Raw genomic sequence first — 70,366 nt, forward strand, 5'->3', positions numbered from 1 at the left:
AAAAAAATATTACAGTAGCTTTTCGCCGGGTGATTAGGATGAATTAATAAAAAAATTTATCTGTTAATTTATGTTTGAAATACAAAAAAAATACACTATGTCAATTCCTCCATAAGCTATCATCTTTAATATTAATTAACTGAATAAATATGTGTTTCAATTTATTCATTTAATTTTATTCAAATATATTTATTTAATTGATTGAATGAATATAAAGAAATTTAAATTAAGTAAAATACCAAATTTACTTTTAGAACCTTACCTACACCATCTACTTCAAAAGTAATTTAATTATTTTTTCATCCATAATTTACTAGTTAACAATTTTATAAGCCTGCCTTACTATATGATATTAAATGTATTTATTATTTTAATACTAAATGATAAATTTACTAAATGAGCGATAATGATCTCTTATTGGTGGTTATATCAAAATTTTTCGGGTGTATTCAATAAAGAGATTAAATGATTTTCATTGACTTTTTTTAATGATAGATTTTTATGGAGCTAATAGATTTTTATTGACATTTATAGAATCTCATATAGTTGTGAAAAAAATTTCATAGAGTTTTGTAGACTTTTTTGCAAGACTTTTACAGGCATTTTTAAATTGTATAGAAACTTATGGATTTAAAGAGTGTATTCAATCTTAGAATATCGTAGGCGGTCATAAGATGAGATCCTCTAGACCCCTTTTCTTGATCCGCTCCTACACTAGAAAAAGGGGATTGGTGGGAGGCAATGCCCCCACCCCCACCTGTTAACAGGCGAGGGTCATTGCCCCCCACCAATACAAAGGCTAGACCAGGGACTGGTCCAGCCTTTGCGGATCAGAGGAACCCATTCCGGTGGTTATGGTTTCACATGATATTTATTTTCAAATAAAATCTAAAATACCTAATTAAATTTATTTTTTTAAAAAAATAATAAATAGCATACTTGTCCATAAAAACAAATCAACTTTGTATACTTTTATTTTGTTTTGGCTAAAAATAAACTTTAATAATGCCCCACTTTAAAAAAAACTTTAATAATATATTTTTAAATCCAAAAATATTATAATAATTTTAAATATTTTTATTTATAATTTTGATCCAAATTATCATGAAATCAACCCTTTAATCCGGTGAAACTTTTAATAAAATGTTGAATTGATAAACTTGATTAATAATAATATTATTAATTTGACTAGTAATAATATTATTAAAATAAATATATATAAATATATAAAATTTATTTAGGAATTTTTAAAATTTAATAAATTTTATAGAATATTTTTAGGGTCGAATTTCATTAGACTTTATTAAACTATCTATTAATTAAGTTGAGAATTAATTTGATTTATTAATATATATTTTATATTAAAACCTAATGTCTCAAGTTTCTCTTCCCTCTACGCACAGTGTCGCCGTCCAAATTGATTTCGACTTCGACCTGCTCGCAAGTAGCCGACAGAAGCATCACTGACTGCATCAAACAATTTTTCTATTTATTTTCCTCCTTTCCGATGCCCCGCAGGCTTCTCTGGATGACACTCATTGTTTCCCATCATAAGCAACCAGAGAAAAAATCTCCGCCTACAGCCCACCGTCGTGAGCCATCGTTGGAGAAAAGGCTGCAAGTGGCTGCTATTCCGTTTCAGTCGTTCTGATCCATTCTTTTGCTATTAGAACGACATTTCAGAGGACTCTCAGCTTCGTATGAAATGAATGCTGAGAGGTTGATGCAGGCTGTTGGCGCAGCAGGGCGGCAAGAGGGGAGAGGTGAATTGCCTGAAATAGAAAAAGATACCCTCCTCGTTCTTTCAACTATTCTTAAAGTGCAACAACAATAATAAAATAAAAATGACAAAAATGAGGAAGAGACTCGGGATTTACTTGGTTACAACCTAGATGGTTGTTAATCCAATGCGATTGCAAAGCTCACTAAGAATCTCCTTTCTCTAAAGACGGAGAAGTCTTTTACACACAATGAAAGCTCGAACAATTGTTAGGAAGTTAATACAAGAGTTGATGTCTTACTCCCTAGCTCTAGGGACCTTTTTATAGCACCTGAAAACTCTATCCGCAGCTTGAGGGCACCTCCCAAGAGCATGGAGGGCGCCTCTAGCATGGTAGCAGTGGATAAGGTTAACCTTATTCGCTGCAACGGCTAAAAAACTGGGTCGAGGGCGCCTCCCATACTTTATGGAGGGCGCCCTCTATGCCTCATGGAGGGCGCCCTCCACCTGCAGGGTATAAATTACTTAGCCTTCCTTTGGTTCTTCCGCTGCTCCATTCGCTTGGATAATTGCGACCAACCGAAATAGGGCTCACCCGAACCCAATTTCCGACCATCTCCTCGAGCAGGCTTTCGCTCCGGCTTCTCGTCCCTTGAACATCGCGTACGTTCTTCTCGTCCACTAGTGTACTCTTCCGCAGCTCTTTCGTCTCTCGGACGCACAGAGTTTGTCGGCTCCCTTAACGTACCGTCCTTCTTGCCAACTGCGTCTTTTGCTCGATTTCCTGTGCTCCTAAGCTCCTGCACACTTAGACACAGGGATCAAAACCAAACAGGACCTAACCTAACTTAGTTGATCACATCAAAACTGTTGGACCGCTAGGCCGACTAGAAGGGGGGTTGAATAGCCTACAAAAATAAAAGCACAACGCTTCTCGATCTTTTAACAGAACACTTGCATAAAATGTAAAAGCGATAAACAGAAAAGAAGAGGCAAGAGCATTTACTTGGTTACAACTGGGGAGGTTGTTAATCCAAGGAAAATGTTGCACTAACTATCTCTTTCAGGTGGAGAAGCCTTTTGCAGCAATTAAGCGCACAAATAAAGAAACTAATCTAGAAATTGAGCGTACAAGTGTTGGAAATGAATTGCTTGGAATGAATGAAAAAGCTTCTGGATCAAGGCTATATTTATAGCCTTGGTCGGGGCGCCCGAAGGGTTTCAGGAGCCTTGAGGGGGATAAAACTTTATCCCCCAACTTTCAAATCATGATTGACGTGATCCTGGTCAAAGTTCAGGTCCGGGCGCCCGGGGCTGTTCCGGGCACCCCAAGCTGTTTCGGGCACCCCGAATGGTTCCAGGCTCCCGAAGCCATAAAGTCAACACCAGTTGACTTTTTCGTCCGGGACCTCTGCTCTGGTTCAATTTGCCTCGGTCCGGGTCTTCAACTCCGAATCCGCTCGCTTGGGTGATCTTGGCCATCCGGAAAAGGGCTCACCCGAACCCAACTCCCTGCCTTCTCGAGCAGGCTTCCGCTCTGGCTTCTTGTCCCTCAGAATCGCCGCGTGCTTCCTTCTCGTCCGTTAGCGTACTCATCCGCAATCTTCGTCCCTCAGTCGCACCTCGTGTCGACCTTCTCGCTAGCTGCGTCTCTTACTCCTCGAACAGTCTTCCACTCTGACTTTCATCCCTCGGAACCACCGCACACTTCCTTCTCGTCCACCGATGTCTCTTCCGCAGCGTCTCGTCCCTCGAACGCACCGTGTGTCGTCCTTTTCGCTAACTGCGTCTTTCGCTCGACCCCCTATGCTCCTAAGCTCCTGTACACTTAGACACAAGGTTAACAACACACAGGACCTAACTTAACTTGTTGATCACACCAAAATAACCTTGGGGTTCCAAAAAAAACAACCATGAGGTCCAACAATCTTCCCCTTTTTGATGTGCATCAATTCAAGTTCAAGTTAGGGTAAAAACAAACAAGTAGTAATTGAAAAATAAACATTTTAAGCATAAATTTGTAATAAAAGGAATTGCAATATAAAATGTAATTCAAATTGAAAAAAAATCTTAAATAATAAAAAAAACTTAACTCCCCTAATTCCCCTAGAACTTGTACCTATTTCTCCCCCTTTGATCACATAAAAAAAAACACTTATATTAGGTACAAATTTCCAAGTTAATGATTTTCAAAATAAAAAAAAAATTGAGATAATAAAAAACATTAAAAAAATTTAAAACTATTTCTAAGTTATGAAATTTTCAAATAATTGACAAGGATTTAAAAGCATTATGTTAATCACATGGTTATCATTTTGTCAATTAAATATTCAATTTTATAATCGACTTCCAAGCTGTGGCGAGGCACTAGGCCTTCTTGGTTATTGGATTATCAATCACTTCTAGACAAAGCCTTTAAGGAATTTAAATATTTAATTTTTCTGAAAGTCTTAAATTAAAAAACTTTTAACTAAGTATGATTTCGGAACCCAATATAGGTTCCTTCCTACTGGGTTGTAAATATCTGGGGATCCGGAGTACATATCCTCTAGGTATTCTTCTAAGTTATCTTTGATGTTTTCTAATGTACCAGTTTAACTTTCCATAAATTCTAAGTTTTGATTTTTTAAAGTTATTTTTCAAACATGTATCTTTTTATAAGCCGTCGATTTACAGTTTCAAGTTATCATTTTTAGATTTTAAACTGTTTAACTGTCCTTTTAAATCAACATTCTCTTTTTATAGTTTTACCAAATCTTTTGTAAGAACTTTGATAAACTTAAAAGATTGCTTAGGAGACAGAAACACATACCTTACTTACCTCAATTTCTGATGCTCCTCCTTTATCGCAATTTTTTTCTTCTGATCCTTCCCCTTCATTGATGCTCATCTCTAAGCTGGTTTCTTCTTCCACTTGATGGTTGACCATTAGAGCTAGTCCCAAGAAGGTTGCGACCTCGGAATCGGAGGATGATGAATCATCCCATGTGGCCTTCAGGGTCTTGTATTTAGAGGATGTTGGTCTTTTAGCTTTCTCTTTGTCTTCTTTCTTCAATTTTGGGCAGTCATCCTTGATGTGCCCTTATTCATTGTAGTTGTAGCATCGGACCTTTATTTTGTTTCGGTAATATCTCTTTGTTTGTGATTTAAATTTATTAGATCGAATAAATTTATTGAATTTTCTTACCATAAGGGTTGCTTCGTTTTCACTTGATTCGTCGAAGTCTGAATTGTTTGTCCTTGCCTTCAGGGCAATGTTTTGACTCGGTTCTTTACTTTGTCCTACACACTGAGATTCATGTAATCCGAAAGTAGAGAAAAAACTTTCTAACGTACTTACCTCGAGATCCTTGGATATATAGTAGGAGTCTACTATAAATATCGATTCAGGTGTTCTTGGGAACACATTTAGAGCATACCTTTGTGCACCCCGATTCATTACCGTTTCTCCGAGGTTTGTTAGTCCTGTGATCAATTCCTTGATTCGTCCGTGTAGTTGTACTACTGGCTCTCCTTCTATCCAGAGGTTCGTCAATTGATTCCGGAGCATGTCCCGTCTCGCGAGCTTTGTTTCGGAAGTCCCTTTGTGCAACTCCAAGAACTTTTCCAAAAGCTCCTTCGCGGAGTTGTAATTTCCGATCCGATTTATTTCCTGGGGTGGAAGCACACTAAGCAGGTGGAACTCGGCTCGTCCGTTCACTACGAAATCTGCTTGCTCCTTCTTGGTCCAATGATACTCTTCTTTTTCTTCTCTTTGGGGGTTTTGGGAGCTACAAAATCATATTTAATTATTAATAATATTTCAAAATTGGTTTTGGAAAATGCCTCCATTTGTTTCTTCCACAACGCAAAATCTCCCTCGAATTTAGGTGGGAAGATTGTCGATCCGGCCATCGTCTTGATCTTGTTGCTTCAGACGACGATTAGTCCTTTTGAGGCGGTTGAGCTCTGATACCACTTGTTGATGCAGCGGGCCGACAAGAGGGAAGGGGTGAATTGCCTGAAATAGAAAAAGGTATCCTCCTAGTTCTTTCAACTTTTCTTAAAGTGCAACAACAATAATAAAATAAAAATGACAAAACTGAGGAAGAGATTCGAGATTGACTTGGTTATAACCTAGGTGGTTGTTAATCCAAGGCGGTTGCAAAGCTCACTAAAAATCTCCTTTATCTGAAGGTAGAGAAACCTTTTACACACAATGAAAGCTTGAACAGTTGCTAGGAAGTTAATACAGGAGTTGATGTCTTATTCCCTAGCTCCAAAGCCCTTTTTATAACTCCTGAAAACTCTATCCGTAGCTTAAGAGCGCCTGCCAAGGGCATAGAGGGTGCCTCTAGCGTGGCAGTAACGAATAAGATTTTATCTGCTACAATGACTAAAAAACTGGGTCGAGGGCGCCCTCCATAAGTATGGAGGGTGCCTCCCATACTTTATGGAGGGCACCCTCTATGCCTCATGGAAGGCGCCCTCTATACCACATGGAGGGCGCCCTCTATACCTCATGGAGGGCGCCCTCCACCTGCAAGATATAAATTGCTCTACCCTTCCTTTGGTTCTTCCGCTACTCCGTTCGCTTAGGTGATTGCGGCCAATTGAAATAGGGCTCACCCGAACCTAATTTTCGGTCTTTTTCTCGAGCAGGCTTCCGCTCCGGTTTCTCATCCCTCGGACGCGTACGTTCTTCTCGTCCACCAGTGTACTCTTCCATAGCTCTTTCGTCCCTCAGACACACCGAGCCCGTCGGCTCCCTTCCCGTACCGTCCTTCTCGCCAGCTGCGTCTTCCGTTTGACTTCCTGTGCTCCTAAGTTCCTGCACACTTAGACACAGAGATCAAAACTAAACAGAACCTAACCTAACTTATTTGATCGCATTAAAACAACCACATGGTCCAACACAGGCCACCGAGAGGTTGAATAAGGACAAAACCTTTAAGAACAAAGAAATAATTAAAATCAAGAAGCGAAAAGAGAAAAAACTTATTTGTAAAAAATTAAAACGATCCTAACTTATTTGATCACATTAAAACAACCACATGGTCCAACACAGGCCACCGAGAGGTTGAATAAGGACAAAACCTTTAAGAACAAAGAAATAATTAAAATCAAGAAGCGAAAAGAGAAAAAACTTATTTGTAAAAAATTAAAACGATTTGAAATCTATAGAAATCTTAAAAGTGAGGAGAAGACTTTTTATTTTATTTTTAAAATTGTACCAAATATTTTAGAGAGCTCTTATTGATTAAAATTTATATCTAAATATTTTTAAAAAAATTCGTAAAATTATATTCAAACTTTGGATGCCATAAATTTTAAAACCTAAATTAAATACATCTAAATTTTGAAAATCCATAAAAATTATTCAAAATAATTAAAAGGCGAACATTAATACACCTCTTATTTGCGACATTGCTGATGCCAGCTCCTCTCCCACTCCGCTCACGCACGGAGACAGAGATAGGCGAAAGGAGGATGGAATCGCAGGGGGAAACGCCGAAGGGAAGGCGAATAATGGTGACATTCGATATCGATGGGACGCTGATCCGCAGCACTGGGAGCTCCTCCAACCATCTCCATCGCCAGGCCTTCGCCCACGCCTTCCTCCAAGTGTTCGGCCTCCAAGACGCCACCATCGACGTCGTCCAGGTGCGCTCTCTCTGAGGATTAGGAATTCAAGATTGATAAGCGCTTGTGGATGTCTTGTTCCTAGAAATGACACGTTTCCCACAAGGAAAATGAACTTTTTTGGAAAACCAAGCGGCATCTCATGCGATCTAGTTCCTACTCCTTTGCAGAAACGTTCTATCTGGTTGTTGGTGTCGTATGTACATCGGGAGTACATTTAAAACAAATATGTCTTTTCTACGTAACCTATCATTTATTTAGTTTTTTTTGGACGTCTATGATTCAAAAGCATTCGAAAGTAGTTTTTCATATTTTGTTTGTTGCATTTGAAGGCAGATCCTGAGCCTGGGAGAGAGTCCAGCCACGAACTGTAGAAAATTGATCTACTTTTTTTTTTTTGACGCTCGAATCATTGGAAGCAGAAAAAACTTCGATTCTCTGTTTTTGGAATAAAATTTTAATTTAGTGCAAATTGGATTGATATTGTGAGATGATAAATTTTCCTCAGCATAAGACTGGAAACCTCACCAAGGAAATGGATTCTCTAAGAATCTAATAAAGAGCATTACGACAGTCTGCCATCTAACAAAATATACCAACATTTTCTCAAAACACTCTGTTTTGTTGTTCTTGCAAGAAAAAAAATTGTCTAACATTTTTGAAACTTCTTTATCAAATAAACTTCAAAAAGGATGTTCTAAGTGCATAATGTATTTTGGGCTCAAACCATTGTCTTGCAGGATGTTCTAAGTGCATATAGCATTAATGCTTGTTCTCACCAAACAATTTCTCATAGAACTAATGGGTCTCCATCAGGTGAGATATACAGCTTGAAGGAAAAAAAAGAGAGAAAAATGGGAAAAACTAAGTCTAACACCACATATATTTTTTCTCTATGGTATTAGTAGGTAGTCCTCTCCATTCTTGTTTTGTTTTTTCCCCTTGTTCCATTGATACATTTATACTTTATTTTTTTCTCTGATCTTATTTGTTCTTATTTTATCTACAGCATCATGGACAAACAGATCCCTTAATTCTTGTGAATGCAGCAATTCACTATGGTGTACCTCCTGATGTTAGTAACCTCTGAATTTGTATTTATTTTATTTTACTTTATTTATGTTATTGAGCATTAAACGCTGCTTATCTTAGTAAATTCTTTTGTATATGTTTGTTGTGTAGTTAGAAGGTGGAAAATAAAAAAAAGGAAAGAGAACAGTTCCAATAGAATGTTAACATGAATAATGAATTTGCAGTTTTGCAGAAATTGGGGATATTTCTTTGATGGTAAATTCTGAAAATTTATAGCTTGAACACACATTAGAGAATCAATATATCTTGGTAGCTGATCCCATTTAATTTGTGCATAAGCCATTATTGTGCTCTTGTCATTCATCTTACAAGCGATTACAAGTTCAGTGTCCAATTTTGTTTTAGCATAGTTGAGACCACACAACTTGAATGATATTTTAGATTTTTCAAACTTTGTGGTCACAATTGATGACTCTATCCCTGTAGTTCAATCACAAGTATTCATGCAATTGCCCTTCTGATTTTCATAACAATATTCCACTTGATCACTTATTGACATTTCATAAGTGTTTCATATTTCAGTTCATATATTTGAATAGCATAGTTGATGGGCTTCAGAATCTAGTTTGTATGCAACAGATAGTCACTTCTGTCCTCAAAAAGAAGCAAGAATCAATTTAACATGTCTACTTGGATCAGATGCCAATCAAGTTCTTTTTTTTTTTGTTTTGATGAACATCAGTCATTATAATTTAAATATTCCACTCTTTCTCTCTCCATGTGTGTGTTTGTGTATGTGCCTGAGTTGGTTTTATTTAGGTTGCTAGAGAAAGACTCCCAGAAATGAAGTTGAAGATGATTGAATATGCTAAAGAACATACAGGAGAAGTTGGAGAAGGATTAGAGGTTCTTCCAGGTGTCACTTCTTTGTTGGATAACTTATCTTCCAACAACGTGACTATTGGACTGGTAAAGTGTTTATCTTGATATTTATCATACTCTGATTTTCATAATGTATGCATCAATCTAGTTTTTATTAGCTGAGTTGTTTTTTCTGCTCACATGGAGTTTGTTTGTTGCTTTCTCCAAGACAAATCTCATGTATCCATACATCTCTCAAGTCTATGTTAAAGCATCCATACTCTTTTATTCAATCACGTTTTTGACTTATTGTTCACTTGTTTGTTGAATCCTTAATTAGCTCCTTGAATTTCCTATTTAGTTTATTTTTGTATTTTTAAGCATGGTCATATATTATAGGAATAAAAAAGAATGTGCCACCACTACAATTCAACAAACTAGGCATGGTAATCTTGTTGGTGTTAGACTCTAATATACAATACCACAAATAGGGATAACAATTTTTCCTACCTAATCAAGACCTACCCAGATAAGTTCATTCTACCATCAAAAGTAGGAACATTTGTTCTACCACGCATAAATGCACAGTAATTATTATTTTCATGAAAATAATTTAATTTTTCTCTAGACATGGGACCAATTGTTAGTGCAAGGAGCACTAGATGATCGAACCTAAGTTTTGATAACGACAAAGGGTTCGAAATTAAGGTTTATTGTGATCTAACAAGTTTAACAGAGTGTGCGGGAAAGTCCTAAGTGATCTTAGGCAAAGTGAAAGTCCTAGTTGAGGTTAGCTAAAGAAGTCCTAGTAGACACTAGGTAGGTGGAAAGTCTTAGTTGTGACTAGGCAATGAAGTCCTGATCTGTGGGACTGACAAGTCTTGGCAGGTCGAGGACGTCGGGTGAAATCCAGGGTCGGCGGGAATCCTAGGGTCGAGGACACTAGGTGAAAGTCATAAAATCTTGGATGCTAAGCAAAAGGCCAAACGGTCTAAGGACCGGTTTGACAAAAGGTAATCTCTCCTGAGAGGAGTAGGTGAGGACGCGTTCCCCGTAAAGGGAACAATAGGTGTCGATCCAACGTAGAGTTTTAGTAAAATTCAAAGTCATGACCGAATAGTTCGAAGACTGTTGAAAACTACCTTACTTTATATGTTATTGCTTGGTTTTCTAACTTTGTGGTGCAGATGATTGAAACTATAAGGTGGTTGAAAAATAGGGCTCTAGGCGCCCGAAGGTCCAAGTGCCCGGAGTTGCTCCAGGTGCCTAGAGGTCCGAGCACCCAAAGTTGCTCCAGCGCCCGGGTCAAGGGCTTTGAGGGAGCACCTGGGCGACCAACCTCCGTCATCGCAGGCACCCGGACGATCCAAGCGCCTGGAGTTTCTCTAGGCGCACGAATTTGCAAAATTCATCCGCAGGCTAAGTTGGAGCACATCGATTGTACGTCAGTAGTCCGGGCGTCTAGAGTTGGCCTAGGCACCCGGATATGGATAAACTTCTTGGATGGAGTTTCGATGAGGTGCAGCTATGTCTACCCTGTGGGGGCGCCGAGAGGGATCCAGGTACCAGAGTGGGCTATAAAAAGAGGGTTCGACCAATAGCTCAAGGACATCTTTCTCTACGACTTTGTTTCCTATGCACTGCTCCAGAAACAATTCTACGATGCCGAAACGCTGGCTCGTAAACTTCAATTCGTTAAAGTTGTTGGTATAATTTCATTACAACATTCAGATTATTGTGTATTCTTGTACTTAATTTTTGTAGCCATATTCGATTGATTAGCGATTGCTCAACAAAAGCACTCTCACGTGCGGACCTTAGAGTATGAGTCATCATATGCTCTAATCCAAGTAAATCAAAGTGTTAGCGATTGATTTCCTTTACTATTATCGATTGTTTTCCGATAAACATGAAACAAATTCAATACAACAACACAACAACAACCAAGTCTTAATATAACACGAAATTGAATTATCCAACTTTAAAAACTCAAAAATACTTAAAAAAATAGAAGCTGAAATTTTCAAAAATTTTAAACATTAGTGTAGGTCTATTTTCACAATCCAAAAGCCTAAAATTCAAATTTAAAGAGCTGAAAACGAACTTAAATTCAAAAATTTTGACCTTAGCCTGTGTTCTAGTTGAAACAACGATCACTTAATCCCGGAGCTTATCTATGACTCAAAGTTGAAAAATCATTTGTGATCTTGCTTCCTTATAATATTTAACATTCCTATATTTGAGACCTCCATTCCGATCTAACCATCCTAACTAGCAACCTAATAAAATAAAGTTTATACTTTACAACTCTCCTTTGATTAATGAAACGTGAAAGAAGAAAGGAACAACTTACTCCTCTTGTTGTTGTTGTGGTTGGACAAAGGGGGAAAAGAGTTGCTTGTAAAGAGTTGTTCGCTGGAAAAAATAAAAGGAAGATCATTGCTTTTGAGAAAAGTAAAGAAGAGAAGATAGAGAGGAAGAAACAAAAGAGGAGAGCTTTACCTTTTTCGTTAGCAACGCCGACTAGCTTCTGTGACCTTGGCAACGACACAAAGAGAGCAAGGCAAGGCAAAACAGTGCTATTCTTGTGGTGCCAACAAGTAGATGCAAGGGTTGCTCTTGTTGCTAGAAGAGGGCAATTGATGCTACGTTTCTTGCTTGTTGGAGAAGAGAAAGGAGAGCTCTTGTCCTGAGAAGAGGAGAGAAAAAAACTGTAGGTTTATTGCCGTTGGAGAAGAGAAGGAGAAGAAGAAAATGGGGAAGAAGAGGAAGGGAAAAATAAAAGAGAGGGATGGGTGAAGGCATGACAGTAGCATAAGGCAAGGCTGGAGATGCTGCGTGCATAGGGAGAAAGGGTGAAAAAAAGAGGAAAGAGAAGGTTTTCTCAAAAATACCATAATCTGTTTTAAACCGATCGAACTCGTTTAAACCTTAAACTTGGTTCATCCATAATTTGGCCAAATCAATCCCGGTGCATCTACTTGTTGGATTTAGTTCGAAGCGCGTCTACTTGTTGGATTTAGTTCAAATCTGATTTTAATTTAGCACCCTTACTTCGTGTTCTACGATTTAGTTCATCTGTTTATTCTTCTTCTTCTTATTATTATTATTATATATCCCTGAAGGGGAGCCTTGGGGCTACAGTAAAGTTGTTGCTTTGTGACCAAAAGGTCATAGGTTCGAATCCTGGAAACAGCCTCTTGCAAAAAGCAAGGTAAGGCTGTGTACAATGGATCCTTTTTCGGGACCCCGTATAGCGGGAGTTTCGTACACCGAGCTGCCCTTACACTCCCCCCGCCCACCCCGCCCGCGGACAATTTGACCGTGTATGAAGTTTGCATGTTATTCATGAAATTATAACTGTAGAAATAATTATTTGGATGGATTGTTCTGGTTCTTAAGAAATTAAGCTCAGCATTTGCATGAGCATAGTTTAAATGATAACATCCACTCATAAAATATGTATATCTCATGTATTTAATAGTAATTGGAGAAGTATCTCTTATCATGTTAATCTAAGAATTACAAGTAATGATGATTCTAAAGTAAAGCAATGTGATAAATGCAATGCATGAAAATATGATGGATGATAAACAAATTAAGCTGAAATAAAAGAGGATGAATGTTCTTCTTTTTCATCAAGTGATGGATAAACTAAATAGGAAACAATATGATGGGATTGTGATTTTTATGAATGATATGTGATGGTATGCAAAACTTGTGAGAAAAACAAAATTATAAATTAACAACTAATTAAATAAATATTAACTGTGAGGAAAACTAGTTAAATGCAACAAATTATAAATTATTAACTAACCAAACAAAATTAATTTCAAAGATAGAGGTAGCAATTATACTGAGATTGTGTGAGCTTTTTTCGATGTTGAGGTTGTCACAAGATTTGATTTTGACTAATGGATGAAGATACTTGATACTGCAATTTTAAAGATGTTGAAGAGGTGTCAATTAAAGGATGTTACAATCCCTATGAAAAAAAGGGTAAATCCATTACCTTAACTGCCCCTAGTGTCGCCCCCACGGATATGGAGAGAGATAAATGCAAGTACACGGGCGTTAGGCGCACAATGGGGTAAACCTCATGTCGTCTAGTAGATGAAGCACAACAATATATATATTTTTCCTTTTATTGATAAGTTTTTCCCATTTTATTGACAAGTCTCTCTTTTTTTTATTTTTCTTGACAATTTTTTTTCCTTTTGTTTTTGACAACTTTCTCTCTTTTTTTTCCTTGACAAAATATCTCATTGCCTTCTCTCTCTCTCTCTCTTTAAGAATTCTCTCTTTCTATTTTTTTTTTGTCACAAACAACTTTTTTTTAAAGAAAAAATTCATTAGATATTCTTTATTACAATAATGAATTTTTTAAACAAAGAACTAAAATATGAAATTATAAAAAAATTGACTAAAATGCAAAATGTCAAAAAGTTTTAATTGATTCTTTTAGGTTTTGACAGTAGTGTGTGGGGTGTCACAGCGGGGTGTGGCCAGTGTTGTTGGCGTCATTATTAGTGGTGGTCTGGGAGGTGATGCTGATGGCACTAGAGGAGTTCTTGATGTGTTGTTGGTGTTGTTTTAAAGAGAGCACTAGTAAAATTGCACCAAAACAGCAAGCATGCAGTAAATAGGTAAATAAAAGAGAGGTCGAGAAAATGTATCTCCGGTTGAAGCGTCGGCGTATCGACTGTCTTTAGAGAATTTATTGCCGCCCACGGTGCAGAGGCTCTCCGACAAAATTCTCCCAAGATTCGACAACCACTCGCGCCGTCCGTAGGTGCACTCCAAGACAAACGTCGCACTCGGACTCATCCTCAGATTGCTAAAAACCAAGCCTCAGGACAAGGAAAAATCGGAAAAGAAGAAGGTAGTGCACACACTAGAGAGGGAAGCAGAAAGCAGAATGCTTGAGTGTGTTTTGAACCAGGAACAGAGGCAGTGTATTTATACACTCTGAAACAGTGAACGAAGCAAAGCGTGCGTCGCTTCCGCTTCCTGACGCGCGGGTGCGTCGCTTCTTTGCTTCCGCTTCCTGACGCGCGGGTGCGTCGCTTCCTCTCGCGCGGGATAGAACCAAACCGTGCGGAACAGAACCAAGCCTTGCCAGCGAACCAAAGACTGGCAAAAACAAATCAGGTCGCCTGCAAGCGTGAGGCCCACGAGCGGGGATTTTGCACCCCCCCTGCGCGATGATCGCGTGCGTCGCGCCCGGTTTATGGATTTCCGGCTCGAACCTCCCGAAACCACCTGATTTGGGCTCGGCCCGCGCATGTGTGTAGGTCCCCTTAACTTTGCTAAGCAAGGATGGAAGAGCTCCATATATAAGGCCTTCCAACCTTTCTTTGCTTAGCAATGTGGGACTAAATGCATACATCTATGCATTACAATAAGCAAAGAAATAGTTTGAATTAAACTCAAAACTCAACAATCCCCCACTAATTCAAATTATTTTGGTCGAAAAACAGAGACTTGTCCTGAGGCTTGGTTGCAATGAGCTTTTAGTGAAAATACCTTCCGGTTTGAATTTTCACATAAGTACACCAATCTTATTCACATAGGTTTGAAGTGAACTCATTCTTGAACTTAGACCTTTTATATGTGAAAATCAATTGATAACAACTCATCACGGGCGACGGTTGAATCTTTCTGGGTTGGTGCATTATGGTCATGCCACCGAATCTTGTTTCATAAGTGCTAAGGAGAGTTGCCTAGACCCCCCCACACTGCGACCACACAGTTACACTTACATAGGTGAGTTCTCCAAGGATGTACTGCGAGCATCCTGTCATTAAGACCTTGAACTCATTAAGAGCTCCTAAGCTCATCTTTACTATCAGTCAAGCATCTATCCAGGGAAGAGACTATGAGATTACATCTCAATCAATTTGATGCTTACGGTTCACCCTTATAACTTGTTTATACCACATTGAACCTACTTCTTGGGATCTCCAATCAGATAGGTTGGGTTGCCGTTATAGATGAAACCAGAATAGGCCTCAGTCTCATTCCCTTACTAGATCTCTTGATTTTCTCAGAATCAAGTCCTTTAGTGAGTGGATCAGCAATATTGTCTTTTGAACTTACAAAGTCCAATGATACCACTCCAAGAGACACTAACTCACGAATAGATTTTAATTTTATTCGTACATGTCTCTTCTGTTTCTGGTTATACTTGGAGCTTCTAATCTGAGCTATTGTTGTTTGATTATCACAGTGTACTGAAATAGAAGGTATTGGCTTTATCATCAAGGGAATTTCAGAAAGAAGACCCTTAAGCCAATCAGCTTCAGTTACTGTGGTATCCAAAGCACACAATTCTGCCTCAGATGTAGAACGGGTTATAATCGTTTGTTTAACAAACCTCCAAGCAACTACACCGCCTCCTAGTGTAAAGACATAACCAATAACGCCTTTACACTCAGCAGTGTCAGCTATCCAACTAGCATCAATATATCCCTCCAGGACTGCAGAGAATCTCCCATACCACAAGCCCAAGGATATAGTGCCTTTTAGGTATCTGAGTACTCTGTCTAATGTATCCCAATGTGTTCTGTCCGGACAGCTGGTAAACCTCCTCAATTTCGTTATAGCAAAAGAAATATCAGGTCTAGAACAATTTGCTAAATACATTAGACTACCTATGATTTGTGAGTATCTTAATTGAGACACTGTCACACCACTCTTATTCTTGTGGAGAGTTTTTGAAGGATCATAGGGTGTGACGACAGATTTAACTTGGCTATAGCCATATTTCTCTAATACTCTCTCAATATAGAGTGATTGAGAAATTGCTATTCCATCAGTTGAACGAGTCACCTTCAGCCCTAAAATCATGTCAGCACAACTCATATCCTTCATATCAAACTTACCACATAAGAGGGCCTTAGTCTCATTAATAATAGAAAGGTTAGAACCAAAAAGTAGAATATCATCTACATATAAACATAAGATAATACAATTATCACCTTTCATTTTAGCATACACATATTTATCAGAGTCATTCATTTCAAAGTCAAACGATAGCATAGCACTATCAAATTTTTTGTGTCACTGCTTTGGGGCTTGCTTCAAACCATAAAGAGATTTGACTAACCTACAGACTTTATTCTCATTTCCAGAAACTACATGTCCCTCAGGCTGATCCATATATATCTCTTCTTCAAGATCTCCATTTAGGAATGTCGTTTTGACATCCATTTGATGGACCTCAAGATGATATATGGATGTCAATGCTATTAACACTCGGATCGTAGTAATTCTGGTAATAGGAGAATAAGTATCAAAATAATCAATCCCTTCTTTCTGTTTGAATCCCTTAGCAACTAGGCGAGCTTTGAATTTATCTACTAACCCATCAGGTTTTAGTTTTTTCTTAAACACCCATTTACATCCTGTAGTGGTACACCCAGTAGATAAATCTACCAACTCCCAAGTGACATTAGAGATAATAGAGCTCATTTCACTTTTAATGGCCTCTTTCCAGTGTTTAGCTTCAGGAGAAGCCATAGCATCTCTATATGTCACAGGGTCACCTTCTATATTATAGGTGATAAAGTCTTGGCCTAAATCCGTAGACACACGTTGCCTCTTGCTCCTTCTCAGTTTTGTATGCTCACTAGATTCATCTAGTCTAGAGTGACTTGAGGAAGGTGTACCTTCTACGGATAATGGGGCCTCTACGAAAGCAGGCATATCTCTAGTAGGAATACCAGATATAGACTGAGGTGTTCTCGTCTTTATAAGAAATATATCCTCAAAAAATGTAGCATCACGAAGTTCTACAATACTATTTGCATCTATTCCAGAAATTTCAGATTTAATAATCAGAAACCTATATGCAATACTATTTTGAGCATAACCCAAGAAGATACCATCTACGGTCTTTGGACCAAGTTTTTTCCTTTTATGTTCAGGTACTAGTACCTTTGCAAGGCACCCCCACACTTTAAGGTATTTCAAACTTGTCCTCCGGCCTTTCCAAAGCTCATATAAGCTTTTATCCCTAGACCTCATGAGGATTCTATTTAACACATGACATGCAGTGTATAGAGCTTCCCCACATGATGTTGGGTAACCCAGAACTGCCTAACATAGAATTAATCATATCTTCAAGGGTTCGATTTTTTCGTTCTGTTATACTATTGGATTGAGGACTATATGGAGCAGTTACCTCGTGAATTATACCTGCATCTTGACAAAATTTTTGAAACAGGTTCGAGGTAAACTTTCCACCCCTATCAGACCTTAACCTCTTAATAGATTTATTTGTTTGATTCTCAGCTTCAGATTTAAAAATCATAAATTTATCTAAACCTTCATCCTTAGTTTTCAGCAAATAAACATAACAATAACGAGAGTGATCATCAATGAAAGTAATGAAATACCGTTTATGGTCTCTCGTTATTACACCGTTAAACTCACAACAGTTAGTATGAATCAATTCTAAAATATCAGAATTTCTATCAACTGATTTGAAAGGTTTACGGGGTTGTTTATATTGCACACAAACTTCACATTTTTTTTTATCATTTATAGCATGCTTAGGAATCATGTCTAGATTCATCATTCTTTTTACGGTATTAAAATTGGCATGTCCTAATCTGTCATGTCACATATCATAAGACTCAATATTATATGAACAACCAATATCAGTAGATTTATTTAAGGTAGCATTTTCTACATTGAGTTTAAATAAACCTTCATTAAGGTAATCTTTTCCAGTAAAGGTTTCTAAATGTAATATTACAACTTTATTACATTTAAAGTTCAACTCATAACCAGCGCGGACTAATTTTGACCTGCTAATCAAATTCCGACAGACCGCTGGAACATGATGCACCTCATGCAGTGACAGAACTTTTCCAGAGGTGAACTTCAGGTCAACTTGTTCTATCCCAAACACCCTGGCTGCAGAATGGTTCCCCATGGTCACGGAAGTGCCTTCAATTACCTGATAAGTAAGGAAGGCAGAGCGATCAGCACAAACAATGCACATTAGCACCTGTATCAACTAACCATTCATTGGGTTGATAGATCAAGTTTAGTTCGGGTTTGAAGGTAACAAACCTATTGCTGGTGCCGTCACTAGTAGTCACAACATTTGCTTGTGCCTTGGTGTTGGACATATTGCTCTAGTTTTTCTTCTTAGGGCAGAATTTGACATAATGCCCAACTTGTCCACATGCCCAACACGACTTGGTTCCATTTTTCTTTTGAATCTTTGGTTTGAGTTTCATCTTGTTCTTCATTTTCTTATTTTTGAATTTTTTCTTGTCAGATGAGACTACTACGTTTGCCTTTGGAATAAAATCCATAGGCATTCTTTTATCATCATCTTTATGTTGCTTCCGATGTTCTTCTTCGATATTTAAGGCAATCATCAAATCTTCTAGAGACATTTTACCTCTCTAGAAGATAGACAAGACCTGACAAAATCTTCCCAACTCGGAGGTAATTTTTCGATGATAGACAAGACCTGAAATTTTTTAGGTAATGGCATATCTCCTTCAACAAGACCATGAATTTGAACTTGGAATTCATGTGTCTACTCAACTACAGATTTGCCTTCTACCATTTTGAAGTTTAGGAATTTTGCCACAGTATACTTTTCTAAACCAGAATCTTCGGAGTTGTATTTTTTATCCAAAGATTTCCACAGCTCTTTAGCCGAAGATGTTGAGCAGTATACATCAAATAGTGCGTCTGAGAGGGCAGACAGGATCCTCCCATGGCAGAGATAATCCCTTTGCTTAAACCTCTGTAAGGCAGCACTATAGGCAAATTTCTCTTCATCAGGTGAAGGAGGATCTGTTTCTATAACGGAGAATAACCCTAGTGTAGTAAGCCAAAATTTCATCCGTTATTGCCAACGTCTGAAGTTTTGCCCCAAAAATCTTTCAGATCTGGCACTAGCCTCATCAGACCCCGTTACCCTATCATTATCATGTCTATTGATGCTTACAATAAATTCTCTAAAATTGTTGTTTTAAAGAGAGCACCAACAGTAGTAAAATTGCACCAAAACAGCAAGCATGCAGTAAACAGGTAAATAAAAGAGAGGTCGAGAAAATGTATCTCCGGTTGAAGCGTCGGCGTGCCGACTGTCTTTAGAGAATTTATTGCCGCCTACGGTGTAGAGGTTCTCCGGCAAAATTCTCCCAAGATCCGACAACCACTTGCGTCGTCCGTAGGTGCACTCCAAGACAAACGTCGCACTCGGACTCAACCTCAGATCGCTAAAAACCAAGCCTCAGGACAGGACAAGGGAAAAATCGGAAAAGAAGAAGAAGGTAGCAAGCGCAAGGCCCACGAGCGGGGGATTTGCACCCCCCGCGCGCGATGATCGCATGCGTCGCGCCCGGTTTATGGATTTCCGGCTCGAACCCCCCGAAACCACCTGATTTGGGCTTGGCCCGCGCATGCGTGTAGGTCCCCTTAACTTTGCTAAGCAAGGATGGAAGAGCTCCATATATAAGGCTTTCCAACCTTTCTTTGCTTAGCAATGTGGGACTAAATGCATACATCTATGCATTATAATAAGCAAAGAAATAGTTTGAATTAAACTCAAAACTCAACAGTTGGCTGGTAGGCACAAATGTGCATTTGTGCAAGAGGATCTCAAGGTGGTGGCTGAAGATTGAAGGAGCTTCAACTAGTGTTTGATAAGTGAATTATTGTAGCACATGTGGTAGAGGGAAGGTGTGGTTGTGCTAGAGTTGGTGTTCGTGTAAAGGAGGCATTAACATTGATGTTGAGTGATCAATGCATGCTTGGATGCGACTAGGTAGTTGCTATAGAGAGAAGTCATGCTGACATGACCCATAGGGAGGCACCTTGCAGAGAAAAGAGCTCTATAGTCAATGGAAATTGAGTAACAAACGAAGGATGTGGTTGCAGTTGCATGGGCAGTGTTAACACAAAGGAGGGGATGCTTGCGTTCACATTTCTTTGTCAAGAGGTTAGGGAAGAGTGGGTAGTGATAGTCGTGGGTCTGTTAAGGACAAGGAGCAGTAGCAACATTGTGAAAGGCAGAGGATGAAGCACTCTGAGGAGGAAGAGGATGTGCAACACATGAGAACACTCATGGGGAGACAAACAAATCAGTAGCAGAGGGAAGGAACAATAGATGTGGCGAGCAAATGTGGCAAGGAAGGTGGTGGACAAAAATGAGTGACGAGGAAGGAAACAGTGATTGAAGGAGGATATATAGAACCAAACGAGTTCTCGACTCTGATATCAATTGATGCAGCACTAAAAGTCCAACCACTCAGGGACTTGGACAAAATTGATGATGTAAGCATGAAGAGAAGATAAGGAAAAGCTCTTACATAGAGAATTGACGGGTGGGATTCTAACCCTTTTTATTAATCAAGAATAAGTCTCGTTCTTCATAAAATAAAAAGTCAGATTATCCCAATTAAACTTTATTTAAAAACTAAACAACTTCTTAAAACTTCTCTTGCTATTTTATAAGAAATATAACAAACTACAAAAATTTGACAACTTAGATAACTTTGAACCTCTGAACAATTGATTTAAAATCTCAACAATTTGATTTAAATTTTTGACTATGTTACTTGGACCCCTAAAATAACTAAAAATGACTGTTGCAAATCATGGGATGCTATTTCTAGAAAACTTTCCTGTTTCATTGCTCAAGTTATGGATATAGTTAATCCATATTTTTTTAGCGTTGTTCTTGTCGAATTTTGCATTGTGAGAAACACAATACTGGTTCTATGAACTTTCTTCATGCACAGGTCACAGGGAATTTAGAAGAGATTGCTTGGATAAAGATGGATGGGTTGGGCATCAGAAAATATTTCACAATTCCCAATTTTGGAGGGTGCGTATAAATGTTTTGAGTTCTTTACCATTTTCATTTTTGTTGTTATGTATTTGTCATATATGTTTCCTTGAACAATTATAAGCATGTTTTATTCTTTTGACTGCTAGATTTGGAAGTGATCATACTGATCGTGGGGAGCTAGTGAAGCTTGCAACAGAACGAGGTCAAAAGATATCCACTGAACTATTTGAATTGCGAGTACATGTTGGAGATACAGTAGGTCATTTTAATTCTCCCCTATGGATCTGAATATTTTTATAGAAGATAGGAGAAAAAAGAAGATTCCATTATTTATATTTAATTTGGTGATTCTCTCTCCTTTCTTTTATATTTTCCATCCAACTAATTGGACCCAAGTGTAAGCCTCTCTTCATTTAGGAATGACATGCATAGGATTATGTTTCTCTATTTCAAATTGGTATCTTATGAACAATGCACCATTTTTGGGTGCTGATCTTAAAATGCATTTTGCTTCGTGCATAGGAAATCAACACTACTTTGTTCATAACATGAAGCAGAGAAATTTACCTATAACAAATCTGCAAAGCAAACAAATTTCTTATCAATCCCGGCATTTCAGTACCATTTGATGAATGAATTTGACATGATTAAAATGGGAATTTATTTTAGTCTTCTTGTATACAACAAGATAAATGTTACGAGTATGCATGGTGTTGCAACATGCTGAGAGTCAAGATCAAGACACGGGCTTGATATTATTAACTTATAATCTCTTTGATGTTGTTTTTGAAGCCAAATGACATTAAAGCTGCAGAATATGGAGGAGCTCTTGCTGTTGGTGTGTGTACAGGTATATTTACTGAGGCGGAGCTGAAGCAAGCGAGTTCTGGAACTGCAATCATACTTCCTGATCTTACCGATAGCAAAGCCTTCATGAAGCTACTGGGAATTTAAATCTGCAGCTGAAGTGGATCTCTTTGTGATTCTTCTCATAAAAGCTCTTGAGACCGTATACGAGTTACACTTTGCATTTAAAGCTCTTTATACTCTAATGTGAACTGCAATAATGTTCCAGAATTCACAAAATTGGAATGGAGCCGCATTCAAAAGGTGGTACTTTAAAGTCTCTGGTTTCAGTGATTGTTAATGTTTTGCTGCTATATGTAATGGTTCTTTTCTCATAATGCTTTAGGACTACAATAAGGCTCTTTGAAATAGTTGAACAATCTTCTTGAATGTGGTAAGAAATTTGACGTAGAATGTTCTGCTGACACTGAAGAGGATGTGTCTGGTAGTGGAGAGAAGTTCTAGAGACAGGTGCAACCCAAGGGCACTTATTATAGTGAAAGGGTTAGTGAGTAGGAATTTGGACTTATTCTAGCTAGCATTGTCTTTGATTGAGAAATTAGTGTGAAATTTGCTCACTTTGAATGAGGTACTCAAATTGCCATGCTGCCGTCGTTCTTTCAAGGAATTTTTTTAGATCCAAGTATAGGTAGGTTGACCATATTAGACAAAGAAATGCTTTTTGTTAAAATGAGGAAGTCCTAAAGAGGTGACCTTTTGATAGAAAAATCTTTGTAAAATGAGAGTAGTGATTTGTACTTTAGATTTTTTTTTTAGTAGACTTGGTTTTAAAAATTGATTAAAGTTGATAATCTAATCATGAAGATTGGATTTAGTCGATTAGTCAATTAAGCAGTCACTTAAATTAATTTACTAATGAATGATTTTTTTTTTTGTTTGTGTTCCTATGTCTGGTAAAGTGAGTCATAAATATTTTTGTTTGTGGCAAAAGGTGAAGCCCAATGCCTCTCTCAGTCCGTTTTAAGATTAACATGGAAGAGGTAATAATGATGACTGAGAAGATAAATGGATGAGGGAAGTTATACGGGGTGTAAGGATTTATGTCCAATATTGAGATTTGATCCCTCGATTTCAAATGATAAATGTTCATTCATTTATCACCTCAGTTATGTCTGTGAAATTATAAATATTTCTTTCTTAGTTATGTCTGTGAAGTCATAAATATTTCTTTTTGTGTGGCAGTAGGCGATTTGTTCATTTTAATATTTTTGTTAATTTATCCGTAGATCAACATGGAGGAAATAAATCATAAGTGGCTACTAACCGTTTGTGCAATAATCAAGATATGAAGAAGGATATGCTTGAACATGTTGTGATTTTACTTCATGATTTAATAATATCTCAGGTTTTAATCATCGTAACATCTCAAGGGACATAAATATTTCTTTGTTAATGTCTCAAAGGGCATAAATATTTCTTTTTTGTGACTATGAGTTATGTAGTCATTAAAATTCAAATATCATAGAGGTTAACCTTCGAATGTATAATCTGTGCTTTGAATTACAGAGACGATGAGCATGACTATTATAAGAATGGCACACATAAATTGAGAAATGGTCTAAATTTTATTAGTCTGTGGAAAATTTGGGTGGATCCAAATTCGTTATTACTTGGTTAATCATTTTTTGTGCTTCGAATTACAAATCTACTATACTTTTGTTTTGAAATTTTTTAAAGAAAAACTACGGACAGTAAAATACAAAAAATATATTAAACTTTTAAGGTAAATTAAACGAAAGGTCAGGGAGAAATGCAAGCAATCATAATTAAATTAGTTATGATAATTAAATGAGTTATCATAATTAACTATTATTTTATCAAATAAAACAGACAACAAAATTAAAATTAAATATATATATATATATAGAGAAATTTTAGCCTGCGGTGCCTTATGTGCGGTTTTACTACGGTACTTGCCACGTCAGCGAGAAAACACAAAAAACTATTCTCCTCTGATCGGCCTGGACCGATCAGGCTCCAACCTGATCGGTCTTACAGACCGATCAGGAGACTCCCAGACCGATCAGGTTGGAGCCTGATCGGTCCAGGCTGATCAGAGGAGAGCAATTTTTTGTGTTTTTTCATTGACGTGGCAAGTACCGCAGTAAAATTATAGATAAGACACCGCAGGCTAAAATTTCTCTATATATATATATATATATACATATATGGGGGAAGAGATACTTAACATGTAAATATTGGATCATTCTTTGATCTACTATTTACATTGATAGAAGATAGTGACCCATGTGAAGGCCTCCCACCAATTCACTTTTTCTTATTCAAGAACGGATCAAGAAAGGTGGTCCAAGATCCCATTCCTTGTTATGCACGCACAACTTGTAAGACTTAACCTATTTTTAATGGAAAAGTATATTAATGTTTAATAATTTAAAATCGATGCGATATAAATCACCGACCGCGGAAGAATCGAGTCGGTCTCCAGCGGGGAATTGGGCGATGGGTTCGTCGGCTTCCCAGTGGAGCGGTTGCTTTCTTCTCCTTTTCATCGTCCTCGTCCACTTACCAATTTGCCATTCCATCTACTGCGACGACGACGACTGCTATGATCTCCTCGGGTAAATCGACAATTCATTGCCCTTCCCCTCCGATCTCGCCCAACGTACAATTTTTTTTCCTCTTATCTCCCTATCTACGTTCCTTTTCTAGGGTTTCTCAGAGCGCCAACGCATCCGAGATAAAAAAAGCATACTACAAGCTCTCCCTCAAATAGTACGCTTACAAGTTCGATTTAGCTTATTTGATTTCTTTTCCCACTTCGCTCTTTCCTTCCCTGATAAGCTTGTTTGTGTATGATTTTCTAGTCATCCTGATAAGAACCCTGATCCCGAGTCAAGGAAGCTTTTTGTGAAAATTGCGAATGCCTATGAGGTGGGATATTACTATTGTTTCATTGTTTGGGAAACTGCTTTTGTTGGAGGTCCGCTCAAAGTTTCTGTATTTGAACTCAATTGGGCATGCTCGTGGTGATGGAAATGGAATTAACATACGATTCTTTATAGTCTTACATAAGTATGTGTCTGGTGTTGCTATGTTTGTTTCCTTTCAAACGAGGTTATAAAAATCTACTGCATAACACATTTGAGGTATGAGGAGACATGCAATATCAAAATATATTTAGATCGATAAAAAAGATAATGTATATCCAAAAAAGTATTTTATTCATAATACTATATAATAAACTATTTGTTAATCATACAATGCAAAACACATTATATACCAATTAGTCATATTTAGAGGTAACTTGTAAATAATTAGTATCTAATGTGTTTGCCATTTGCAAAATAAATGCTTAACACTTGGAAGTTATGTGCTATCATACTAAAAGTTTAATTTGGTCTTCATGAAATAAGGTCCTCATTAAGTCGCTCATTGTAAAATAATTTGTCCTGATTTTTTCTTTTTTGTTGCATAGGTGGGTTAACTAGCCTGCTTAGGCACCTGAACTGCCTAGAGGGACAATTTTCAGATATGTGATGTGGTCCCTTGTCTAGAACTCTTTGTGCATTCCTTTCAAACACTAGGTCTTTGTATATACTTGAAAATTAGAATACTAAGTGTAAAAAGTGCTGCAAACCATAACTTTGTTAGTGAATAATGCGCTTATGCTTAGAATCATTAAGGCAAAATTTTACAGATTATTATTTCACCTTAACTAGATTTATACATTTGCTGGCTAAGTTATGAAAATAACACAGACAATAAACTTTTTTATCCAGTTTCATACAGAAAATTTCTATTGTCATAATTAAACTTTCATTTGTTTTATTTTGAAGATTTTATCAATTTAATTTAGGAAGCTAACAAAAAGCTAACTACGATGCCCATTGTTAAGTCAACATTTTGTAATACAAATTTTCAGTCCTTTGTTATCTTCTTAGTCAACTTTCTCTCTTTCTCATTCTTATTTTCTCACATGTCAGCAAGAGAAGCACACAAAGTATAGGGAAGACAAAGAGTCTAATACTTATTATTTGTTGTACTACACAAATTTATACTCATTTAATAAAATGAGTGCCTGAATTATTAAATGGCCATATAAATTTTAAAAACTAATATCTATACACAGCTGATTAATTAAATAAGTTCCTAAAAACCGAATGGACATGTTAGGTTGTTGAAGGTGCTCAAATAATATTTTTTACCAAGGATGAAAAAGGATGCTGATTAACTTCAAGTAACAAACATAACATCACACAGACCGGACCACGGTTTGAAACCGCCTGTTTGATGGTTCTTGGAAGGTTGACCCATAACTTTAACCATCTAAGATGATTACGGTTCACGGTTTTAATCCGCCGGTTCATGTTTCGCCACATTTTAAGATGATTATTATTATTATTATTATTATTATTATTTAAAAATTATTTAAAAATTATTGAAGTACAAAAAAATATAAAAAAGGCATGCACTTATTAAAGTTGCATACGTATCCCCTTAGGGTATAAGGGAATCATAGTCCACATAGTAGGAAGTGATGTTATTACTCACTATTTCCCATTTTTGTAGTGTTTGTTCCTTCCGTATTAAATTCTTTTACTTTATCATCTGAAAATTGCATTCCTTGTTTTCTTTTTTCGGCTTTTGTCCAATCATCAAGTAATGCTTGCGCTTTAAAAGAGTCGAGAGACAAAGTAGATCGATATTATCTCAGGAACTAAACATCTATTTTATGACAACGGTTGACACTAGACAAGCTAAATTTCTTTTGCGATGATGGAGAGAATGAGAAAACTTTGAACCTTCTGTGATCAATATCGTAGAATATCAAAATCCGACTTGCTACTTGCTTCACTAAAATCAAAAGAAGTCATAAAATAATTCTCAAATTCCTGTCGGAAACTTGAAGATCCTCGTGAACATTTCATTCCGTTCTTTTAATAAAAATTGTGCTTCTGTAAGTTTTAGATGATTAATAGTACTAAAATCTTGTGTTTCAGATATATTAATTTCTAATCCATATTTTATACTATAATCTTTATAAAGTTCATATAAATGATTTCTAATATCATGTATAATCTTAGCAGGATTAGGAGAAGAAGAAACTTTAAATGGAATTAAAACATCATAATACAAAACTAACATTTCTCGTAAAACTTCTAATTTAAGTCTAGGGTCTAAAACAAATGCAACTAAATAAATTTGAGTAATATAATAAAAATATTTTTCTCATTTTGTTTTGTTTTTATTGTTAATATGCAAGGACGAAAAAATGCATTCGCACTATATTCATTTAAAATTAAAACTATACTACAAAAATTCACCATAATTAAATGAGAAGTAGGATAATAAACACTGAAAAGTTATCGGTTGCATCATTAATTACTTTTAAAATTTTACAAATACTACTACATATATTCCATTGGTGTGAAAATAAATATATATTAGTATTATTAATATTTTGTGAAAAAAATGAACTTAATAATTCTCTGAATTGAAATGAATCTGTAATAATTGATGTGTTGAATTCCAACGTGTTGGTACATCACATGGAAATTTTTTGTCTAATTCCATTTTTTTTATAAAATCTATCTCATTATTTCATTATAGTAGGATGTGACCATAAATAAGAAATAATAATTTTAATCGGTTTAATTTGATTTTCTAAAATATTTAATAATTCATCATGAACACATAAATTTAAAACATGATATATGCAACGAATATGAAAAAATAAACTACATATAAATTCAAGTTCTTCAATATTAGTAGTATTAGAACTAATATTATCAAATGATATTGAAAATATTTTAGAAGTTAATTCATATTCTTATAAAATTAAACATAATAATTCAGAGATGATGTGAGCATTGTGTGATTCATTAAAAACTCTATAGGCTAATAAATGTTTTTAAATTTTTCAAGAGTTATCGATACAATAGCAAGTTACACTCGTATACGAATGTATTTGCTAGTAATCATTCCAAATGAACGTAAATAAACTTTATTATGTGAGCATTGTGTGATTCATTAAAAACTCTATAGGTTAATAAATGTTTTTTGAATTTTTCATGAGTTATCGATCCAATAGCAAGTCACACTCATATATGAATGTGTTTCCTAGTAATCACTCCAAATATCAGAATATAAATAAACTTTATTATTTCGCAGCAGCCCGGTGCACGAAGCTCCCGCTATGTGGGGTGCGATCATACCAGCACTAATGCACCGGATCCCATCAAAACTTCGAAGTTAAGCGTGCTTGGGCGAGAGTAGTACTAGGATGGGTGACCCCTGGGAAGTCCTCGTGTTGCACCTAATTTTGGGAGAAGGGGAGCCTTAGCGTAACGGTAAAGTTGTTGCTTTGTGACCAAAAGGTCACGGGTTCGAATCCTGGAAACAACCTCTTGCAAAAAAATAGGGTAAGGTTGCGTACAATGGATCCTTCCCCGGGACCCCGCATAGCGGGAGCTTCGTGCACCGGGCTGCTACGAAATAATAAAGTTTATTTATATTTTGATATTTGGAGTGATTACTAGGAAACACATTCATATATGTGAGTGACTTGTTATTGGATCGATAACTCTTGAAAATTCAAAAAACATTTATTAACCTATAGCGTTTTTAATGAATCACACAATGCTCACATAATAAAGTTTATTTACATTCATTTGGAGTGATTACTAGCAAACACATTCGTATATGAGTGTGACTTGCTATTGGATCGATAACTCTTGAAAAAATTAAAAACATTTATTAGCCTATAGAGTTTTTAATGAATCACGCAATGCTCACATAGAGGGGGTGAATAGCTCGCTTCGCTTCTTCAAACTTGATGTTGCAGCGGAAAACTTGAAGCGAAGACTCCACAATTCTAGCACTTGGATTTTACTTGGTATCCACCTCCTTGAGGTGACTAATCTAAGGGTTCACTCACTCGCAACTCCACTATAAATGTCTCCTCCTTAGAAACTTTCCGGAGACGGAGAAGTCTCGTACAACCTTTTTCGAAAATGATTTTACAATAATGAAATCTTGCTTAGCTTGCTATTTTGTTGCTTGGAAATGCCTCTTGATCGGTTGGAAATGCAACAACACTTCTTTTTAAACTTTTCAAGAACTCGCCTCTCGAAATGTCCACGAGAAACCCTTTTCTAGGGTTCCTTTTGGGCTGGAAAACTCCTCCCAATTGATTGCCCCTATCTCCGATTGATTATCATATCAGATCGACTGATTAAAATTACAGAACGGTTCTTTTTCGCCCGACCAATCGATTGGTGAGCTATACTAATCGATTGATAGCTTCCTAATCGATTGAATGAATTGATTTTGAAGCCTTCTGTTTTCGTGAGAAAACACTCTCAATCGATTACATGTTGAATCGATTGCCCTAATCGATTCAACACCTTTCTATTTCCTCGTGAAAACTGTCCGATCGATTACCCTAATCGATTGGTGATAATTGATTCTGGCACCTTCTATGCTCCTCGAAAAAGCTCCCAATCCATTACACTAATCGATTGCTTTCGATAACACTAATCGATTGCCCAACTCTAAACTCTGAATCTGAATTTAGGGTTCCTTTGCCCAACCCTCCATGACTCGTTGAGACATCCCGTTGCCTAACATCGAGTCAACCTTGACCCGCCACGACTTCTTCACTTAGTGTCCATTCAACCTTTGACCTACTTGGACTTTTCATCTCATGCCAAGTGTTTGGTCCTCCATGACCCGCTTGGGCTTACCGTCTTGTGCTAAGTATCCGGTCCTCCATAACTTGCTTAGACATACAGTCTCATGTCAAATGTCCGATCCTCAGTGACCCACTTGACTTTTTCCTAGCCCCGCTAAGACTTACATTGCCTAATTTTCAAGTTCCAACTAGGTCTTCCACTGCCTAGGCTTGCTAGGACTTCCATTGTCTAGTTCTCCATTAAGACTTTCACTGCCTAGCCCTGCTCCAGTTAGGGATTTTCGTTGCCTAACCTTTAGTTAGGACTTTCCTAGTCAAGTATCCCTCCCTTGACCTACTTGATTTTTTTCCTACACATTGTCAAACATTGAAACTCAAGCTCGAACCAACCTGTGTTTAGTTAAACTGGTCAACCTCAATCCGAGGACGATTGCACCCATACAAGTAAGTGTTCTTCGAGGAACACGTTTAGACATGGATTAAGTGATTCTTGACAAAAAGTTTCAAATGTGCATTTAGACATAAAACTAAAAGAAAGATATTCTACATAGAAAAATTTAACTAAAGATTCCCTTAATTTATTATCAGAATACATAAATAAACTTGAATTGGTACCTTCATTAGTCGAGGAAAATCTGGACAATTGCATTTGAGAATGTTTGATTCCAAATTCCGTTAGGTGCTTCGTTTTGACATGTCATTTCAATGACTCATAGTCGTCGTCTGATTGGAATTTGTAATAGGCTTTGCAATATTTACATTTTGCATGCATTTCTCTCGACTGAAGAATGATCTTCTCAAAATGTTTAGTAAAAATAGACGATTTTAAAGGAATATCCCGAACCTTAGAGGTATCGCCATCGTCCTTGTGTCTCGGGTGTCGGAACTTGCTCTGGTTCATCATCAATAAATTGAATATTGTCATGATCCACGTTCGGGTTGGCTATCTGTCTATTTCCTTTCCCTTCGGAAACTGAGATGATGAACCTCCTTCCATTCTAATTGGAGAATTGAAGTCGAAAGTGACCGAGATTTTGGAGTTGAGAAATGAAGTTTATAGAGCTGGGGGAATAATAGACATCGTAGTCATTAATAAAAAAACGGTCAAATAATTCTAACCGTTAAAAAAAAAAACTCCCCCTCCCCCAATGGTCCAAACCGCCGGTTCCAATGGTTAGATTCACAATTTTTTTTAAAAAAATTTACCATTGGACCAGCATAGAGTTAGGCCAGTTACAATTCATGCCCGTCTAACCGGGTAACCAGGTCGGATCTACATCACATATTAGCCATCTCTTGTTGAAATCATCAATTATCATAAATACAACTAAAGGCTTTTTTTGGAACGAGTTATCACACTTTAGCAGGTAGGCTTGTGTGAGCAAGGCACGACTTGTGTGATGTGCTAGTAGGTGCACATTCATGGGGATGACAATATGTACCCTAATAATCATATACTGAGGGGTACCTGACTTAAACAACTACTAGTACCTTAAACAGGTCTGGTTTTGGGTACCTATTTAAGTTAGGTATCCATGGGTACGCAATTGTTAGTCTCACTGCTACCATCTATATGCTTGTGCACCTACTAGTATGATGCAAAAGTCGTGCCTTGCTCACACAACATGTATGTGCAAGCACTTATTGTTGGCTCCCTTGACACCACTTTAGTCAGTAATTTTGCATTCTCGCTGATCAACATACTTCTCGAGCAGCAAGTGTTTGCCTTACCCTCTGGCCTTGTGTTCGTATGTAGCGCTATATGTTTGTGTCTTTCCAGAATTGTTTGACACCCCCTGACCAGATTGCTTTGCCTCAAACAGATAAATCTATAACAAATAAAGGCCATACTGGGCAGTGGAAACATCATCACGAGGATTGAAGCAATCCTGGAAGATGTGGAAAAGTAGGAACTCATGAATTTGGCAGGTGAGGTTAGATGAAAAGAAATAGAGGAAGAGTTACATGTGAGAAACTTGACCACATTGATTTAATAATAAGTTGACTAGGTATTTAGTCAGCTTACTAGTGAATATTTAATGAGTCAATGACCAAAATGAAATGCTCGTGAATGTTTAAAGAGGACGTTGAATTTAAAAAAATTTGTACACTTAATCAAAAAATTCTCTTTATGCCATTCTAATGAACCTGCAAGAAGAAGCTTTACTTTGGAATAATGCACAAATGGCAGAATGGTATATAAGAGTTGGTCTAGGTAATGGGATTTAACACAGCCCAAAAGGGATTATAACGATGTAAAATTGATAGGGACTTCATTATTTACTTGCTAACATCCCAAAATCTGCCAGGAAAAATTAGAAACCACGACTTGGAAGATCACCTGACAACATCCAATACAGGATTATATTTCTTGTTCTTTCAATGCGCACTATGTTCTGAACATGAGAATGAAGAATGGATTGCAGATCCAAATAAATACCCTAAGATTTGCTTGTATGTTCAGTGAGTTGCTTCCATATTCAAACTCAAGAAAAAAAGTACATACCACCTCACTATAATCTACCACATCTTGTAATTATTAATTCTAAATTAAAGAAACAGAAGTCATGCAACATGCACTCGTAGATACAACCTGATATCATTGGGGTCAATAGTGTGATTACCATTTTTTGTCAAAGGCATTAGACACTATACGGTTTCTAGGTTCTATAATGTTAGGGTCTTTAATGTGATAATTATCTTCTTAATCAAGTTTTGAAATTCACTGAGAAATATGGGACACGTTTCTGATAATTGCGATTTGTAATTGACACTAGAATAATTTAGTTCTTGCACCTTTGCCTTACATCCTCTATTTAATGGTGCTGATTTTTCTTTTGGTTCCTTGCCACTTTATTTTGGATGGCTGGAAATACTCTATTCTCATAATCCACTTCATTACTTGTTGAATTTAGATGCTTCTTCAATGAAATTGAAGTTTTGTAACTGTAGCTTAATTTCTCTAGTGCTTCAAGTTTTCTGAGTAGACAAATCTGATTTTCTGCATATAACTGAGAAAATATTTTATATTCCAGATTTTAAAAGATGAAGCCACAAGGGAGCAATATGATTATGCAATTGCACATCCTCAAGAGGTAAACCTTTGTTGATTATTTTGATTTTTTGTATCAACTCTTTTTTCATGATATTTATTGCAGCCTTCATCAATTTATTTTTTCTTTCTTTTGTGAATACATAGTAAAGTGCCTCCTGGAAATGAAAAATATTATATATTTAGACAATTTTTAGGATTTATGTTATGCATAATTTTGAAAAATAAAAAACCTTGGGTAGTTGTCCAGGTAAAACTTGATGGTTCTTTTATCCTCTGTATTTTCTTGATTTACTGTCTGTTTGTGTTTAACAAAGTATTAGTTTGTGCGCTATGCTAAAAAGGGGCAGCTCGGTGCACGAAGCTCCCGCTATGCGGGGTCCCAGGGAAGGATCATTGTACGTAGTCTTATCTTGCTTTTTGCAAGAGGCTGTTTCTAGGATTCAAACCTACCTTTTGGTCACAAAGCAACAACTCTACCATTGCGTCAAGGCTCCCCTTCAGTTTGTGCACTATGCTATTTTCCAAAAACATTGGGCCTGTCTCCAATTTTAGTATTTCCACTGTCATTGGGTAGACTGGTCCGTGTTCTCCAATATTGTGGTACTTGATGTGGTGATCATGAGAGATCAGCCGCCAGCAGGAGAGAGAAGGTTGAGAGCTTCTATAGATTTTTTTTTTCCCTGTATCTCTACTTCCCTGTCTTTTTCTTTCTTCATATTTCTCTCTATGTATCCCTCTCCAGCCTAGCTTTTTCCCTTTTCTTTCTCTCTCTCTTTTTTAGGCAACGTGAGGTAGTAAGATGCAAATGATAGGTTGTGCTCCAGTACAATCTGACCTGCTGCAATATGTAGATCATTCTTCTTTCTTTTTCCTTTCTCCCCATGTTTTGCCACATATATCATGTTACTGAAGGAAATGTTTTGATGAGTTTATTCCCTATTCCAGATGCTAAATTGGATATTTATTGCCAAAATTTCTTCCTATTTGCATTAATGGAACATATGTTGCATAACCAGTGCCTAAATCACTACCTATCAGGTTTACTTTCTTCATTCTCTAACATTCACACCTAATCCTATCCCTTTCACAACACTAGTCCTTTGCTCCATGCACTTTACATGCTTGAACAGTGTCATGCATTTATGTAGGTGTTTGTGCAACATGATTTGATTATTTTCTTAATAGAATGTAATTTATGCCTGTAACACTCTATTAATATTTATTTTTTATAAAGTTAATTGATCTTGATGGTTTGCTTAATGCTTAAGGCCTGATTCATAAATATGTTCTTAAAATTTGATCTGTCAAATCAGCATCTTACAGTACATTGAACTCTATTTCAAGTTCTGTTTAAATGGCTTTGCATCTAGGTGGTCGTATTACTGGGATAATATAATTATCTCATACCAATTCAGGTTCTAATATTAAAAGTAACATGCAGAACTTAATCGATCTCTCAAAGAGGCAAATTCTTTTATTGTGTTCATGTAATCATCTGCGATATAAGTACTTTTTCTGTTTTTATTCAGGTGTTCTACAATACTGCTCGTTACTACCGTGCATATTACGGGCATAAAACAGTAAGACTATCATATAGTTTCACGAAACTATTATTTTGATTTTCTAGTTGGCACTTGATGTCAATATCAGTAGGATCTGATGATGAAGTTGCAATCACTACGTTCTGTCCTTTAAATGGCAGGATCCTCGTGCTGTCTTGGTGGGCCTTATTCTGGTTGTTTCAGCTTTGCAGTATCTAAATCAATGGTCAAGGTACACACAGGTATTGTGAGAATTTTAGATTTTCAAATTGGGAAGCTACAAACAATATGCAACCTTGTTCTCCTTTTTTGCTGAAGCAAATTTATCTTTGTTGCCTTTCTATCTAAAATAAATTATTTTTTTCCCTATGACTGAAAATATGTTACTTTTACAACCTATTCATTGCAGTGCAAGTGTCTACAGTTCATAGTAGTTTATCACCATTAGCATAACACACTAAAAATTATGAGTTTGTTGGTGGATAGCATGTGATATATTTGAAATTTTTGTTCTAGAAAAAGATAATTATTTGTGAGGTTTAAACAATGGTTTAACCATTCATACGAGTTACATGCATCAAGGATTTGCTTCTGTGCCTCTCCATTTCTTTCTGCTTGTATGGACCACAAGGAAAAGTATGGTCGTACCTGCTTAGTATTAGGACACAATATAGCCTTCTTAGGAATAAGAGAGAACAATGAGCCTATAAAGTTAAATCTTACAAATCTATCTGGTCTATACTAAAAATCAGTTGTTTCTTGATCATCCTTGTATCGATGAATGATATAGATTGGTACTGTTGTTATTGAGAATTTGAAAGTAATCAAGAAGAGCAACTTGTTCTCACCTCCTGGGCAATTTCGAAGTATTTGCTTTGACTATTGGGATCATCATATATTGAAGTTAAACTTAATTACTCTCAGATATTATAAGTTTTGTTTTATGATTTTTAATAACTCTTTGCATACATCTTAGCATACTCATCTTTGCTATATTAACCTTTAAGATTTATTGCTTCCAAATAGCTAATCAATTTGTCTCATAATGTATGTTGGTAAGCACCACAGTTTATCAAACTCTCTTTTAGCCCAAGATGCAGGTGGTGATTACACAAAACTCTAAAAGATCAATCCTATTTTGATCATTCATTCTTTATTCTATTAATGACATCTCTATTAACACCCCATTCTTGTTGAATAATAGTTTTAAGATATCTAAATCTCTTACAAGTATTTTATGATCATCCAGCTCAACTATTTCATTGACTCTTTTATTATTGAAACGAAAATTTTAGATTTCGTTTTGTTCTAATTATCTTAAAACCTTTAGGTTATCTTGTAACTTTTGATTTGTAGTTGTAGAACTGTTAACCAGGAGGAACACTTCTGCATGCTAACCTTTTCACTTTTGGATCCTACTGTTAGTCTAGAAGAAGCAAGAGAAGTTGTTTTTCAATTCTTGATTGGCACCTTATCAGTTCATTGCTGTGTGCTTTTAGTGATGAATTTCCTTAATTTTATTGCAGGCTGTTGCCATGGTCAAGAAAACACCAGCCTATAAAAATAGGTTAAAGGCACTTGAACTGGAACGCTCTGGAAGTGGGACAAACAGGAAAAAGGGTCAGAAACAAATTGACAAGTAAGAGTGTGCTTCTTTTAAGTTTTTCTCCTTGCTTGCAATTTTGGAAATGCTAAAAACTGATATGCAATGGAATTTGAATAATTAACATATGTAGTGCATGCAATTCAAATTTTATACAGCAATTAGGACAGTATGCTTCACATATTTAATCATATCCTGATTTATCTCCCTTTGATATCATGAGATTCAAGGGAGTCTTAGTTTGAATCTCTAATTTATATGTAGAGTTGATCCATCTTGAACTGATTTATTAGGAATAGGTTTTTATTTGATGCAGTCAGTTGATCAAATTAGGGAATCTTGTAGATCAAGTTTACAAGAGTTGTCAGTGAATTAGTATTTTGGCTGATCAAGTTCTACTGAGAAGTGGTAACTGTTAAGCATTTCATGAATATGAAGATTAGTGCTTATAATTGCAGTCGTCATTGTCAAAATTGGTATGATTGGAAATGGATGGTCAAAAAAACAATATACTAGTCATATCAAATCAATAGAATTGATAAAATTGTAGTTGTTAAGGAAAAAAATTAGTCTGTTATAAAAAAGGACAACCCGGTGCACGAAACTCCCACAATGCTGGGGAAGGATCCATTGTACGCAGTCTTACTTGCTTTTTGCAAGAGGTTGTTTTAGTAAAAAAAAAATAGTCCCTTTATGAGATAACAAATCGTATCCATTCATAATAAAAGGGGAGTCCGGTGCATGAAGCTCCCGCCATGCGGGGTTCCGGGGAAGGATCCATTGTACGCAGCCTTACCCTGTTTTTTACAAGAGACTATATCCATTCATAATAAGGATGTAAATTATGGTTCATCAAGGATCATATAATTAACAATGTATACTATAAATAATAAATATTAGAACTAATAAAGTTACGTTAGTAATATATAATATATTATCACGATACTAATTATGGTATATTATTATCATTATCAAGTTAACAATGTTATATAATGGCTATTATTTGATAAATTTATATTTCAGAACTATTAGGTAATACTATATCAAGATGTATATGTCAATTAATATGGAAGTAATAAATAACATAAATATTTTATAAAAGATAATAAAATAAAAAAATATCATGGTAAATGTTAAAATCACATTTATTGCTATAAAATTACTGAATAATATTGTATTATTAATTTTTCTTGATAAAATTACTTTATTATTTAATATTTCATATTATATGGTTTATTGGGACCTAAATTATCGCAGAATCAGTTCTATAAAATTCCTCTCTATAAGTATGAGATAGATAGATGATGTGCTTGGTCTACTGGCTGTTTATAGCATGTAAGGTTGAATTGTTGATCTTGTGATAATCTCCCATGGTGCTAAGGTTGCGTAATTTAAGTTGAAATTCAAGAGGACAAAAAAGACTCGCTTGCCCTCTTGTATTTGTTTGCCAGGATTAAAGCTCTGACATCAAAAGGTTTGCTAAATCCTCGAGTTTACTGAATCAACCTAATTTAACCAAATTTCAACTAATCTCAGCCATTGTTTCTCTCGATTTGATAAAATTTCATTTTCATCTATTTTCTAGCGGAATTAACTCATTTCTATATTATTTCTTCTTTCTTTTTTTGAAACTTCTTCAATGATCTCTGTGAAATAACTGGTTGTTGGGAAAGATGGAATTAACCTTTGTCAATATCCATCCAACTCAGATGCTCTTAGCAACCATAGTTCCAATAACCATAACCGTGACCTAGAGATACAACATTCTCTTACATTGAATGTTAGGAAATTTGAATTTGCCTTCTTGATCAATGAGCTCCATCTATCCCTTCATCTGTTGTATTTGATGATTGTGTTTCTTAAATTTATGTTGCTAGTAAAGTGTTTGCCTTATTGTTTTTCTCTGATCTCGGGTTATTAGCGACACCTCCTGTTCAATTTTTTCACAAGTTAAACATCTGTCTTAGAATTTATATTCAATCATGTCAGGAAAGTTGAAGATGAGCTTAGTGGTGAACTTGAATTACATATTCAGGGAGCTGAGAGACCTTCCATCTGGAATCTTATTGGCGTGCAATTTATACTTCTTCCCTACACCCTTGGCAAGGTTTTTGAGTCTATTCAGAAAAGTGCTTAATCATAAACGTGAAATTTGTATTATACTGTTAATAATCCTTATCGTGTCTTTCTTTCTTGTATATTTCTTTAAGAATATGATTACTATGAATATCTAAGTACTGTAACCTTTTCCAGCTGTTGATTTGGCAAACATGTTGGTTTTGGAGATATCAGCTCAAAAAGTTGCCGTACTCATGGAATGATGCTTGTTACTTGACACAAAAGTCTCTCAGAGTACCTTTTGAGGCATGGAGAAATATTGGTAACGTGTTAGGCTGCTCCATTTTGAAATCCTAGCTATCTGCCAAGCTAAAATTTAATTTGAACCATAATCTTTTTAGCATTTAAATTTCTGAGAATTCCTAGTCACCATTAATTTTTCTCTCTGTACAACCTGTCCTAGAAAAATAATCTAATCAACTGTTGGAAGTATATAACTAGGAATAGATTAAAGGTTTAGAAGGTATATGCAAGCGGCAATTGTCAGATCACTGTATTAGAGCAACTACACTGCCTCCTTCAAACACTGTTTCATTGGCCAGATTGAACTACATTTGAAGGTTGTGATTCGAATCCAAGTAGTAGGCCAATTAATAAATAATCAAGTCTTAATGAAAGTTTTTAGCAGTCATGCATTGTCCATAATGTGGACGACTAAACCAATCAAGTTCTATCTAGTAAACACATTTTCCTCACAAGATCCACTTAGCCTTCCATTCGACCTAGACATCTTTTAACTTTGTTTTACACTGTCCAGATGAATCTATGAAGGCTAACCTCGTCCAGAAACGTTTATGGGAGAAAACCAACATGGAGATCTACATGGAAGAGATGAGAAAAGAATCAAAACGCCGAAGATAAATTCCCATGAATATCGTTCTTGAAAAATGCATCTTCCTTTTTCTTTCTAAAACTAAATCTTTTGATTGCTAATTCAGCCCATTTTTCAGAAAGGAACCAACACGAGGCTGACACCTCAAGAGAGAGGGAGGACTATTTACGCCTCCAAATTTCTTTCTACTTTTTTTTTGAGGGGGACTATTTGCATACTGAGTATTGTTTTTTGTTCCATACGAACCAAATTTTTTAGCAATTTTAATTTTTGGCTAGCATACATTTGGTACTCTATTTTCTCCCTGCTATTGTATTTTTGTTATACTTATAAAATATGATATTTATTTGTCCCAGAGGAAGTATTGTAATCTCACTATATATAAAGAGGAATGTGAAAATGAATAATATTTTGAGTTATGAAGTTTCTTTGTGAATATCTTTATATATTTATTTGTTGTGTCAAGTTGATATGAAAATGAAACAATTAATAAGCATACAAATGAAGTTTTACAAGTTAATCCACGTTAACTCTAACAATTAATATGCATTTAATAATAACTAATATGAATTTACTTATTGTATTTGTTTTTTTTATTATGTAGGATAATTAGAGGAGACTATACTAATTAAATAATATGTTTATTTCTAATAATTGCTCTGTATTTAATCGTTGTGCATATTTTTTTATTTAGGATAATTAAATAATATGTTTAGTACGTACTTAGTTTATACTTTCCCTTTGATTAAAATTTAAGTACCGGAAATAAACAGACACTAAAAATATAAATCAAACATTATTTTTCAAAAATATATATTTTTTATAAAATAAAAATAAAAAATACACAAACCAAACACACCTTAAGAAATTTCACCGCCTCATGCGCAACGCTGTCGGTCTTCTTCCACACATCGGCCCCACGCGCCGATCGCCCACTGCACCAGCTTCCTTCATATCCTATTCTCCTTCTCTTCTCAATAGTAGGAGAGCTTTCTTATCTGTGCCTCTTCTCTTCTCAATAGTTGCTGCTCTTTTCCAGTCAACAGCTTGCAGCCACCGAGAAAAAGGGGGTATAGATTTTATTTTATTAGATTTCTGTTTAGGTTGGTATATCGAGATAGCGCGATCTAAATTTGATATGTCTCGTTGGGATAAAAAGATGAATACGTTCGCTCCTAGTACCTTCGTCAATTTATCTCAGGGTCAACACAGAGGAGGTAAATTACTAGGGGTGTCAATTCGGGTGGGTCGGGTCGGGTTGGGTCGGGTTGAGTTTTTTTTTTTTTTTTTTAACCCAACCCGAACCCGACCCGAACCCGAGTTCAACCCAAAACACCTTAACCCGAACCCGAACCCAACCAACCCGATCAACCCGAACCCGACCCATATAACCCGAAAATCTAATTCAAAATGACTTTTTTGGGCTATTTTCCCTATAATTCTTCACTTTTATCTCAATACTCCATCATTATCATACAAACATACATTAAAACATATAAATTTTTAAAATAAAATTTGATTTAACCCCAAAAAAACCCACAAAACCCTATATTTAAGCCAACCCAGGTCAACCCGGGTCAACCCGAACCCGACCCGACCCAACCCGAAATTTTTTTGCTCTCCAACCCTCCAACCCGAACCCGACCCGAACCCGAAAATGCCCAACCCGAACCTGATTTTTTTCGGGTCGACTCGGGTTGGGTCGTCGGGTCGGGTTCATTTTTGACACCCCTATAAATTACTGACGGTTACTAGCCTTTGGAATAATGTCTAGCACATAAAGGAGACATTTACCTCGATTTTATCAAGATTCGAACCTCATACTTTATTGTGACAACACCTCATGCGCTAGCCACTAAATCCATCCGAAGGGACAAATTTGATATGTCTCGTGTTATTATTTGAAGTATTTTCATATGATATTTATAGATATGAGTTGGAGTCGATTCGAAACTCTATGTAAATATAATGGGATAAATTCTATCCTTTAGCATTTAAAAATAAGAGAGAGATTAAAATGATATTTAAAATAATGGGGTTAGTGTTAAAATAATTAAATCGTTATATGTTAAATGATTGGTATTAAGGATGAAGAGAGGAAAAGTTGCTCAACTGCTTAAGAATTATTGTAAATTCTTATTGATTTATCTTAATGATCGATGAAAAATTTTATAGGATTAGATTGATCATCTTAAGATTAATCGGCGTAAGTCGAACACATGTTGTCAATTGAAAAAAAGAAAAGGTTGTTTTAAAAATTATAATAAATATTTAAAATTATTCTTCAATTGATTTACGTCTTTTAATTTGTTTGACATTCTATACTCTTGATACTTTGTGTTGTTGATATTTGTATCTTTATGCAATACAATTTTTACTTGTAGAACTTATGATAATATCTACGTGAATTAACATGATTTATATTAAAAATTAATTTAGATTGATCATTTAGACTAACTAATAAAAGTGAAATAATAATGATGATTAATGAGGAATACTAAAATGTTAAAATTCTAAGTAGAATTTTATATTAGAGTACTAGAACACCCATAATACAAGTCTGATAGTGAGTTGCCGTCCATTGTCTATAGTATTTAACTACCAATAGTGTTAGCCTGTAGCGAGCTATCACCCTTGGTTAAGATCAATGACATTATATTGTTGTAGCCTATCGGTGAAGAGACTCTAGCCTATACCTTAAATAACGAGTGTATCAAATTTATACTTTTGATGATGATATTTATACATGTTGATACTCGTATAATTTGTGATAATGTTTAATGTTATATGGTTGACGTGTGTGTATATATATATATAAATTGAGAATTTATATTAATGAATGATAATTTAATAGTTCATTCTAAATTCCAATATAATATGTTGAAGAATTATAAAAAGAAAAAAATTTAAAATAGTAAGAATAAAATATTATGATCTATTTTTTTACGATTAAATTTATGGATATCCTTTCTAATTATCTAAATAGTTAGTTGTGTTTACAATCAATTTTTTTGGCCTTTAATTTCATAGACACAATACCTTTTGATATTATAGTTAGTTTTAATTTGTACATATAGAAATCTCGGTTCTGGGTTTGATTTGATTTATGATTTTGCTATATTTATGCGGTGTTTTTTTTTACTATTTTAATCGTATAGTTTTGTTGTATATAAAGAAAAATGATATAAATAAATATTTTGATTAAATTTATTTGTTATCTTAATTATATTATGTGGCTGCTTATTTTGAGAGGTAAATTGTTTTTCCAGCTCTTGATGTAACACCGCACCCCTCTCTCCTCCTCTCTCTCCCTATCAAATGACAGTTATATCCTTTCTTTTTTCTTTATTTTTTTCAATTTTATTTAATTTTATTTTTTAAATAATTTTATTTATTATTTTTTCATCAATATTTATATATTTTTAAATTTGATTTAATTTTATTTTTTAATTAATTTGTTTATTATTTTTTAATTTAATTTAATTTTTAAATTAATTTAGTTTATTATTTTTTTATCAATACTTATATATTTTTTAATTTTATTTAATTTTATTTTTAATCAATTTTAATTATTATTTTTTAAAATTTTATTTAATTTTATTTTTTAATCAATTTTATTTATTATTTTTTATAATTTTTTTTATTTTTTCAAAACACCCCCTCCCTTTAAATTATGCATTTTCAACTTCCTTGACACATGTCAAAATCTTTCATCCCTTTAAATTACTCTACTTCCAATCCTTGATACATATTAAAAATCTTTCAGTCCCCTCGGATAGGTCAAGTGGCTAGCGCGTGAGGTGTTGCCACAATGAGGTCTGAGGTTCGAATCTCGGCAAAGACGAGATAAATACACATCCTTTATATGCTAGTCACTATTCCAAAGGCTAGTAGCCGCCCGTGATTTACCTCCTCCGTATTAGCCTTAGGACGGGTTGGCGAGGGCGCTGGGGCGAGCGTATTCGCCTTTTACCACAATAAAATCTTTCATCCGTTTAAATTATCCCACTTCCAACTCTTGACATATGTCAAAATTACTCATTCTCTTTAAATTACCTACCCTCCAAACTTTGACACATATCAAAATACCTCTCTCCCTTTAAATTATCTCCTCCAACGCTTAACACATGTCAGAATCTCCCCTCCTCTTAAATTACCCATCCTTCGAGCTTCGAGTGCTGATAACTCCTAAAATTTATAACTAAAAATAGACAAAAGATTATAAATATATAATAAAAAATTATTAAAAAATAAAATTGATAAAAATTAAAAAAAATGGATTAAAAAAACAAAAACTAAAATAGAAGGTGTATAGGGATGAGTGAAAACGCATAAAGTGATTGGAAATAATAGGGAAAAGGATGGATGAAAAGGATATAAATGGAAGAAGATTAAAATAGAAGGTGGGGCCGGGCGGAGGGGTATGTCAGAGGGGGTGCGACAAGCAACCCTCTTTTGAGAGCCCATATATGTTTGTCCATAAAAAAAATGAATTAGGGAATGGACCATTTGTCATTGTGATCATATCATCGTGATTTGATCATAATTAATTGTGATCTCTCCCTAGATTCCAGGCCATAGTTTGGGTTGGGGCGAGTGGCCGGAAGCCACTTGGAGATCATCCCCTGTTCGGCGCCAAACTGCCTAGCCACTTGCCCACTGTCGGTGATCTCTTGACGGCTTCCGGTCATCCATCCCAACCAAAACTATAATCTAAGGGGAGGAATCATAGCCAATTGACAATTGTGACCATGCTCTGGTCGCAATTGCAAGTGATACATCCCCTAGCTCATATTTTATGGACTAGAAGATCTGTCCACTTGTTTTGAGGGTTTTGATAAATAGGGAATGAGAAAAAAATGAACTATATAGGTGGTTAATTTGAGGGTTTCATATTTCCACATTAGTTTCATTCCGCATTTGCTGACAATCATCCATCTCTCACTAAAACCATTGTTTGAAAAACCATTCTTAAAAATACACGGAACCATCCTTTTTCCACTCTTTTTCTTTTTTACGGAATCTCTTTCTTCTTTTTTCTCAAATATATTAGTTATAGTTTCTTGTACCCTATCCACAGCTTGATAATTTGGATCATCCTGAACACCACCGTTCTCCTCATCACCATCACTACCATTATGACTGCCATCAACTTCACCACCATAAACTTATCAGAACTCCCTCTCTTGGTGAGTGTTCTTTTTTTTTTGTGTGTTTTTTCTCTCTTTTCCCATGAACAATGTTGTCATCGATTTCGAGTTTCTCAAAAATAATTTGTTTTTTTCTTTATGGATTAATGAATGCCCAAAACTTTTGTTGACTATCCATCTCTCTTTAAAAATTTTATCCGACAATCTTCGAGAATAGTGAAAAATTTAGCCTTTCGGCTAGGTTATATGAAAAGCTTTGTTGGGTTGAGAAAAATTCCTTTCGCTACTATTATGATTAAAATTGCAGCTTTGATATTTTATTACTTTGTTCTACCATTTAAAAAACTAGTTTATAGTTGGTTTTGAATTGTTTCTCGGCTGATGTATGATTGATCACTCTTGATCAAAAATTCATTATTTGATTGAGTTTGATGCAACTTTGTTTTTCAGTCGACAAAGATACATACAGATTTATTTTGATTTCAGATGAGTACGGATTTATTTTGATTTCGGTTGATTAATTCTCTATGGGTTATTTTTGGGTTCAACAATCTCTCACCAAGTGTTTTGGGGGTATTAGCTTGTTGATGATTTTAATTTGATTATGCGAAAGAGTTTGTTTAGATTATGAATTTTCATCTATTTCTATTTTGGAACTTTTTGTTGATCTGAAATTTTGATTTCCTAGATTTGTACTCTTGGAGTATGTCATGAAATTGTGTTTAAAAAACAATCATCAGGCCTGTAAAAAAAAGACCTTTGCCGTAGGTGATAGAAAATAATATCATCGTATTGATTTTTGGCTTTTGATATAAAATATAATAATCTAGTGAACCATGATATCTTGTTTGCAGGGTTACATACAAAAAAAAAAATGTAAATTTTTGGAAATGATGTTTCAATGTGGCTTGTGAATAGAATAAAGAGGTGGAGACGAAGAGAATCTATTGTGCATGGGTTGTTAGTTCCACATTAGAAATCTCTTGGCTTTATTGTTGGTTTAAATTATGACACATGCATTGATATTGTGAACATATGCATTGGGAGAGACTTTCTGACCGATCGAGGCATGATTTATCTGTTAGAGTGTATACTAAAAGCCTAGCTTTTGGTATAAACATTTATCTAAAAATAAGAATCACATTGGTCAAATGTCTACATTTATGATAAATGTAGTCGCTCAATTAATTTATATTGTAGATAACATGGTGTGTGGTGTCACACACAGAAGATCATGTTATTGGTTCCTAGGGCTGTAAACAAGCCGAGCCGAGCCGAGCTTTGGGGTGTTCAAGCTTGTTTGATAAGATAACCAAGCCGAGCCGAGCCGAGCTTAAAATGAACCAAGCTTTTGAAATGAGTGTTCAAGCTTGGCTTGGTTTATTTTTTATGAGCTTGAGCTTGTTTGAAGCTTGGCTTGAGCTTGGTTCATTTAGATGTTATCAAGCTCTCAATTCAAGCTTGGCTTGAGCTTGGTTCGAGCTTGGCTTGAGCTTGGTTTGAGCTTTGTTCGTTTAGATGTTATCAAGCTCTCAATTCAAGCTTGGGTTGAGCTTGGCTTGAGCTTGGTTCGAGCTTGGCTTGAGCTTGGTTTGAGCTTGGTTCGTTTAGATGTTATCAAGCTCTCAATTCAAGCTTGTTTGATTGTTTGAAATTTTAATTATTTGATTAGTTATTAAGATTGATAATTTAAATTTATTTATTTATTTTATTTTATTTTATTTTATTGTTTATTTAGCATATTGAAAAGAATTTTATTAATAAATATTGTTCGTGAACATTGTTCACGAACGTTGTTCACGAACATTGTTCACGAACGTTGTTCACGAACGTTAACGAGCTGAACACATATGTGTTCAAGCTTATTTGTTTAGCTTAACGAGCTGTTCAAGCTTGTTTGTTTAATTAATCTAATGCATATTGAACGAACATAAACAAGCTCTTACCAAGCCGAACACCAAGCTTGTTCACGAACGCCTGGTTCATTTACAGCCCTATTGGTTCCTTATAAATTATAAACAGTAGCTCACGACCAAAATGGAAAGGAACAAACCATTAGAAGGTCGTAGTGTAATTAGGTATCAGTTTATCTTGACTGTATAATTACACTAGTACACTCAGAGTGTATTAAGTAGGACCATTTGAGGTCGTTTCTTTTATACTGACTTTATAAAGAAACAAAGACCTCGGTTATTATGGAAGTGTGTGCTCTTAATCCTAATATAATAACAAGCACATATATTTGATATTTATTTCTTTAATTTATCAATGGGTGAGATTTAGTTCGATGAATCAATAAGCCCGATAAGTTGGGAAATGGTATCACTTATAGTGTGTGTTGTTGATTATAGAAGGAAACTGTGTCCTAGAGATACTAGGTTGATAATGTCCTCAAGAGGAGCTCATAAGGATTGTCATGTTAAACCCTGCAGGTGGACTTAGTCCGACATGATAATAAGGTTGAGTGGTACTACTCTTGGACTAAGATATTAATTAAATGAGTTGTCAGTAACTCACTTAATTAGTGGACATTCGATATCTTAAACACAGGGAGACTAACACACTCATAATAAGAAGGAGCCCAAAAATGTAATTTGGGATTGGTGCGGTAGTTCAATAATAGTTCTCTAGTGGAATGAATTATTATTGATAAAATTAAGTTGTGTGTTCGGGGCGAACACGGGATGCTTAATTTTATCGGGAGACCAAAACCAATTCCTCCTCTCGGTCCCTATCGTAGCCTCTTATTTATAGAGTACTATACCCACCTATACCCACCTTCATACCCATGAGAAGGGGGCCGACCAAGCTAGCTTGTGGTTCAAGCTAGGGCCGGCCAAGCCTTGGTTCATGGGTGGCCGGCCCTAGCTTGAACCCAAGCTTAGGTGGCCGGCCCCCATTAAATTAAAAAGAATTTTAATTTTAATTTTTATTATGTGGAAGATATAATTTATTACAGAGAATTAAAATTAAAATATCTCTCTTTAAAAAGATCTACAAAAAGATTAAAAGAAAGAGATTAGATCTCTTTCCTTATTTGTAGATTGGAAAGATATTTTATTTTTTCTCTCTGAAAAATTATTCACATGTTGAAAATTAAAATTATAGAAATTTCTTTTTATCAACCATGAAGGGATTTTAAAAGGAAATTTTATTTTTTAAAATTTCCAAAGACAAAAAAGGAAGTTTTAATTGTTGATTAAAATTATCCTATTTGCTCTACATGAGGTGGCCGGCCACATACAATTAATTAGGAAAATTTATTTAATTTTTTCTTAATTAATTGTTGTCAAGAAAAGTTAAGGAAATTTTATTATAAATAAATTTCCTTATTTACCAAAGCCAAGGAATATAAAAGAATGGGTAGGGGTGCCTTCATTGTGAACAACCTCTATTATTTTTCTCCCACTTTTCCTTGGTGTGGTGGCCGGCCCTTCCCTTTCTCTCTTCTCCTCTTGTTGGCCGAAACCTATCTTCTTGGTGGAGCTTTTGTTTGTGGCCGGATCAAGGAAGGAGAAGAAGGAGAAAAAGCAAGTCTCATCTCTAGCATCCCTTGGAGCATTGGTGGTGGCCGAAATTATTCATCCTAGAAGAAAATTATTGTGGCCGGCCATCCTCTTTCTTTCTTCCTCTTTTGTGGTGGCCGAAACTTATCTCTTGCTTGGAGTTCTTGTGGTGGCCGGATACTACTTGTAGAAGAAGAAGAAGAAGGAGAGAAAGCTTGTATCCCTTGGAGCATGGTTGGTGTTTTGTTCTTCGTCCTTGGTGAAGCTTCTTTGTGATTGGCCGAACCTAGCTAGGAGAAGAAGAAGGTGCTTGGTGGTTTCTCATCTCGGAAGATAGTTGCCCACACAACGTCCGAGGTTAGAAGAGGAATACGATAGAAGATCAAGAGATTTTTCTACAAGGTATAACTAGTGATTTTTCTTTCCGCATTATACTAGTTATTTATGGAAATAATACCAAATACAAGAGGCTTACGATTCTAGAATTTCGAATATGTTTTTCGATGTTGTGTTCTTTTGTTTTTCTTTTCCTTGTGATTTGATTGTTCTTTTCGGTTAACCTAAAGTTATTTTAGGAAATTAAATATTAGCTTTCTATAAAAAGTTTTGTCTAGTCGGTGGTGGTTGCTCCCATATCCAAGAAGGTCGTGTGCCTCGCCACGTCAGTACTGGGAACCGATTATGGAAATTAATATTTAATGGAATTAATAACTTAAGGTGATTTGGGTCGAACGTGTTAAGTTCCGCAGGAGATCCAAGTCAAAACCTAAAAGAACAAATAGATTAAGTTTTGGATCAAACGTGTTAAGTTCTGCGATCCAAAATTTAATTTAAAAACACATGGTAGCTAGGAAAGGTTCAGACCTTTGTACAAAATTTTTATGCGGTGGAACCTCTAGGTTTTCCGAGTAGCAACCAACAATTGGTATCAGAGCTAGGGTTTTGCCTCTGTGTATTTGGTATTAGTTTAATTATGCACATGTCATATATAATTTAGGCAGGTTAATAGTAGGATGTGCTAACTTTGTGGATGCAGGATCCAACTATTATGGCTTTTAGTTATTATGTGTGTGATTAGACCCTTGGACATGTCAAGGGCATTTATATGTGTGTGCATGATTGTATTAAAATACAGCAGGAGCTGTATTTAGTTTTATTAGGATTTTATTTTTGATCTAGATACATGTACATTCCTTTTATGGAATATAGGATCAAAAATGTAAAATTCTATTTATGTCGCGGATCAAATCTTGCAAAGCGTGGAACCTTCTAAGGACCAGAGGCGCAGCGGAACTAGGAGCAAGATGGATGCGACAGCTAGACCCGGTGGCGGTGGCCAAATATGGCAGCAGCTTGGGATGACAACACACGGAGGACAACTAGAGATAAAAGCCATAATAGTTGAAAATTAGATTTTCTATTTATTGCTTTATATTGTGTTGTGTGTGCATGTTAGTTTACAAGTTTAGTAGGCTAGCATAGTTAAAATTCCTCATTTATAAATAACTAAGTGGGAGAGGGATTTTTAAGTAAATCCCATGGTCTCCATTACTGGTTTGTAAGTGATGCAAACAAGCTTGCGCGTTGGCTCTGAGTGCCTTCCTCCATAACGGATGAGCTTGTTTGTGGATCACTAGAACAGACTTCCATTTTTGGATGACTATAGGAAGTTAATTAAGAGCGTGTGATCTTCCCCAACGGAAGGGGCATAATCTTATTAATGGACATAGTGTCAAGTAATGGTATACACTTAGACACATTTAATAGTATCCTCCCCAACGGAGTCACTACTATCACTTGTGTGACCAAAGGGAAACCAACTATTGATTTGTCATAAAACTAGATTGGCAATATAATAAAATTAATAAACCCCTCTTACAAATGTTTGAATTTGTATACGTCCACACTAACGTGGCATACAAGATTCATGGTGTTTGAGGTAATTTTATTTGTCAAAAGTTATATTGACAAGATAGTCAATGGTAAAACCTCCTCTTACAAATGATGAATTTGTATACGTCCACACTAACGTGGCATGCAAAATTCACGGTGTTTGAGGTGTTGGTGAATTTAAATAATATTGTTTGAGGAATCAATGTTATTTTAAATTCAAAGAGTTTTGACCAAATATTTGATCAAAGACAGATCAACTATTAATTTTATTCGTCATAAAGTAAAGTTGACGAGATAATAAAATTAATGAATAAAATCTCCTCTTCGATTTTGTATACACAAAATTCATGGAGAGTTGATCTTGACCAAATATTTTTGTGATTCTTAGGATGTTTGTCAATCCCTAGTAGTCATACTATAGAAAAAGACTTAGTAGTCCCAATTGTAATGATTGGAAATAGGACTTGGACATTAAGGTAGACTGTCTTCTTAGAACTAAGAACAATTTAGGTGTATTTAATTCATTAGTTGAAACATGTCTAGTGGTGTTATCTACCAGAACCTGGAGTGTAGATACAAGATGTCATTAATCATGTCTGCAATTCATTGCAGGGTTCCAGGAAACCCGACAACTAAATGAAAGGTAAATCACCATCCACATGGGCACTACTGTAAAAGTGGTAGCTGTTGCAGTGGGAGATGTTTATCTTTTGATAAGAATAAAATTTGGATTTTAAGTAATTGTCTTTACGTACCAAGTTTAGAAAGAACCTGATTTCAGTTTCTAAACTATTATAGATATTGTGTCTATTTTGATAACAAAGTTGTTATCAAGCAAAATAGGGAAGTTATCTATTCTGGTATGATGGTTGACAATTTATAATCCAATAACTCCCACGATACAACAAATGGAAATTAGTAACACATCTTCTAATTTTAAGAGAAAGCAACCTTCGGAAATGAACCAATTATATCTTTGGCATCTAAAAGCTAGGTTATACTTGAGTAGGATTCATTGGTAGCTAATGAACTTTTGGGTTCATTGGTAGTGGAAATATTTCCAACCTGCGAGTCTTACTTGGAAGGAAAATAACCAAGAAGCTTTTAAGTCCAAGGGGTATGGAGTCAAAGATATGTTAAAATCGGTTCATTCTGATTTGTGTGATCCTATGACTATTCAGACAAGAGGTAGTATTGAATATTTTGTCTATTTTATAGACAACTATTCAAGATACAAATAAATTTACTTAATGTACCGCAAGACTAAATACTTTGATTAGTTCAAAGAGTACAAGGTTGATGCGGAGAAATGTTAAAGTAAAAAAGTCACTATGGAAGATCGTAGTGGCAAGTACCTCTTGAGAGATTTTAGGAGTCACTTATCAGTAGTTGGATTTCAATCCCAACTAACTGCATCTGGTACACCCCAACAGAATGGTGTAGTAGAAAGAAGGTAAAGGACTCTTATGGAATAATTAGATAGATGATGAGTTATTCAGAAAATTACCAAATTTGTTTTAAGGATAAAACTCTGAAAACGAAAGTGAACATAGTACCTTCCAAATTAGAACTCTCTACTCATATAGAATTGCTAAATAGGCGTAAGCCTATTCGGATTCGGGAAATCCAGCACATATGTTAAAGAGAGATAATAATAAGTTGGATAGGAGTTCACTTGTTTGTAAGTTATCCTAGATAAACAAAAGTAGGTTTATAGTCTTAAAAATCAGAAGGTCATTGTTAGCATCAATGACTGATTTTAAAAGGACTATATAATGAACCACGTGCTCATAAGTAAATTTGTTCTTAAGGAAATAATAAAAGACATGTCTAATCTAGTACCAACTGTACAAGATGAGATACCACAAGAAAACTGCAATATGTATCACAAATGATACACAATTACAGAAAATGCCTTGTCGTAGTGGGAGGGTTGTTAAGCAACCTTAAAAGATTCATGTTTTGGAAGAGTTTTTGAACTCGATCCCTGAAGGACATGAACCTGATCTCCGGACATATGACGAAGCACTCCAAGATAAATATGCAGCATCTTGGCAAAGAGTAATGAATAATAGAATTAGAATATATGTATTCTAATAAAATCTGGAAGCTTGTAGAACCACCAAGTGGTGTAAAAGCCTTTGGGTGTAAAAGGTCTATAATAGGAAAAAAGAGGGATAGACAGGGAGGTAGAAACCTTCAAAGCAAGGCTTGATGAAAAAGAAAACTTTTTTCACTGGTAGCCATGCTTAAGTCTATCCGGATTCTTTTATCTATTTGGCAAGTGGATGTCAAGACAGCATTCCTTAATGGAAGTCTTGAAGAAAGCATCCATATAAAGCAACCAGAAGGGTTCATTGCAAAGGGCTAAGAGCATCTTGTGTAAAGCTCAATCAGTCTATGGACTGAGGCAAAGCTTCAAGGTCTTGGAACATCCGGTCAGGTACAACAGGTTCGGTCGACCGAACCTGGAGATCGGTCAACCGATCCCTCTCAAGTCAAAACCTGATCTCGAAAATCAGGTTATCTGATAAGTCTTGAAACTCTTATATAAAGGGGTCTCGAATAGCTGTTCAAGGACAATGAAAAAAAGCAATCAACTCTCTGTGTTTTATTTTCCAAGCAATAATTTTGTGCTCTCAAAGTGTAAAAGACTTATCCGTCTTCAGAGAAGAAAACGTTTCTAGTGCGCTTTCAAACTGCCTTGGATTAACAACCATCTTGGTTGTAACCAAGTAAAAACACTAAGTCTGGTTGAAGACGTTTCTAGTGCGCTTTCAAGCTATTCATTCTTTTTAATTCTGTTTAATTTCATAACTATTGTTTTAATTGAGTTGAAAGTTTGAGGAGAGTATAATTTTGATTGCAGGCAATTCCCCCCCCCCCCCCCCTTGTCGGTCCCCGCTGCACTAACAGATTTTGAGTGAAACCTTCTAGGTGGTTGCTATAATTGAGAAGTCATCTCCCGACTTGAAGGACTTTAAGAACTACTTGAAGCACAAGTGGAAGAAGATGATGAATGCTTTGCTATTAAATTTTGGAATGTCAGAGTCCACATGGGGGGAAGCTGTTTTAACAGCTAATTACTTTTTAAATAAGGTGTCTCAGAAAAAAATAGATAAGAGATCTTATGAGTTGTATAATGGAAGATAATTCTCCTATAAATATTTATGTATGTGAGAGTATCTTGCCAAAGTTTTGGTGCCTAATCCGAAAAAGATTAAGATAGGACAAAAAACTGTTGAATGTATATTTATTGGATATGCACATAATAACAGTGCATATCGATTTTTTGTGTACGAGTCACAAATATCGAATATACACAAGAACTCGATAACTATTATTGAGAAATGTCTCGTTTTTCGAGCATATGTTTCCGTATAAGACTTGAGAGGAAGTTAGCTCCTTAAAATGGGCATATGAAACACAAGATGAAGATGATGATGAGGAACCAATCGAGGTTAAGCTTAGATGGAGCAAAAGAGCAGGGGTAAAGAAAATCCTACGGATCAGATTTTATCACTTTCATATTGGAAAGTGAACCCTGAAGTTACTCAGAAGCTGTGAGCTCTTCTGGTGGACCTCACTAGAGAAAGTCAATTGCATCTAAGATAAAATCTATCTTGCAAAATCATACTTAGAAACTTGTGGATCTTCCTCTGGGAAGTAAACCACTAGGTGGCAAGTGGATCTTTAAGAAGAAAATGAAGTCAGATGACATAATTGATAAGTATAAGGTCAGATTGGTAATCAAAGGATACCAACAATGAGAAGACCTTGATTATTTTGATACATGTTCTCCGATGTCGAAAATAACTTCCATCAGAGTATTGTTGGCTATTGCAACTTTATAGAATCTTGAAATACATCAGATGAATGTAAAGATAGTCTTTCTAAACGGAGATTTAGAAGAGAAAATCTACATTGAGCAATCTGAGGGGTTTTCTATACTAGGACAGAAAAATAAGGTTTGTAAATTAATAAAGTCATTATATGGCTTGAAACAAGCAACAAAACAGTGACATGAGAAATTTGATAATGCATGAAGGAATATGGATTTAGATTAATGAATATGATAAATATATCTACATGAAAGTCATAGAGAATAACTACGTCATCTTGTGTCTATATATAAATAACATACTTATCATTGGGAGTAATGATAAGATAATCAAATCCACTAAAAATATATTGAACTCAATATTTGACATGAAAGACATGAGCCTATCTGATGTGATTATAGGAATTAAAATTCTTAGAATAACAGAAGGACTTGTTTTTAGTCAGTCCCATTACGTGGACAAGATTCTTGAGAAATTCACCAAGGATGATACTGCGTTGGCATGAACACCGATAGATACGAGTCATCATCTATCGAAAAATTGAGATAAAAGTATCTCTCAGATAGAATATAATACTTTTGAGTAATTAGAAGTCTGATGTACTTGATAAATTATACACGATCATGTTGGTGCAATCGACCTAGGTTTTGATCGGTACGATCATAGTTTTGATGTGTGTGTCAAAGAGTTTAAGTTAGGTTCATCCTTGTATTTGATATGTGTATTTGAGTTGTGCAGGTTCGCAAGATACACATGCGACTCAGGTTGATGGCTTCGGGTCCGGTGAAGGATGATGCATCCGAGGGACCATGGACAAGGCAGCGAGGACAAAGGCCGAGGGAAGCAATTTCGAGGCATACGCGAAGGATGGCATTGGGGACGAGCCGCAGGCTTGAATGCATCCGAGGGACGAGAGCCAAAGAAAGTATGCTTGAAGGTTCTGGTAAAGCTGCAAAGGAAGCGTCAAAAGAGTGGGTGAGAATCTGAGTACAGAGATTGTACTCGGGTAAAATATAAATTCTAGGGTTTCTTGTGGCGATCTTCGTTCTTGTGACCTTTAGCGATCTTTATGTGATCGACTACATGTTTTAGCGATCAGTGGTGCGATCGACTGCTTGATCGGTGACAGAATGGTTACATTCGTTCGGTCGATGTAGATCGATCATTGCAAGTTTTAGATCATTGCACGATCATTGCTAGTTTTTGATCGGTGGTATATGACCGTTGGTCTTTGGAAAGTAGCCGTTGGCTACCTCCAACAGTAACACGACGTATGGTTTTGCCAGTCGACTGGTGGCGAGATGAGTTGATATGATGATCAACTCTCTCTCCTATTTAAAGGAAGCTTTGGGGCTTGAAGGAGGTTACTCATGCTTATTGAATAACTCCTTGTCATTGCCCAAAAGCTTCCAAGCCTACTCTCTTCCTCCTAAACCTAAGTTCATCATTGTAAAGAGGAAGAGATCCTTTGTGAGAGGTTTGCTTCACCGAGAAGGAGAAAGCTCTAGCCGGAGATTGCCGGGGACTGATCCACCGAAGGATCAAGGGCTCGTCCACCTCAAGGACACGCCGTGGAGTAGGAGCAAGCAATCTCCAAACCACGTAAAAGAATCGTGTTAGCGTTTGTGTTCTTACTCATTGCTTTCTTGTTTTAGTTTCATTTCCGCTTGCGCAAACTAACCGTGTAGAGAAGAAATCAAAGTTGGGGGTGACCTAGCTATCCAACCCCCCTTCTAGCCGGCCACCGATCCCCTACAGATCATACCTGACCTACACAGTAAGTAAACTGAGTAGATACACGAGTAATCCCGGTGTTGAGCACTGGAAAGGAATAATTGGAGTACTGAGGTACTTGAAGTATACTCGTGAATATGGACTGTATTATACGAGATATCCTGTTGTGATCGAAGGATACAACGACACAAGTTGGATATCTGACATAAAAGACTCTAAGTTTACGAGTGATATGTATTCTGAAACAATCCATACCAATACCTAGGACCTTGTCATATCAGCAACTAACTCAAACTTTTAATCAAGTACATTCACTATCACATATGACATGCACCTCCACATTTATTCAAAATCAACAACAAACAAAACCAAAAAGAATACAACCCAAAACATAGGACCAGTACAATCACCTCCAGTTATGCTCAGAAGTTTAAATTTCCTAGCATTCCACGAAATCTCCAGACAATGCATGTTGCATCTCATCTCCGCCTCTCGGTCAATCTGTCGTCGAGTCCCCCATAACCTTCTCAATGCCACTTCCCTCAGCTGTTAAGAATAAGCCATGAGTTCACTGACCCAGCAAGTATAACTCATATATAGGTTCTGCGCATAACTATAAAAGAAACATGTACAACTAGCAAGGAAGAAATAAAAACTTTAATCATATCATAGCAAAGGTACAGCTACATCCTATCATCATGACACAAGTAAGCAAAGAAAACCTCAGAATGACATAAAGAGATAAACATGGGGCTATAGTGATGAACCGTTAAAGTGTACAGTTCCATATCAGTCATAAAACTTGAAAGGTACCTCTTAGGTGTTAGTCATTTATCAGTCATTAGTCATGTTTGGAAGGACCCTCCTTGGAGCTCATCCCAAGGCACCCAACCGGTATCGACACCACCTAGACCCACATTTTGTTGGTTGGTCCTAGGATGATTGTGCCGATTCCACTGTACAAAAATTTTGTACAAGTGTCAAACCTTTACTAAACAACCTATTGTGTTTTTTAAAAATTAAATTAGGAATCGCAAATGGAACTTAACATTATTGATTCCAAATTTAACTTATCTATTCTTAATGGTTTAGACTTGGATCGCAAGCGAAACTTAATATTATTGATCCAAATCCACCTATGTTATAAATTCAATTAAATATTAATTTTTAAAATTAGCTTCTATGACTGCATGGCGAGGCACTAGTCCTTCTTGGATATGGGATCATCCACCACCGCCTAGACAAAGCCTTTTAAGTAAATTTTATATTTAATTTCCTTATATAACTCTAGGTTTAACCAGAAAGAACAATCGAATCACAAATTCGAAAAACAAAAAAACACAAATTTGAAACTCTAGAATCATATACCTCTTCTGTTTGGAATTCATACAAAGAAGAACTAGTATGATGCGGAAAATAATTACTAGTTATACCTCTTCTTTGTATGCTAATAACCTCGAGATCTTATGACGTATTCCTCGTCTCCTCTTGGACGTCGTGTGGGCGACAATCCTCCAAGATGAACACCACGCAAAACTCCTCCTTCTCTAATATTCGGCCACCATCACCACCAAGGAACAAAAGAGAGCAAGGGGAAAGGGAAGGGAGAGAGGGTCGGACACAAGAAAGAGCACCAACAAGAGAATAAGAATTGATTCTCATGAGGCCTCTCCTCCCCTTCTTTTATAATACTTGCCCAAGGCAAATAAGGAATGAATTTTACAAAAATTAAAATCTTCCTCTTGTTTTTCCTTTCCTCCTTTTGAATTCCTTTTTTTTTCTCCTCTTGATTGAATCAATTGATTGAATGCTTTTAATGGTCGGCCCCTTGCTTGGACACCAAGCAAGGGTGGCCGACCACATCATCATGAAGAGAAAATTTTTTTATAAAATTTTATAAAAGAAGAAATCCTCTTATAAAATTTTACAAGCTCTCTTTCCTAAAGTGGATGTTAAAAAAAGAAAGTTTTAAAAATTAAAATCAAGTTTTAAAATTTAAAACTTCTCTTCTAAAATTTCCTTTTTTAACATGATTATAAAAAAGGAAAGTTTTAAATTTAAAACTCTCTTTTTAAAAACCATATGGATGGTTAAAAAAGCAAAGTTTTAAAACTTTTAAAATTTTCTTTTAAAGTATGTGGCCTAATTTAAATAAGGAAAGTTTTATAATTTTAAAATCTCTCTTTTAAAACTTGTAGATATTTACAAAGAGAATATTTTAAAAATTCAAAACACCCCTCCTAATTTGAATTATGGTGGCCAGCCCCTTCTTGCTTGGGCACTAAACAAAGGGTCGGCCCCTTTAAGAAGGAAGTGGTCGACCCCTATGGCTTGGTCACCAAGCCATGGGTCGGCCCCCTCTTGGACACTAAGATGGACTTTTCATGAGTGGATTTGAGGCTTCATTGAGGCTATGACAGGGACCTAGAGGAGAAATTGATTTTGGCTCCCGACGAGCTCGAGTATCCCGTGTTCACCCCGAATACACAACTCAAGTTCATCAATAAAACTCATTCCACTAGAGAGTTATTATTCACTACCGTACCAATCCCAAATTACATTATGGGCTCCTTCTTATCATGAGTATGTTAGTCTCCCTATGTTTAAGATATCGAATGTTCATTAATTTAATGAGTTACTGACAACTCATTTAATTAACATCTAATCCAATAGTAGTACCACTCAACCTCATCATCATGTCGGACTAAGTCCACCTACAGGGTTTAACATGACAATCCTTATGAGCTCCTCTTGGGGGCATTCTCAACCTAGATTACTAGGACACAGTTTTCTTCTATAATCAATAACACACACTATAAGTAATATCATTTCCCAACTTATCGGACCTATTGATTTATTGAGCTAAATCTTACCCTTTAATAAGTCAAAGAAATAAATACTAAATATATGTTCTTGTTATTATATTAGGATTAAGAGCACACACTTCCATAATAACTAAGGGATAGTTTTTTATTAAGTCAGTGATCCGGCAGTAAGGACGGGGGACCCCCTTTGAGGGAAGTCAACGCCACATGGAGGTCAAAGGTCAAACGGTCGACCGGAAAAGGGGGGACCGACCGGCCGAACGGGGTCTAAGCGGAAGCAAAGACAACCCGACGGGGAGTCGGGTCTCCGACGCTCATGGTGAACAGGGTCGCCGGGCCGAGCGGGTAGCCCGCTCGGCCGAGGCATAAAGCAGTAATGCTGTGAACAGTTTTATCCGAGCACACGACCTGGAATCTCCCGAGCGGATCAGTACCTACGTCCGGTCAGACGTGATGGGACTGCCGAGTGGTCGGACGCTCGGCGCGGGAACAAAAGAGACAAAATGACAAGGGAAACATCGGGAAACATTTTCTGACCACAGGCATGTCCAACGACTAAGTCATACGCTGACTTGAACCTTACGACAGAAGGTTCTGCCGTCCCATCGGAGAAGTGCTCGGACTGTAGCAGTATGGTGTCAGGCAAGCTCCTCTGACAAGCATTTTCTGACCACAGGCATGTCCAACGACTAAGTCATACGCTGACTTGAACCTTACGACAGAAGGTTCTGCCCACATCGGGAAACATCGGGAAACATTTTCTAACCACAGGCATGTCCAACGACTAAGTCATACGCTGACTTGAACCTTACGACAGAAGGTTCTGCCGTCCCATCGGAGAGGTGCTCGGACTGTAGCAGTATGGTGTCAGGCAAGCTTCTCTGACAAGCCCATACTGAGGTATGGTAAGAGGACACGTATTCGTCTCGGTATATGTGTATAAGCCTCTTCACAGCTCTATATAAGGGTCCTCACACTTCGCCGGATGTACGCATTCTCTGATATTTGAAGCCACCTCTGCATTTTCCTCTTGCCTGACTTGAGCAACGAAGGGTCGTCGCCGGGAACCCCTTCCCGGCCCGACTTCCTTGCAGGTTCGTCGGAGATTGGTGCAGCTGGTTGGAGATAGAGGAGAGCACCACGTACCCAGCATCCGTCGACTCAGCGTTCGGGCAAGATCAAATTGGCCCCGTCTGTGGGAACGCACCTGCATCCGAGCGGAAGAGATGGACGAAGCTGGACCACCGCACACTGTGATGCTCTCCCAAGAGGAGCTCGACACTCTAATCGAGGCAAGAGCGGCTAAGCTCGTGGAGCAACAGAAACAAAAGGCTCAATCTGAGCGATTGGAGCAACAAGCGACATCAGCATTAGGAGGCCGAGCGAAAGCACCGCTTGCCACCGTTCCATTTCATCGAGCTCTATTCCGTACGCCTCCTGAAGTCGCAGCAGTTAACTGTGATCGAGGATCTTCCTCCGACGAGGCACCCATGCGAGACAACAGAAAAGGCAAGGCCCCCCGAACAGACGTCTCCCCCGAGCGGATCAACTGGCAGTTTTCAGAGGCCATCCTGTGGGACCGTCTGCCAAAGCATTGTGTGCCTCCGGCGATCGGGGAATATAACGGAACCACCAACCCGGACGACCATCTGGGTAAGTTCGACAACACCGCTACACTACATTAATACACAGATGGAGTGAAATGTCGAGTGTTCCTTACCACCCTCTCGGGATCGGCGCAACGGTGGTTTCGGAGGCTGCCGGACGGATCCATTACTAGCTTCAAGGAGTTCCGCACGGCCTTTCTCCATCATTTTGCAAGCAGTCGGCGTTACCAGAAAACAAGTGTCAGTCCATTCGCCATTAAGCAAGAGCCCAGGGAGTCACTCCGAGCTTACATCCAACGATTCAACCGAGTGGCTACGGATATTCCAACGGCCACCTCAGAAACAATGATGAATGCGTTCACGCAAGGCCTCGTGGACGGTGACTTCTTCCGTGCACTCATTCGAAAGCCGCCCCGAGACTATGATCATATGTTACACCGGGTCAATGAATACATTAATGTGGAAGAAGCACAGACAGCCCGAAGAAAAGAAGCTCCAACTGAACGGCCAGCCCCTGCCGAGCGGAAGCCGATCACTGGCCACCAGCCGCCCAGAGGGCCGCGAGCCGAAGCAGTCCGCCCTCACCATGCAAGGTGTAACGACCCAATTTTTCCTATTTCGAGTTCTAAAGGTCCTTATAAAAATCTAGAAATGCTTTAGAAAAATTCTAGAGATTTTTAGAAATTTTTAGAGTATTTATATGTAATTTTTGGAGTTCGTTTAGTATGTTTACAAACAGAAAGAAGATTTGACCAAAAATGTTGAAGTTGAGACTCGAACTCAAGACCTCCGGCCGAACCCAACCTAACCGGACACAGCCAACCAACTGGGCTGCGAGTGTTTCGTTAACCCTATATGTAACGAAACACATTTAAGCAGTAGTTAGGGAATAGGAAATAAATTGGAAATAAAAAGGGGGCTCGGCAGGATTCGAACCCGTGATTCCAAGTATGAGCCAAGCAGCAGCCAACCAACTGTGCTGTAATTGTTTCGTTAATCATATATGGGGCGGAATTAATTTAAGTAATAGTTGGAACTGAAATAACCTAGGTTATTAAAGGGAATTATTTTCCTTTCCCGAAACCTAATTTCTTTCTCACCTCTTCTCCTCACGCGGCGTCGCGACTTCTGCTCGGGCGAAGGAGGCGGCGGAGCTAGGTTAGGGCTTCTCTTCCGACGGCTGGTCAAGGTTCTCCGAGGGGTCTTCTCCACCTCCTTGAGATCCTCTCGTTGAGGAGAGTCTGTGAGCACAAGAAGAGACCGAGATCGCAAGCTTCTCCAAACCCGAGAATCTCATCTTCTCCGGTTGTAAGTCAAAGTATTCCAAGAAAAGGTGAGTTGCTACTCACCTGCAGTAGGAGTAGTTCCGCGATTTTGTCTTTCTTCTTTGCTTTGCTTTCGGATTCTTGTTTCCTTCTTTGTTTCCGGAGCACGCATGAAACCCTTGGATCTGTTAGTTTGCTAGTGGGCAAGAACATCCCTTGCTGTTGGTTCCGGATTGTACATGCAGTTTTATTTGCATTTCGTAACCATGAACAGCTTAATTAGAGCTTAGAACAGCCCCTCTTAGAGTTTGTTGCAGTCAGGATTCTAGTATGCTTTGATTCCATGCTTGGATTTTTCTGTACAGCAAGTGTTTCAGTGTTTCCTGTTTCAGATTTAGTGTGCAGTTTTAGAACCATTTAGTTACTGCCGTGAGTTTGATAAAGAAGAGGAGAAGAGATTTTTAATTAGATTTTAAGCTTCAGCAGATTTTAGCTTTGTTTGTGCCATGCATTGAAAAGAACAGCCTTTGGAACCTGTTGTAACAGATTATGGTTGCTAGGGATTTAGTCCTTCCTTGCCTTTGGAACCTGCTATTAGTTTAAGAACAGTTAGTTAAATAGATTTATTTCTTTTAAGCATGATCGGCTTGTAAATGAACAACAATGAACAAATTTAATTAGGGAAGTTTCAGTTGGATCCTTAGTAGCTAATCCATACGCGAAGTTTTGGTTTTCTGATGAACCTTTTAGTAGGAACGACTGATGTGGTTACCATACTGTTAAACCAGTTGTCATGGATTTGTTTAGCATTGCAGTTTTGATGGTTTAGCATTGGAAGATCCAATTAGATCCCTAGTAGCTTAACTAGATTTGCAGATTTTTGGTGGAACTTGTAATGCAGATTTTAGCAAGTTATAATGCAGAATTTAATTAAGTTAGTATGCAGAATTGTGTTAGCTTAATATGCAGAATTTTATTAGCTTAGTATGCAGATTTTGGATAAGCTTAATATGCAGATTTTTTGTTAAGCTTTGCATGCAGATTTATGTTAAGCTTTGTATACAGATTTTCAGTACGTAAGGTGTGTTCTAGTGCACACCAAGTGTTCGATAGAATGCTTAGCTCAGTAGGATGCTACAGTAAGCATCTATATAGCACAGTGAATGTAGTAAGAAGCATTTAATTCAGCTTATATAGTCTTGCTACAGCTTTTATGGACTAGATGTCCAATGGGTGGGCTCCCACAGTCGCCTCGAGGTTCAGATAACCTAGTTTTAGGTTCAGATAACCTAGTTAAAGCAAGGTAAGAAAATTAGCTATGAAATCAGTATTTTATTTTCAGCAGTGGCACTGTACTGGATTAGATATCCATTGGGTTGGGCTCCCACAGTCGTCCCTAGGTTTAGATAACCTAGTAAACCCTACTAGACTCGGAACTTGCAATCCCGGGTTTAGTTAGGGATGCGCGCACAGCAAGTACAGTTGCCGGGCCCATCAGCAGCATGATTATTATTTTAATCTATTATGTAAATAGTTTTCAAAACTTCACAAATTAGTTATGTGAATACAAGTTAAACTCAGTTTAGCATTAATTAGTTTAGCTTAGGTAGCAATTCAGTTTCTTATCGATACACATGATAGTTCTATGATTAGCTTTACATGTTAGCTTTTCAGTTAGTTCCTTTGCTATTTATGAGCATGATTAGCTATACATGTTTAGTATTTCAGTTAGCATGATTCCTTTGCTATTTATGAGCATGAGTAGCTATACATGTTTAGTTTTTCAGTTAGTTGATTTCTTTGCTATTTATGAGCATGAGTAGCTATACATGTTAGTTTTCCAGTTAGTTGATTTCTTTGCTATTTATGAGCATGAGTAGCTATACATGTTAGTTTTCCAGTTAGTTGATTTCTTTGCTATTTATGAGCATGAGTAGCTTTACATGTTAGCATTCAGTTTTAGCATGTTTTTATTTATATACATGCATATCGAGTTTTTGTGAGTAGGATAGCGCTCACTAAGCTTTTAGCTTATAGATACTATTTCCCTCCTACTGCAGATAAAGGATAAGGAAAAGTATAAGAAGGAAGGCGACAAGGAGATGCTGTGACAGTGTGTGTGATGCCAGGACTATGGAGAGATCCAGAGTTCGCTAGCGAATTTTCAGGACCTACCTGTTTAGAGTTTTAGTTTATGTTATTATGAAGTTGAGATTGTAATTGAGTTATTCCGCACTTGTAGCTTGTTATGTCCTATCGTTGGAGTTCTATCTGTTTACTATTGCTAGAATAGTTTTTTTTTTAGTTGTTGGTCATTATTACTGCGTGGTTGATTAATATATAAATGTTCCAGCCGCCTGTGGCTGATGTATACATGTTATGTATCCCAGTTTGGGGTCACCGGTACAGGGGAGATGCTGTCAAAAATTTTCGGTAGGGATTCCTCGAAGTTAAGTAGCGTACCGGTTAAGTAGAGTTAGTAGTCAAGTAGCGTCCACCTTTAGAGAATAGTAGTAGTGTAGAAAGGTGGGTCGTTACACAAGGTCCCACGCCATTCAAGAGGTTACCGCTGAGCGACCCAAACCAAAGAAGAAGGTATGGACCCCTATGTTTTGCTCATTCCACCGGACCGACACGCATAATACAAAAGATTGCCGAAGCCTTCCCCTGATCGCCCACCCCGTTCCTTGGAGTGGCCGCCGTCGATCGCCATCATCCGACAAGCGACAGCGATACCGTGAAGCCGATCGACGACCGTCTCCCGAGCGGTATCCTCCTCAAAGGCACGAGGACAATCCCCGGGTATCCAAGGAGCGGCCTAGGCCGTCCGCACGGGAGGAAGAAAATAGAAGCAACACGTCCTGCGGAGAAATCAACATCATCGTTGGCGGACCGACCGGAGGTGACTCCAACCGAGCAAGGAAGGCAAGTGTCAGGCAGCTCCAGATCCATGCGGTCGGCTGCAGTCAAGAACGGGTGAGCGGGCCCGAAATCAGCTTCGGGCCCAGGGACTTGGAGGGAGTCGAAGTGTCGCATGACGACGCCCTCCTCATCAAAGTGGTAATAACTAATTATACTATTCACCGCATTTTCATTGATACAGGCAGCTCGGTCAACATTATATTCAAAAAAGCCTTCGACCAACTGTAAATTGATCGAGCTGAGTTGCTGCCCGTCACAACCCCCCTCTACGGGTTTACGGGCAATGAAGTTCTGCCGGTTAGACAAGTCCGACTAGCTATTTCGCTAGGAGAAGAGCCGCTCAGAAGGACGCGGACGGCAAACTTCGTCGTGGTCGACTCTCCCTCAGCATACAACGTTATCTTAGGGCGACCAGCGCTCAGTGAGTTCCGAGCGGCCGTCTCCACCTTCTATCAGAAAATAAAGTTTCCGGTTGAAGATAAAGTGGGAGAAGTGTGAGGAGACCAGCTGGCGGCTCGGCGATGCTACGTCGAAATGGTCCGAGCCGAAACTAATTCCGCTCGGAAGATGCCACGGATTGAGGTGAACGTCATAACCGAAAAACCACCCTCTTTGGTTTATGAAGAAAAAGAGGAGGTACAGATCCACCCGACCCGATCGGAAGCCACCACATTCATTGCGGCCGATCTGGAGGTAAGCCAGAAAAAGGAGGTGATCAAATGTCTCCAGAGAAATTGTGACGTCTTCGTTTGGTCGACGCATGAGCTGCCGAGGATTTCGCCAAGTATAGCACAGCATGAGCTTCACGTCCGACCGGACGCTCAGCCGGTGAAGCAAAGGAAGAGGGACTTCAGCGCCGAACAAAACGTTATCATCCGAGAGGAGGTCGAGAAGCTCCTGGAGGCCGGCCACATACGTGAAGTACAGTTTCCGAGCTAGCTGGCGAATGTGGTGCTAGTCTCCACGCCGAGCAACAAGTGGAGGGTTTGCATCGATTTCCGGGATCTCAACAAAGCATGCCCAAAGGATTTCTACCCTCTACCCTGGATTGATCAACTGGTGGACTCCACAGCCGGGTGCGAGTTGATATGCATGCTAGACGCCTATCAGGGCTATCATCAGGTGTCGCTCGCCCGAGAAGATCAAGAGAAGGTTAGCTTCATCACAGCCGACGACACTTACTGTTACAATGTGATGCCGTTCGGACTGAAGAACGCGGGAGCGACTTACCAGCGATTGATGAACAAAGTATTCAAGGAGCAGATCAGACGCAATTTAGAAGTATACGTGGATGATATTCTCATCAAGTCCATCCGAGCGACCGATCTTTTTAAAGACATGGAGGAGACCTTCCAAACGCTGAGGAAGTATGGAGTCAAGCTCAACCCTCAGAAATGTCTGTTCGGAGCAAAAGGCGGACGTTTCTTGGGCTATATAGTGACCGAACGGGGCATAGAGGCAAATCCCAACAAGGTAAAAGCGTTGGAAGATATGCCGCCCTAAGAAATCTGAGGGAAGTACAACGCTTGACCGGTTGGATCACTGTGTTGTCAAGATTCATCTCCAAGAACGCCGACCGGAGTCTCCCTTTTTTCAAGATTCTACGCAAAGCTACTAAGTTCCATTGGGACGAGGAATGCGATCGGGCGTTTGAGGAGCTGAAGACATACCTGAACTCTTTGCCCGTACTAGCCAAGCCAGCTGTAGGCGAGCCGCTCTGTATTTATTTGTCTTCAACCGAGCAAGCAGTAGGCTCGGCATTAGTGAGGATGAGCGGAGAAGAACAACCCGTGTACTTCTTGAGCCATATTCTAAAAGACGCTGAATCTCGCTACACTGGGCTCGAGAAGTTGGCTTTTGCTTTGGTCCTCGCCGCGCGAAGACTTCGTCCTTATTTCTTGGCACATACAATCATCGTCCGGACAAATAGCTCATTGGGAAGAGTGTTGTTGAACCCAGAAGCGTCCGGACGGCTCATCAAATGGACAACGGAGTTGAGTGAATTCGACATTTAGTATCAACCCCGTTCGGCGATAAAGGCGCAAGCCTTGGCAGATTTTGTCACCGAAGTGCAAAAGCCACAGCCCGAAGCTATGTGGAAAATATTTGTGGATGGATCGTCCACTCGGCTCGGGAGCGGGATTGGTGTACTATTACTTTCTCCCCAAGAAGAACGGATGCACCTCGCCGTTCGGCTGGACTACAAAGCCACCAATAATGAAGCGGAATATGAGGCCCTCATAGCCGGCTTTGCAGGCAGCCCGACATATAGGAGCCGGTCGGGTAACAATCCATTCAGACTCTCAGCTGGCCGCTCAGCAGCTCTCAGGCACTTTTGAGATTAACAACGCTCGGCTCAAACTCTACGCTGAGGCCTTCGAAAAGCTCAAGGCCCACTTTAGAGAAGTCATTATCTAGAAGATACCCCGAGCGGAGAACCAGGTGGCAGATGAGTTAGCCAAACTCGCAAGTGCAATATCACCGGTCGTCATCCAGCAGCCAATTGAGCAAGTATCCTTGGTGGCGCACGTCGGCCGGATAGAGGGTCTCGCGTTTCCAAGCGATTGGAGGACAACCATCATGGAGTTTCTGAGCTCGGGTGCTACACCTTCCGATCGGGAGGAAGCCCAGTTGTTGAGGAGGAGAGCCGGTCGGTTCACGCTCGTGGGAGACCAACTCTATAAGAAGGCTTTCTCCCGCCCACTTTTGAAGTGTGTGAGCGCGGAGGACGCGGAGTACATCCTCCAAGAAGTGCACCAAGGATCGTGCGGGGGACATCCGGGCGGACGATCGCTGGCTAGGAAGATCCTGTTGGCCGGATACTTCTGGCCAACCCTGCAAGCAGACGCTGCTCGGACCGTCGCGACGTGCCTCTCCTGCCAAAAGTACCATAACGTCTCCCACCGACCGACGGAGGAGATGAAGGCATCTACAATCTCCTGTCCGTTCGATCAGTGGGGAATGGATATCGTGGGTTCGTTTCCTATGGCAACCGGTCAGCGGAAGTTTCTACTGGTGGCGGTCGATTACTTTTCCAAATGGGTGGAGGTCGAGCCACTGGCCAAGATCACCGAGCAGATGATCAAAAAGTTTATCTAGCAGTATATAATCTGTCGGTTCGGCATCCCTCGCCGGCTCATATCTGATAACGTGCGACAGTTCATCGGGAAGCAGCTCGAAGAATGGTGCAAAAGTTAAGGTATTGAACAACATTTTACTTCCGTGGCGTATCCCCAAAGCAACGGCCAAGCGGAAGTAACCAACAGAGAAATCCTCAGAATTCTTCGGGCTCGGCTTGACCACGTAGGAGGAAACTGGGTGGACGAGCTGCCGGGCGTCCTATGGGCTATCCGCACGACCCCAAAGGAGGGAACGAGCGTCACGCCCTTCCATTTGGTGTACGACGGCGAAGCAGTTATCCCAGTTGAAGTCGGTGTAGAGTCCGTCCGGATCCAGAACTATGATAATGATAATGCCGAGCGGAGGAACAAGGAGTTGGACTTGATCGACGAAGAGCGAGCCAAGGCGTCTGTCCGGCTGATGGCGTACCGGCAGAGAATGAAGCAGAACTACAACCAGCGCGTGATCCCTAGAGCGTTCCAGGTCAGCGACCTTGTGTGGAAGAAAGTAAAGTCGGTCGGGGACGTTGGCAAGCTGGATGCTCCTTGGGCTGGCCCCTTCAAAGTCATCGAAAAGCTCCGCTCAGGTGCCTATTATCTGGAGGATGAAGACGGACAACAACTGGATCGACCATGGAGCGCGAACCACCTCCAGCCTTACCGGGCGGGGTGAAAGGTGCGCCAATGTAATATATGTTGTATATTTTCCGTTCGGCTGTATATTTGAAATGCAGGAGTAAAAAATCAGAAAATTAGCACAAGTATAGGGCATCATCAGCCGAATCGGAAGACCGTCGAGCTCCGACGTTAAAAATCGAGAGTCGCGCCGGCGACTATAAACCCTCCGGCCGGAAGACCGTCGAGCTCCGACGTTAAAAATCGAGAGTCGCGCCGGCGACTATAAACCCTCCGGCCGGAAGACCGTCGAGCTTCGACGTTAAAAATCGAGAGTCGCGCCGGCGACTATAAACCCTCCGGCCGGAAGACCGTCGAGCTCCGACGTTAAAAATTGAGAGTCGTGCCGGCGACTATAAACCCTCCGGCCGGAAGACCGTCGAGCTTCGACGTTAAAAATCGAGAGTCGCGCCGGCGACTATAAACCCTCCGGCCGGAAGACCGTCGAGCTCCGACGTTAAAAATTGAGAGTCACGCCGACGACTATAAACCCTCCGGCCGGAAGACCGTCGAGCCCCGACGTTAAAAATCGAGAGTCGCGCCGGCGACTATAAACCCTCCGGCCGGAAGACCGTCGAGCTCCGACGTTAAAAATCGAGAGTCGCGCCGGCGACTATAAACCCTCCGGCCGGAAGAAGACAATGAAGAGGTCGACTCTTAAGTCGTTTGGCCGATCGGCCAAGTAACCAAAAGTACTTCGTGAACATCTGGCGAAAACCCCGTTTGTAAAACATGATATATTCAGCCGAGCGGATTAGCTACGCGAAATACTTCGTAAAAAACCCCTTTCGAACACAAGAAAGGTGGGATGAGAGGCGGATAACGAGGAGAAGTGAAGGAACATGAACAACGGTAGTTGGCGAGCCGAGCGGACAGCACTCATGTTGATTAGCAAAAGAAAAAGCAAGTAAAAGGATAGCATTAGAGAAATTAAGGCCGAGCGACCGAATTACAAAAAAGGATAGTCTTTGGCCAAGCGGCCGAATTACACATATACTTCTATTCCAGATAATCGTAAAGATCTTTCGGGATGGAGCTGAGGAGTGTCGCCTGGTCTTGAGCTGGGATGGTGGCGGAATCAGAAAGAAGACCCTTGGACTTCAAGTAGGTTGTGGTGGCATTCATAGCAAGCTCGAAGGCAGTGTACATCCGTTTGCAGACTTTTTCGGAGAATTCGACCGAACGGATGTAATTTTACCTCAAGGCGGCGACCCGGCTTGGCTCAGCCTCCTGATATTCTTTGAGGGCCGCTCGGGAGGCGTCGGCGGCGGCCTGGTGTTCTTGCAGGGCAGCCTCAAGTTTCGTCACCACGTCCAATCGGGTCGCCTTCTCACCGGCCAGCTGGTCTATCAGCTCCTTAACTTTTTGCTCCAGGCCCCGAGCCTTGACATTCTTCTTCTCCAGGTCGGCAATGGTCGTCTTCTTTCGCTCGGTCGCCAGGCTTATTTTTCGGTCAAGTGATTTGACTTTTTGCTCAAGCTCGGACAAAGTATGCGCCTGGTCGGTCGTTTTCTTTTGCTCCGCCGCCAGCAAAGCTTGGGTCTTTTTGAGCTCTTTCTGCAGCTCGGCGTAGGAGGGGCCTTGGGAGTCGGGCGGACCGCCCGAACTCCTTAGCCGCTTTAGCTCCTCGTCCACCATGGCTAGACGGTTGTAGACGGCTATCTCCTCCACCCATCTCTGGCATAAAAAAGATTGTTAATGGCCGATCGGAAAGAATGCGTAAAGGACTTGAGAAAATACTCTTACCCCCGTGGCCTGCTACATGTGGCTGTTGGCCAAATTGCTGAGCGGGATCATAGCGACGCGCACCCGAGCGTCGGCCCACATCTCGGCTAAGGGCCCCTTCATTGTGATCATGTGCTCGGGCGCGGATAGCCGAGCGGACTCGGGCATCAGCTCTTCAGTGGGAAGATGCAGGGAGACCTTGATGGTGCGGTGCCGACCGGGGGTCGTTTGGGAGGAGGCCGGGGAAGGATCGGAGGCCGGTGCATACATCTGGGACAAAATGGTCGAGCGTTGGACTCGACGGGGAGAAGGCGGAAGAGTGCTGACTGGATGGCCTCGAGAGGGTCCGCGGACGCGTCCAATTGCGAGGGGGTCCGATCGGATGAGATCGCCTCCACCGCTGGTGCTTTGCCGCGAGAATCGGCGGTGGTCCGCTCGGGCTGCTGGACGGTGGAAGTGGCCAATCGAAGGGGTGTCTCCGCTCAGTGCCTCTTCTGTCGAAGAAGGCGTTCTTCCTCTTGAGCGGAGCCTTCCTCCCGGACGGAAGCCCCTCGGATGGAAGTTATGCCAACCGCCGGCTCCGGGAGAGAAGCCTGAGAGGCCGACTCCACCGCATTCGTCTCGCTCTCTCCTTCATTAGAGCCGACCGGCTGAATGCCAAGCGACTCCATCTCTTTGGCAGCCGCGGCCTCGAGCGCCGCTGCTTTCCTTTTCAAAATGCCGACCATCACTGACTCCATGACAATGTTTGCTGCAAAGGAAAAAGGAGAAAATCAGTTAGCAATAAAGGCAAATGTACAAGTAAGATTCTTACCGAAGCCGCTCGGGAGGGGGGTCCTGATCAGACTCAGGCCGAATATATGCATCACCCTTTCAGACAAGAACTTATTAATATCAAACTTCAGACCGACTAGCATGTTGACGGCATGAAGATAGTCCGGTCGGGTCTTGAACCTTTTGAGCTCTGGTGAGATTGGTGGTCCGACCTGCCACTGGGCTCGGAAGGGGGTCCGCTCGGGCATATGAAGGTAGAAGTAGAATTCTTTCCAATGCTTATTAGAAGAGGGCAGTTTTTTAAAGAAAACTAAACCGGGCCGAGCCTGGAACATGTATGTGCCCATCTCGGACTGTTTAGGGTAATAAAAATAATAGAAAACCTCCGGTCGGAGGGGGATATTATGGATTTTGAACAAGACGACAACGCTGCATAAAAGGCGGAAAGTGTTGGGGACTAGGCTTCCGAGCGGAATGCCGAAAAAGTTGCAAACTTCTACGATGAAGGGATGGATTGGAAAGCGCAGACCGGCTACAAATTGGTCGCGGAAAATGCAGAAAGCTCCGCGCGGCGGCTTGTGTGGCCGAGCGGAGGGGGAG

General features: G+C 38.3%; 2 protein-coding genes and 1 non-coding gene across 3 annotated transcripts; all 3 read left to right on the forward strand.

Annotated features, from left to right (window-relative positions):
- Positions 1 to 7,122: 7,122 nt before the first annotated feature.
- On the forward strand, positions 7,123 to 22,185 carry LOC122040965 (phosphoglycolate phosphatase-like). Its single transcript, XM_042600462.1, has 6 exons — positions 7,123 to 7,363; positions 8,352 to 8,417; positions 9,194 to 9,343; positions 21,010 to 21,095; positions 21,206 to 21,314; positions 21,852 to 22,185. The coding sequence occupies exons 1-6, from the start codon at positions 7,133 to 7,135 to the stop codon at positions 22,011 to 22,013; spliced, it is 804 nt and encodes a 267-aa protein (XP_042456396.1). The 5' UTR covers positions 7,123 to 7,132; the 3' UTR covers positions 22,014 to 22,185.
- Positions 22,186 to 24,335: 2,150 nt separating this feature from the next.
- On the forward strand, positions 24,336 to 39,011 carry LOC122040967 (dnaJ protein ERDJ7-like). Its single transcript, XM_042600464.1, has 10 exons — positions 24,336 to 24,505; positions 24,597 to 24,659; positions 24,752 to 24,818; positions 32,616 to 32,675; positions 34,165 to 34,215; positions 34,338 to 34,418; positions 35,703 to 35,815; positions 37,769 to 37,886; positions 38,033 to 38,159; positions 38,655 to 39,011. The coding sequence occupies exons 1-10, from the start codon at positions 24,387 to 24,389 to the stop codon at positions 38,756 to 38,758; spliced, it is 903 nt and encodes a 300-aa protein (XP_042456398.1). The 5' UTR covers positions 24,336 to 24,386; the 3' UTR covers positions 38,759 to 39,011.
- On the forward strand, positions 28,089 to 28,206 carry LOC122044588. Its single transcript, XR_006129621.1, has one exon. It is a non-coding gene; the product is annotated as a 5S ribosomal RNA (ribosomal RNA).
- Positions 39,012 to 70,366: the final 31,355 nt, after the last annotated feature.

Source organism: Zingiber officinale, chromosome 2A (genome assembly GCF_018446385.1).
Source record: "Zingiber officinale cultivar Zhangliang chromosome 2A, Zo_v1.1, whole genome shotgun sequence".
Taxonomy (NCBI): domain Eukaryota; kingdom Viridiplantae; phylum Streptophyta; class Magnoliopsida; order Zingiberales; family Zingiberaceae; genus Zingiber; species Zingiber officinale.

Coding starts and splice junctions, on each gene's coding strand:
- LOC122040965 (XM_042600462.1), top strand. CDS start 7,133: ATGCCAGCTCCTCTCCCACTCCGCTCACGCACGGAGACAGAGATAGGC. Junction 7,364..8,351: donor CCACCATCGACGTCGTCCAG/GTGCGCTCTCTC, acceptor TTTTATCTACAG/CATCATGGACAAACAGATCC. Junction 21,315..21,851: donor GAGTACATGTTGGAGATACA/GTAGGTCATTTT, acceptor TTGTTTTTGAAG/CCAAATGACATTAAAGCTGC.
- LOC122040967 (XM_042600464.1), top strand. CDS start 24,387: ATGGGTTCGTCGGCTTCCCAGTGGAGCGGTTGCTTTCTTCTCCTTTTC. Junction 24,506..24,596: donor GACTGCTATGATCTCCTCGG/GTAAATCGACAA, acceptor TTCCTTTTCTAG/GGTTTCTCAGAGCGCCAACG. Junction 24,819..32,615: donor AAATTGCGAATGCCTATGAG/GTGGGATATTAC, acceptor TTTATATTCCAG/ATTTTAAAAGATGAAGCCAC.